This window comes from Cannabis sativa, chromosome 3, assembly GCF_029168945.1.
Source record: "Cannabis sativa cultivar Pink pepper isolate KNU-18-1 chromosome 3, ASM2916894v1, whole genome shotgun sequence".
NCBI lineage: Eukaryota > Viridiplantae > Streptophyta > Magnoliopsida > Rosales > Cannabaceae > Cannabis > Cannabis sativa.
The window spans coordinates 67,252,136-67,324,224 of NC_083603.1; the positions used below are offsets into that span (position 1 = coordinate 67,252,136).

Here is a 72,089-nt window from a genome sequence, read left to right on the forward strand (position 1 = left end):
TGGGGCTAAGAGAATTCTTAGATGCCTAAAGGGAACTAGTACTCAAGGGCTTCACATCAGTTACTGTGATAGAATGACTATCACAGGGTTCTTTGATGGAGACTGGGCAAGCAATGTTGATGATAGAAGATCGGTTGGAGGCTACTGTGTGTACTTTGGAGACACTCTAGTGTCATGGTCGTCAAAGAAACAGGTTGTTGTATCAAGATCAAGTACAGAATCCGAATATAGAGCACTTGCTCATGTAAGTGCTGTAATAACATGGATTGAATCATTGCTCAAGGAAATCGAATTTCCATTTACTGTTATCCCAATCACTTGGTGTGATAATATGAGTGCAAATGATCTTGCCTCCAACCCAGTGTATCATGCTCATACTAAACACATTGAGTTAGACATTCATTTTGTTCGAGACAAGGTGTTAAGCAAGCAATTAGAAGTCAGGTACATTCCCTCAGCTGATCAAGTTGCCGATTGCATGACAAAGGGTCTTTCTCATTCAAGGTTTCATTACGTGATTTCCAAACTCGGTTTGAAGAACTCACCCTCTCGTTTGAGGGGTGATGTTAAGAATTAGTTAATTGTCATTAGTTGTTAATTGCTCTATTTTCAGTGCTTTTTATTAAGATGTAATCAACCTTTATTTTTTTGTTATTCCTTGTTCCCTTGGTGCCAACATTAGGGCCACCTGTTATACTCTCATTTGTCATTGTAATCTCTCTACAGAGTATAAATACAATATGATTTACTTAGAAATAAGAATCATAGATTAACGAGAGAAATACTCAGAAATCATTGCAAAAACTTTCAAGAGAGATCAAGAACTTTTTTCTTCTCTTCTCACAAATCAATACAAGTGAAAGGGTAGTAGGCTATTACCACAATTATGGGGTCAAACCTCTATAACAACCTTGGTGTTCTCTTTGCTTTATCTTTATTATTATTATCATCGTTATTATTTAATTAATTATTATCGCTTTAATTGACTCATTGTCGTTGGCTAAAAGTGAGCTTAAGAGATTTCTATGATTTAATGGGGGTGAAATATTCTATGTTTTGGATGCTCAACACGCTTCGTTTGTGATCAAAAATCAAGTCTGAAGCTTCAAGCTAATTTTTTACTATTATTACTTCACTTTGAGGAAAACTATTATGAATAAAATTACTAGATCTTTTTTTCAGCTTCCTAAAACATCTCGAATCGTTCAATTCTGAATAATATTTAAAGAGTTATGGCCAAAATATTATTAATCCTCATACTAGGAAGCTTGCTGCCCAAAAATAGCCTTCAAGTGTCGCGGCATGGAAGGTCAATGTCATGACCCACTTGTTCAGTTTTGTGCCCTAAATAAAATCCATTTCAATATAATCAAATAAAGATTAGAAATCACATTTTATGTTGTATGGTTCACGTGATTTATTTCATGTGTTTAATGTATAAATTCCATTAAGTCCAGAACATATGTATTTGTTCATGATTATAGTGTTGTCAGCACAGTGGACTATAATCATGTTTATATGTTCGAAAGTTTAATTCCCTGATTTGACAGTTCACTGGATTTAGACTAGCATGATAATCAACGATAGGTATACCAGTATCGAATGTATGGAGTATACATTGGAAGGGACCAATATTGAACTTTGATTAGATATGATAAATTTACCGTAATATCTATTCAATTCAATATCACCTAGTTGATCCTAGATCAAATGATCTTAATCCTGACATGATTAGGTTTGATCTCAATAGTATTATACATGTTCTTTGATTTGTTAGTTAAGCCTACTTTTTGGTCAGGGTGATACGTACATTTTGGAAACATGGTAGTGCAATTGAGTGGGAGCGCTAATCATAGATATGGAATCTATAGCTTCTATAGGTATTTAGAAGTGAAACGATAATTTCCTTTGAGCTTGCTAAAAGCGCTCATTTTAGTGACTATATTAATTCACTATAATATCATTTATAGGTGGCCAAGTGTTAAGGATAAAATACATTGAAAGGGTGTAACGGTAATTTTATCCCTATGCAATGTAGATCATCTATAGAGGATCATTGATTATTGGGATTATAACAATGGAAAATTAATAGCATATCTATATCGTGGAACATATAGAGCGTTCTATATAACTTAGAGTGCAATTTCAAGTTCTATGCGTGGATGCAACAAGGAATTAATAACACAGTGAATTTGCTTGGTAAATTCTAGGTCTGCTTATTGGAAGCTCGGTTATATAGGCCCATGGTCCCCATACTAGTTGAGACCATACTGCTTGTAAGACTCAGTTAATTGATTTTAATTAATCAATTATAATTGTAAAATTAGACTATGTCTAGTTTATGAATTTTCACTAAGCAAGAGCGAAATTGTGAAGAAAAGAGATCCTAGGTCTTATTTATTAAATAATAGACTTTGATAAGTCTAATAAATAAATATATTAAATGACAATATTATTTAATAATTAATTTTTAATTATTAAATAATTTGAATTGGCATTTAAGTGGTTAAATTGGAAAATTAGCGTTTTTGAGAAAATGAGATGGGAAAATGACAAAACGGCAAATTGCAAAGTGGGGCCCAATAACAATCCATGGCCAGCCACACTAGTGTAATTTACCATTTATTTTTCTATTATTTTAATGCTAATTAAATCTAACCTAAACCTAGGTTACTACCTATAAATAGATAGTGATGGCTCACACTTAAAAGATAGATGAAATTAAACTTTCAGAAATTTTCCTGAGCCTTCTTTCTCTTTAGGCCGAAACCACCTTCTCTTCCTATTCTCTTCATAATTTCATACCCTTGAGTGATAGAGTGAGTGCCCCCACACATCAAGTGGTATCTCAATCATAGTGTGTAAGACTGTGAAGAATCCAATCAACAAGAAGGAGAGAAAGAGATCCAGGTTCAGATCTTGATAATGCTCTGCTACAGAAAGGATTCAAGTGCCAGAGATCTGAACGGAATGAGTCATTATATTCCGCTGCACCCAATGTAAGGTTTCTTAAACTTTATATGTGTTTATTTCATTGTTTTAGAAATTCATATTAGGATGTTAATGAAACATACTTGTTAATAAATCTAGATCCTGGTAAAATAATTCCAATAACTGGCCTCAGAGCCATGGTAATGATTTACTTTCATGAAATATGAATCAAAACGATGTTGTGCTGATTTGGATGTGTTCATGTTGGTTTATGTGTTACTTGATGATGTTATGTGATTTACGAAATTTTTCCATAAAAATATTTTTATTTTATTTCTAAAAATATTTTATTTGGATTCCTTGTGAAAAACTAAGCAATTTTGGTCTTTACGGAACTTGATTCCGATAAAAATTGAGAGAGTTATGAATTTTTAGAAATCGGGTGCCATGGTTGCCGAAGCTTGGTGCACACACGCACCAGGTGCTTCGGACAAGGAGGATGTGCGCGCGGATTTAGACAAGAATTGTCTGAAATCCTCGGTAAGGACCTGCTACACACGCGCGTGTGCACCCTGCACGTCCGCCCGAAGAGATCCTACACACGCTGAGTTTTCTCGGCTGGATTCCCTACGTCCGCGCGTGTCCAGGCATTTTGCAGCCTTCTCATGGGCTGCACGCAGCCTGTCCTGGGCAACAACGATTTTTTCACCCAAAAAATCTGATTTTTGTGGGATTTTTCCCAATTTCAAATTTTTGCAATTTTCAAACCCTAAAATTAAAATAAAATATTATTTTTAATATATTTAAACTTACATATCATTTTTTAAATTAATAATATTTATTTTTTAATAAATTATTATTAATCTTTGATATTTTGAGGTTTAAATTTAAAAATTGATTATTTTATTTTTTAAATTATGGTCAGATTTAAAAATTTATTAATTTCCTTAATATTTATATATTATTTAATTATAAGATCAGATATTTTGATATTTGACATATTTTAAATTAAAAGATAACTTTATCTTTTTTATTTAAAATATTATATTAAAATTATCTTATATGATAAATTAAATAATTAAAAAATTTAAAATTAACCTAGATATTCTAACCATAATATTTTCAAATTCAAAAATTTTGATATTTTGTTAAATATTTAATTGTTTATAAATTATAAGTTTGAAAAATGATATTTTTTATATCATTTTACTTATTAGAAGTTTATAAATTTTATTTTAAATATTTAAATAACTTAGATATTTTTTGTAGAAATTTGAATAATGCTTAATTTGAGATATTTTGACATATAATTAGAAAAATTATTATTTATTTATTATATTATTCTTAAAATAATAATTGTCTAACCATATCTACTTTAAAATTAGTTTATTTTATTATTTTAATTTTATTAAATTATAAGATTTGAAAATGATATTGATTTTTTTTTTTTCAAATCATTTATCTTATTTGATATTTAATTTAATTTGATAAAAATAATTCAAATAAACTTAGATATTTTAAATTAGTTTTTCATTTTTTGAATTTTAAATTTTGATGAGATTTTTTAAGGTGGGTTTTAACAACCCTAAATTTTCAAAATTTTAATTGGTTAGTTTAAAATAATAATTTAATTATATTAATATCTTATTTCACATCTGTATATGGACATTGTTTGTTTATTTATATTATTTATTCAAACTTTTTTTTAACAAACCTATTATTTATTTGATCTAAATTGCTATGATTAACTTGTTGACAGATCCAATGATCTGATTTTAATCATAGTCCAATTATCAATAGATTCTATAAATAATTTGTAACAGGTAAATTGTGTACTTCTTTCATTTGTATAAACCTAGTAACATGATAGCGCCCATCCAAATCATTTGACCTGTGTGAGCCTATATAGGAAGCCCATTTATGTTTTACTAAGTAAATGGACTAGGTTGCTAAAATAAAATTTCACTTAGGTAATTTTATTTAGGCCCAATTAGATTTGTGCTTATTCAATTAATAATAATTATTTATTTAATGGTTAAATTCCTCTCCTTTGGGCCTTGTGTGAGAGTTAGGGGGCCAACAGCAGTGGGTACGACATACTGAACCCAGTCCTCCCTCATATGAACCACCCCAATTGTGAAGGCCCATTTGTCTTATTTAAATAACTATATTAGGTTAATTATATTAGTCTAACCTAATTAAAATTGAATTAGCAACATAATTAACTTTTAAAATATATGAAATTTATTTTTCATTTAATATTTTAAAGTTAATTTTAAAAAAAAACTTAGTTAATTTAAATATATTCTAGATAGTTATTTCTACTACTAGTTATATTTTCTAATATTTAATTAGGAAAATATTTTAAGTTAAAAATTAATTTTTTATTAATTCATTTTGGATAAACTTAAATAAATAATATTTTCCTAGTATTAAATTAGAACTAATAATTAAGTTTCTTTTATACTTGATTATTTAATTCTTGTATTTAATGCATTTAATTAAATTGAAAGTTAAATATTTAAGTTGATTTCATTCTTGATACTTAAATATTATTAATTTTTAGAATATTTAATTAAATAGAAAATTATTTTTTAAGTTGGAAATTTTAATTTCAAAACAACTTAAATTTGAATAATTTTCAAAATATATTTTATTTTATTTTATTAATCTTTTTTTTTTAATTCGAAATTGCATTTTTTATTTAAATGCAAAAAATTTTGAATTTTCTTGAAAAATAGATTAAAGTTAAAGATTATTTATTTTAATTTTGGACCAACTTAAATCAATATATTTTTCATTTAATGATTAATTAAAATAAATGAACTAAAATATATTATAATTAGAAAATAAATTAATTAGTCAATGAAAGTTTAGATAGATATTATCTATTTTGCTTGAAGTATTTTTCTAGTAATATTTAATTAAATCGAAAATTAATATTAAGTTAATTTTCATCATGATACTTAAATATTTTAAATTTTCTTAAATATTTAATTAAATAGGAAAATTATATTTATGTTGAAAATTATTTTATTATTTTTGGACCAATATAAATTAGAATAATTTTTCAAGATTTATTTTATTTTATTTTATAGCATTTTCGAAAAAAAAAAATTAATACATTAATTTTCGAAATGCAATATATATTTATAGAAAATTAAATTTGAGTTGTAAATTAATTTTGATACAACTTAAATTGAATAATTTTCTAAATATTTATTAGAAAAAATTATTACTAAGATGGAAATAATTTATTTTATTTTCATATCCATCTAAGTATAATTTTATAAATATTAAATTAAAATTTATATTTAGAATTTTTTATTCTAAATTTGAAATTTTAATTAAATAAACTTATATTTTAAAATAAATTGATTAAAATAAACATTAGAAAAAAATACACTTTAAATAATGAGCTTTATTTCTCCATTGTTGGTTCTACATAGTTATTGTTTTAGTGAGTAATCGTCCCTAATGGAGGAACGTTCATTAGCAATTTAACGCCGTAGAATCTCGAAAGATAAGTACTATTTGTAAGTGTTTATCTTAGTATGGATCACCCTAATGGTGGCGACTTTTAATAAGGCTTACAAATGTATGAAACAATGGTGGAAGCTCATAAGATTGAATGGCCTTGACTCTCGCCTAAACAGGACAACGCTGGATTCTTATCTTGATCGAATAAAAGGTTGATAGAATTTTTATCATTTTAGATGAGCTGACAACTCTATTCAATGGGTGGTATCTTTGACTCTCACCTAAACGGGACACTGATATCAGTTTGTTGAAGACTTTGGAAATTATTTAGGATTGTATGTTTTAGTATTTTTGCTTGTCATTCCTATTTGCTATATGTTTGATAATTTTTGAATTGTGTGAATTTATATTGAACCATGTTATTTTCTGTTATTAGTTGTAGTTTAATTTCGAATCTTCATTGTTAGTCTAACTTGGCTTGTTGTTTTTAATGGGGCAAATCCCTAATGGATTGTCATCCATTAAACAAACATAATAGTGTTAGATCTCGATAGATAAATATTGTAAATGCAACATCTAGCTGTTCATCAATAGATGACACCTTAGACAAGTATTTACAATATGAAACAAGAAGTTTATATAAATAAGAATAACTTTGACTCTCACTAATCGGGACATCGTTGGATTCTTATTTTTAATCGAAATTATCCCTTATTTTTCCTCTTAGCTTATTCATTCCGAATTAGCTTAAATAATATATCATTGGATGAATGGTTTATAAATCATTCGCATATATTTCGCATATGATTATATTCCCGACATTCTATCCCGAAATGATATAAATCCTCAATCTTAGAAATCTCCTACTTATATATGCTTATTCTAGGAGAGTCAGACTTAGAGTTAGATTAGTCGTGGTGGTCCAAAAAAGAAGAATTACTCGTGTATATTTGGTATAAATTTAAGTCTTTGACTTTAAATTTTAGATTCCAAATAGAAATTTTATATTTCTATTTCCAGAATACAATATAGTTATACTTTCACAAGTGTTTAATAACCATTTTCTATCAATGGATTCATACTATATGTTAAAGTACGGAATATGAGTTTAGTATTCTGTGACCAGGATCCACTTACACTATTCTAAGAATTCATTAATGTAACTAAACCTAAGTCATCAAGAGACCACAACCACATATTTTATAAATCTATGGCGTTTGTATCTTGTTCATAGTGGTTTTGACAAGATCATTCTCTGCAAAAAGTCAATATGCCTATATCCACTGAAAGTATAATCATCTCATTCACAAATGGATTACATTCAGGAGTGGATATGAATTTTTCGTTATATTCTTAAGACGATCACTCTAGAGTTTACCTTATGCACATAAATTTGAAATGTATGAAAAATTTCATGAATTTCTAGCATGGAGAAAACCATTAAGGTAAGTGATTAAAGATCTTGTGAACTGATAGGGGTGGAGAAATATTTGGTTGATATGCAGTTCAAAGATCATTAAGTTGATTTTTTGAATTATATCCAAACTTACCTCCCCAAAAATTCGATTTGCATATTGATGATTAGTTACTAGTCGTTGCCTAAGTCCTTCTAAGGAAATACCCTAGTGAAAGAAAAATTTCAGAATGATGGAATGGTTGTGTACTTAGTATAAACAATTACTAGATTCATGGATGACCTAATCAAAACCTTAAGAAAAGCTAGAACTGTTAACCAAGGTTTGCATGTTTGTTAGCTATTCTAAGTGATTAGGGGTGGACCATCCCATAGTCATTAGATAAGAAAGTGTTTGTTTCACCAAATACTACTTTTCTAAGAAAATGACTAAGTCTGAAAACAAAGTAGCAAATAAAGGAGATATTATTTTTTTGATTCCAAAAGTGTTCTATCATCTTATTCTTATAAGATGGTCCAACTGCCTCTGTTGTTTTTCGACACAACCGAAGAGGTCAATACCATTTAGTATTCTTAAAAAAAATTCACGGTACCTTGTCATAGTAGGAGGGTTTCATGGAACTCGCCTTGTTATGACTTGGAAGACACCGGTGATTAAAATCCATTGTTAGTTTAAACAAGCAATGGATTGTCAGAATAAGAAACTAAGAAGAAAAGCCAAGAGAACTATCGTTAAAACCATTCATATGGAACAACCAAAACTTTTCTATTACAAGGACAAGAAAGGAAATTTTCTTTAGTAAGTCTATTCAATGGACTTAGCAAAACTTCCAGTTCCTAGCATTATTATAGGTTTGAGATTATCTAAACCTATGGCTTGTGGTATGCCTGGTAATTTACTTACTCTAGTGCAAGCAATTTACTTTAGTAAGTTGCTGGAGCATTTTTCTAATAACAATCTATAGAAGCTTCTCGACTTCTAGACATAGATTTCACTTATCTAAGGAAAAGTCTCAACTATTCCGGAAAAGATAAAACCAAGAAAAGAATTCCTTGAATCAACAGTGAGAGGTCTCAGATATGCTTTAGTATGCCTTAGACCAGACACCTGTTGTTGAGTGGGAGTAATGAGTAGGTATCAGATTAATCCAGGAAAGGAACATTGGAAGACAATCAAGTGAATCTTAAGATCAAGAAGAGGAACTATAGGTTAGTCGATAAGGGTGTATTTAATACTCTTATACTACACCAAATCAAATTTCTAGACTTTCCTTAGTGCTAGAAAGTCTGCTGATGAGATGGTGATTACTCTGGGGGTGGAGTAGTGATTTTGGAGAAGTGTAAAAACCTATCTGAAGTCTCTAAGTCTACCAGAGAGACTGAATGTTAAAGTTGCAGGAAAGACACTTATTCCGTCTTCGGAAAGTTCTATACATTTTTTGCCATTGCTCCAACATTTATTAACTACTAGTGTTACTTCCTGACAAACGCAAAAGTAGTTGCCAAAAAAGTAAAGAATCTAGTATCCCTAGAGGATTAGACATATAGAGAGGAATTTCACAGTATCTAGAATTTTGTGATTAAGGAAATGTAATGGTCGAGAAAAGGTTGTGTTGAATACGACCTGTTAGATCCTATTACGGAGAGTATACTACATACTACACTTGATTTGGATATCAAGGTGTTGAGATTATTTGAAATGCACTTTTTGTTTTATATTAGTGCAAGTGGGAGTTTGTGTTGGGTTTTGTGCCCTAAAAAAAACCCATTTCAATATAATCAGATTTACTTGTTAATAAAGATCAAAAATAACATTTTATGTTGCATGCTTCACATGATTTATTTCATGATTATATATTTATAATGTATGAATTCTATTTGAGTCCAGAACATATGAATTTGTTAATGATTATAGTTTTGTCAGCACAGTGGAATATAATCTTAATTATATGTTCGAAAGTTTATTCCCTGATTTGTCAGTTCACTGGATTTAGACTGACATGATAATCAGCGATAGGTATTCTTACAGATAAGTGTTATGTCCTTTCCAGGGCATTGGCAAAGTTTACCAGTATCGGATGTATGGAGTATACATCGGAAGGGACCGATATTGAACTTTGATTAGATATACTAAAATTTACCGTAATATCTATTCAATTCAATATCACCCGTAGATCCTAGATCAAATGATCTTAATCCTGATATGGTTAGGTTCGATCTCAAGAGTATTATACATGTTCTTTGATTTGTTAGTTAAGCCTACTTTTGGGTCAGGGTGATACATACATTTTGGAAACATGATAGTATAATTGAGTGGGAGCGCTAACATAAATATGGAGTCTATAACTTCTATAGGAATTTAGAAGTGAAACGATGATATCCTTCGAGCTTGGCTAAACAGAGATAAATGGTGGAGATCTCATTTCACTTCGCTGAAATGTCATTTATATGGAGCTAAGTGTTTTAAGGATAAAATACATTAAAGGTGTAATGGTAATTTAGTGCCTATTCAATGTAGATCATCTATTAGAGGGTCGTTGATCAAATTAGGATTATAACAATGGATAACTAATAGCGTATCTATATCGTGGAACATATAGAGCATTCTATATGACTGAGAGTGCAATTCCAAGTTCTAAGTGTGGATATAATAAGGAATTAATAAGTTAGGGAATTTACTTGGTAAATTCGGTTCGACTTATTGGAAGCTTGGTTTATATAGGCCCATGGTCCCCATACTAGTTGAGACCATACTGCTTGTAAGACTCAGTTAATTGATTTTGATTAATCAATTATAATTCTAAAATTAGACTGTGTCTAGTTTATGAATTTTCACTATGTTATGGCTTGATTGTGTAGAAATAGTGTTTTTGGGTTTATTTGTTAATTAAGAGACTTTATGGAGTCTAATTAATAAATATTATAAATGACAATTTTATTTGATAGTTATTTTAATTATTAAATAAATAGTTTGGCATTTATAAGGTTGAATTGAAAAATATGGTATTATTGAAAAGAAGAATAAGTGGTTGAAATAAAGTGGCAAAATTGTAACTAGAGATTGGTCCACTTATTGTATACGGCCAAGAGGTATTTTTGCCCAATATTTTATTCTTTTTTAATCCATTTAATTCAACCCTAACCCTATTGAAGAATAGTATAAAAGGAAGGTTATGGTCTCATTATCCAACTAATGCCCTCCAAAGCTAATAACCTAGCTTTTGATGAGACCTCTTCCTTCTTCTTTCTTCTTCAATTTCAAAAACACTATAGCCTGTCTTCACAAATACTTTTCAGCCATTAGTGAATGAGTGAGTGCCCACACACATCAAGTGGTATCTCAATCATAGTGTGTAAGACTGTAGGAGATTCCAAACAACAAGAAGGAGAATCAGAATCAAAGGAAGGAGAGAAAGAGATCCAGGTTCAGATCTTGGTGATGCTCTGCTACAAAAAGGAATCAAGGGCTAGAGATCTGAACGGAATGAGTCATTATATTCCGCTGCACCCAATGTAAGGTTTACTAAACTTTATATGTGTTTATTTCATTGTTTTAGAATTCATATTAGGATGTTAATGAAACATACATGGTAGTAAATCTAGATCCTTGAAAAATATTTCCAACAACTGACACCTGAGCCATGGTAATGATTTACTTTCATGAAATATGAATTAGAACGATGTTATGTGTTGATTTGGATGGTTTCATGTGGTTTATGTGCTTATTTGATGATAGTTTAGAAATCGCAATATATGTTACTGAAATATTTCTTATTTCGAACTGGAATTATTTAATCTGGAAAGTAGACAAAAAAAATAATAAATTTTACAGAACCTAATTTAGATTTTTTATGAATTAGTTATGATTTTTTGAAGTTGAACGAAAATATCTAAAATCTGGTTGCACACGCGCGCGCATGGGACAAAATCCCTTCAGACAAAGACTTGTCTGAAGCTTCCCCGTGTCACGCCCATGTTTCTCGGCCATGGAGGCTGCATGCAACCTCCTGTCTCGGTCAGATGGGCCATTCCGCGCACGTAGGGGTACGCAATGCATACCCCTGTGCACCAAACTTGTTTTCTTCATAACTTTTGATTCAAAAATCGTTTTTCATTGAAACAAAAGCCAATTTTTGGTAGAATTTTGTGTAGAATATGAATTTTTAATTAAAAATCTAATTGTCAGAATAAAATTAATTTTTATTTATTTTTTTTAATTAATTAAAATTAGTTTCTGATATTAGTAGGCTTTGAATTTTGAAAATTTGATTTCAAATTTCAAAGTTTGCTAACCATATCATATCTTTTTTTTCTCAAATTTGTTATTTTTTGAAATATATTTTATTAATTAAAATTATAAGATTAGGAATATGTTAGGTTTACCATTTTATCTTATTAGACATTTTTTTTATTAAAATTATATTTTGGCAAAAACAACATGAAATTTGAAAAATTAGTTAGTTTAGTTTGAATAGATATTTTAGGTTTTCAAACCATAATTTTTTCAAACTTATTATTATATTATTTTTTTTAAAATATTCTAACTATATAAAATATCTTATTTTTCAATTAATTTATTTATGTAATATTTTAATTTATTAAATTATAAGACTTAGAATATAAAAATAAAATATCTAAATTTAAAATTCAAGATATTTTATTATATTATCTTATTAGAAATTTTAAATAAATTTAAATTTTGAATAAACTTGATATTTGAAAAATTGGTTAGATATTTTTGATTTTTTGTTAGAATTTAAGAAATTTAGGAGTTTGTTGAATTTTGAATCTTTTCAAATATTCTCTAACAACCTAAATTTGAATTCTAGTTAAGATATTTATTTTAAAATTTAATTTTTATTTTTAATTTTAAAATTGAGATATTTTAGCTTACTTTCTAGATATTCCAAATCAGTTATTTGTCAGGTAATTTTTGCTATTTCTTTCATCTTTGTAAACCTAGTAACATGATAGGGCCCATCCAAATCATTTGACTTATGTGAGCCTATATGTTTGCTATTGGGCTTAGATGCATATAGGAAGCCCATTTAAGTTTTACTAAGTAAATGGACTAGGTTGCTAAAATAAATTTTGACATAAGTAAATTTATTTAGGCCCAATTAGATTTCGGCTTATTCAATGAATAACAATTGTTTATTTAAAGGTTAAATTCCTCTCTTTTGGGCCTTGTGTGAGAGTTGGGGGTCAATAGAAGTGGGTACGACATACTGAACCCAGCTCCCCCTCACATGAACTACCCCAATTGTGAAGGCCCATTTGCCTTATTTAAATAATTTTATTATCTTAATTATATTAGTCTAACCTAATTAAAATTGAATTAGCAACATAATTAACTTTTAAAATATATGAAATTTAATTTTTCATTTAATATTTTAAAGTTAATTTTAGAAAAACACTTAGTAAATGAAATTATTCTAGATAGTTATTTCTAGAACTAGTTATTTTTTCTAATATTTAATTAGGAAAATATAATAGATTGTGAAATTAATTGTTCAATAATTAATTTTGGTACAATCTAAATTAAGTATATTTTTCCTAGTATTAAATTAGAATTAATAATTAAGTCTTCTCTATACTTAATTATTTATTTTTTGAATTTAATACATTTAATTAAATTGAAAATTTAAAATATCTAAGTTGATTTTCATCATGATACTTAAATATTATTATTTTCATGTTACTTAATTAAAATTGAAAATTATTTTAAGTTTGAAATCTTATTTCTAAATAACTTAAATATGAATAATTTTCAAAATGTATTTTATTTTATTTTATTAATCTTTTTTCCCACAATTTCGAAATTGTATTTCTTAAATGCAGAAATTTCGAATTTTATTTGAAAAATAGATTAATGTTGAAAATTATTTATTTTAATTTTGGACCAACTTAAATCAATAATTTTTTCATTTAATGATTAATTAAAATAAATGAGGTAAAATATATTTAATTAGAAAATGAATTAATTGGTCAATGAAAGTCTAGATAGATATTATCTGTTTTGCTTGAAGTATTTTCTAGTGTATTTAATTAAATAGAAAATTAATATTTAAGTTGATTTTCATCATGATACTTAAATATTTAAAAAAATTCTTTAATATTTAATTAAATAGGAAAATTATATTTTTTGTTGTAAATTAATTTTGGGCCAACATAAAATTAGAATAATTTTTTCCAGGATTTATTTTTATTTTATTTTGAAGCATGCTTTTTTTTCGAAAATAGTATTCTAATATACTTCAATTTTTGAAATGCAATATATATTTATAGAAAATTAAATTTGAGTTGTAAGTTAATTTAAATTAATTTTGAAACAACTTAAATTGAATATTTTTCTAAATATTTATTGGAAATTATTACTAAGACGGAAATAATTCATTTTATTTTCATATCCATCTAAGTATAATTTATAAATATTAAATAAAAATTTATATTTAGAATTTTTCATTCTAAATTAATAATATTAAATAAATAAATATATATTTAAAATAAATTGATTAAAATAAATATTAGAAGAAAATACACTTTAAAATAATGAGCTTTATTATTATTAGCACATTCGATCTCCATTGTTGGTCTTACAATAGTTAAATGTTTTCAATATAACCTCGAGACGCTAGACTTCGTCCCCCTTATGGATGGTTATTCGTTGAACGCATTTAATACCGTAAGATCTCTTTTGATAAGTGTTTTGTAAGTTTTCGTCTCTATTAGACTCTCCCCTACGGTGACTACTTAGAGATAAATTATGAAACATGAACAATGGTGGAAGCTCATAAAATGAGAATAACCTTGACTCTCGCCTACCGGGACAACGTTGGATTCTTATTTTGATCGAATAGAAGGTTGCTAGAATGGTTTGCATTTTAGATGAGCTGACAACTCTATTCAATGAATGATACTTTGACTCTCGCCTACCGGGACACTGTATCAGTTTGTTGAAGACCTTGGAAATTATTTAGGATTGTATGTTTTAGTATTTTCACTTGTCATTCCTACTTGCTATGTGTTTGATAATTTTTGAATTGTGTATGAATTTATATTGAACCATTTTATTTTCTGTTATTAAATTGTAGTTTAATTTTGAATCTTCATTGTTGGTCTAACTTGGTTTGTTGTTCTAATGGGACAAATCCCTAATGGATTGTCAACCATTAGACAAACATAATAGTGTTAGATCTCGAATGATAAATATTGTAAATGCAACATCTAGCTGTTCATCAATTGATGACACCTTAGACTTGTATTTACAATATGAAACAAGAAGATTGTATAAATAAGATTACTTTGACTCTCGCTAATTGAACAATCGTTGGATTCTTATTTAAAAAAACGAAATTATCCTAATCCCTCTTAGCTTATTCATTTCGAATTAGCTCAATAACATATCATTGGATGAATGGTCTATAAATCATTTCATGTAATTCTATATTTTCTCTTAAGAAATTAAATGTTGCATATGATTATATTCTCGAAATTCTATCCAAAATTAATATAAATCCTCAATCTTTGAAATCTCCTACTTGTATAGGCAAATCATAGAGTTAAATTAGTAGTGTTGGTCCAAGAAAGAATTACTCATTATATTTGGTATAAATTTAAGTCTTTGACTTTAAATTTTAGACTCCAAATAATTTTTTTTATACAATACAGTTTCACTTTCACAAGTATTTAATAACCATTTTCTATCAATGGATTCAAACTGTATGGATTATGAGTTTAGTATTCTGTGACCAGGATCCACTTGCACTATTCTAAGAACTCTTTGATGTAACTAAACCTAAGTCATCAAAAGACACAACCATATTTTCTAAATCTATGGCATTATATCTTGTTCATAGTGGTTTTGACAAGATCAATCTCTGCAAAGAGTTAATATGCCTATATCCACTGAAAGTAAGTTCATCTCAATCGCTGATGGATGTATATTCAGGGGTGGATATGAGTTTATCATTATATTCTTAAAACGACCACTCTAGATTTTACCTTATGCAAAAGAAATTTGAAATGTTTAAAATTTCATGAATTTCTAGCAAAGGTGAAAAACCATTAAGGTAAGTGGTTAAAGATCTTGCGAACTGATAGGGGTGGAGAAATAGTTAGTAGATATGCAGTTCAAAGATCATTAAGTTGATTTTGAATTATATCTAAACTTACCTCCCCAGAAATTCGAGTTACATATTGATGATTAGTTACTAATCGTTGCCTATGTCCTTCTATGGTAATATAATTTCAGAATGATGCAATGGTTGTATACTTAATGTAAACCATTACTAGATTCACGGATGACCTAATCGAAATCTTAAGAAAAGCTAGAACTGTTAACCATGGTTTGCATGTTTGTTAGCTATTCTAAGTGATTAGGGGTGGAACATCCCATAGTCAATAGAAAAGAAAGTGTTTGTTTAAACAAATACTACTTTTTTAAAAAAATGACTAAGTTTGTAAAACAAAGTAGCAAATAAAGGAGATAATTTTTTCTTGATTCCATAAGTGTTCTATCATCTTCTTCGATACCAGATGATCCCACTGCCTGTGTTGTCTTGACACAACTAAAGAGGTTAATACCATTTAGTTTTCTTAGACACAATTCACGGTACCTTGTTGTAGTGGGAGGTTTTCTAGGAACTCACCTTCTTATGACTTGGAAGACACTAGTGATTAAGATCCATTGTAAGTTTAAACAAGTAATGGATTGTCAAAATAAGAAACTAAGAAGAAAAGCCAATAGAACTATGGTTTGATCCATTCACATGGAATAACCTAAAGTTTTCTATTACAAGGACATAAAAGGAAATTTTCGTTAATAAGTCTATTCAATGGACTTAACAAAACTTCCTGTTCCTAGTATTATAGGTTTGAGTTTATCTAAACCTATGGCTTGTGGTACACCTGGTAATTACTTACTCTAATGCAAACAACTTACTTTAGTAAGATGTTGAAGCATTTTCTTTCTAATGGCAATCTATAGAAGCTTCTCGATTTCTAGGCATAGATTTTATTTATCTAAGGAAAAGTCTCAACTATTCCATAAATGATAAAGCCATGAAAGAATTCTTTAAATCAACAGTGAGAGGTCTCGGGTATGCTTTAGTATGCCTTACACCAGACACCTGTTGTTGAGTGAGAGTAAAGAGTAGGTATCAGATTAATCCACGAGAGGAACATTGGAAGACAATCAAGTAAATCTTAAGATTAAGAAGAGGAACTATATGTTAGTCGATAAGGGTGAGTTTAAAACTCTTAGACTACACCACATCAGATTTCAAGACTTGCCTTTGTGCTAGAAAGTCTGCTGATAAGATGGTGATTACTCTGGGGGTGGAGTAGTGATTTTGGAGAAGTGTAAAAACTTATTTGAAGTCTCTTAGTCTACCAGAGAGAGACTGAATGTTAAAGTTGCAGGAAAGGTACTTATTCAGTCTAAGGAGAGTTCTATACATTTGTGGCACCGTTCCAACTTGTCTTAACTACTAGTGTTACTTCCTGAATAACCAAAAAGTAGTTGCCAAAAGTATAGAATCCAGTATCCCAAGAGAGTAGACATATAGAGAGGAATTTCACATTATCAAGGATTTTGTGATTAAGGAAGAGTAATGGTGGAGAAAAGGTTGTGTTAATTCAACCTGTCAGATCTTATTACGAGGAGTATAGTGCTACTACACTTGATTTGTATATCAAGGTGTTGAGATTATTTGAAATGCACATTTTTTTTTATATTAGTGCAAGTGGGAGTTTGTTGGATTTTGTGCCCTAAATAAAACTCATTTCAATATAATCAGATTTACTTATTAATAAAGATCAGAAATAACATTTTATGTTGCATGGTTCACATGATTTATGTCATGATTATATATTTATAATATATGAATTCTATTTGAGTCCACAACATATGAATTTGTTAATGATTATAGTGTTGTCAGCACAGTGGAATATAATCTTAATTATATGTTCGAAAGTTTATTCCCTGATTTGTCAGTTCACTGGATTTATAATGACATGATAATCAGCGATACGTATTCTTACACCTTGGATAAGTGTTATGTCCTTTTCGGGGTATTGGCAAAGTTTACCAGTATCGGATGTATGGAGTATACATCGGAAGGGACCGATATTGAACTTTGATTAGATATACTAATATTTACCGTAATATCTATTCAATTCAATATCACCTGTTGATCCTAGATCAAATGATCTTAATCCTGATATGGTTAGGTTCGATCTCAAGAGTATTATACATGTTCTTTGATGTAACGCCCGTACTTTTATAAAAATATTAATTTTATTTACAAGCGTTAAACGCGGAAAATCGTAATGTCGCATTTTTATTTAATACTTGAAAATGTTCACAACTGGCCAGTTTTCGTAAAAAAAAAACATAATAATTAATAACTAAAATAATTGCGACATAAGTTTAATAACATAAATAAATAAACAGAGCGCCCTAGACCGCCCGCAGTTATATGGCCCTCAGCGAGTTCACACACACAAGCGTCCAAAGTTCCACTCGCCACTGGCTTTCTAAACTTTCAGTTACCTTCGTCTGCACATAGTAATTTGATAAGGGTGAGCTACTAAACTCAGTAAGGAAATGTGTGTCAGGTAGTCACATAAATAAAAACAAAACTTAATTAAAATGCACATGCAAATATTTAGGCAGATAGCAAAACATAAACTTAATCATATCACTAGTCACTAATAATTAGGTTCTAAGCTAAATCACATAATAATGATTACGCCCGAGTCCAATTTTGGCAAATAAACTCGAGCTATTGGACTAAATGGCGGAGGGCTGGGTTCAGTAAAATCGTACCCACTACTAAATGGCCCCCTATCTACCATATAGACCCAACAGTCAAGTATTTAACCATTATCTTTTCGGTCAAATCATGTCACATAAATTATAATCTGCCTAATTTAAATAATGCCAAACTACTATACATTATTTAAATAACATAACAATCATAATTAAATAATGTGAATCTTATAAACACACTATTTACATACATACTTAAATAACATGAATCTTATAAACATATTATTTAAATATATACCTTAGCAATGGCCATGCTCTAATACTGTAAACATACATAAATAACATGAATCTTATAAACATATTATTTAAATATATATTATACAGTACAATAAATAACAAACAATAAAGAGTCAGGCAGAAGACCTTAGTTAACATCCCTTTTACTATTCCCACTCTTCCTATGAATGTTATTACATACAGAAAACTTATGTTTTTTCTACTTAATTTTCTTACCTCGAATGTGGAGTCCTAGCCTTGATTGCAATGAGAGTGATCCTTGAGAAATAATAATTTTCTTATGAAGTACCGTAGCTTCAAAGGAGAATCCTATTCGTGACTATGAAGAATTCTTAAGCCCAGGCCTAGTGTAAGACACACCTAGTGATTCGACCATAGGTTAGACAACAAAGCAATTAAAGTTTGCTCAAATAATCAACAAAATAGGCTATAGTCTCAATAGAGTTTGAACTTACCTATAACATGAGATGATCTTGAAATAGAAAATAAGATGATGGTAATTTGTAGGTTGAGCCGTGGCTTGTGGATGATTGAGTAAATAATAGTAGTGTGTGTATTTTTGTGAGGTAGTGTGGATAATAGTTGTATGGAGATTATAATAGCCAGGATAGAGAAAGTCCTAGAAAGAAAACATAATTATTTAAGAATAGAGAGTGTGTGAGCTTCGGTAATTTTGGGAGCTAGTGGAAAGTGTTTAGAAAATTTATGTGATGAGAAAAATGATTTAATGAAAGGTATTTATAGGCATTAAAACTAACCAAATCTAATCATGGTGAGATTGAAGAAAATATTCAAATACACTGCTAAAGCTCTAACTTACGTCTACATACTCGGTCAAAAAAAAAGTTCCAAGAAACAACCATAAACCCATAACAGATTTTCAAATTTGAACCTCCAACCTTTATCATCCACTTCCATCAAATTTGATTCATCTTGAACAGAATGTGGTACTTTTAAAAAAAAATAATCCTATTTAAATTAATTACCACCTACTTGATCCAAATCTTGAATTTGAATTTTGAAATCTAATTATTACTTAAGTGTGACATAGTTGGAATGAGTCTAATCTATTCCATGCTTATCTCCAAGAGTGCCACACGTCCAAGCTTAAGAAAAAAATATATAAGCTTTATATTCTTTAATTCACATGCATGGTACACGTCCCCACTTGAGCAATTAAGCTTAATTAAATATCACTTAGCTCCACAACTACTACACCACACACTTACTTAGTCTCTCCATTATCTCATTTTTATTACTTATTAACTCAAATAAAACTCTCTATCCTATACAATGTTTTGGCCGAAAAAAATGCCCTAAGACTTGGGTCATTATGCCACGTATAGTATATAATTTAAATGCTTAAAATACCATAATCTAATTCTCAAATAAATAACTATGTTTGACTTGAAAGTAAGATAATAGTACCCACATTCTTATCATTTTGGAGACTAACATAAATCTTATATAGTTCGTAAAAATAATACTCTATTCATGAAGCTAACTTATTTTATGCAATCACTATTTCCACATCGAGATTTCTAAGCTAGAATAATAATAACCAAATATTTTTGTTATTACAATCTACCCTCCTTCAAGGAATTTCGTCCTCGAAATTTACTTACTTGAGAATAACTCGGGATACTGATTCTACATGTCCTTCTCCAACTCCCATGTCGCTTCTCTATTAGAACTATCACTCCATAGGATTTTGACTAAGGGTATAGTCTTATTTCGTAAGACCTTTATTCCTTTTTCTATCACGCGCACAGGGCGTGCCATAAAGCTCATGTCCTGCTGTAAGTTCAAGTTCTCGTACTTAAGCACATGTGTCGGATCAGGTACATACTTACGTAACATGGAAATGTGGAAAACATTATGCGTTTCTGCTAATGTCGGCGGTAGGGCCAAACGGTAAGCTACCTGACCAACTCTGTCCAGTATCTCAAAAGGACCTATAAATCTTGGGCTTAACTTTCCCCTTTTTTCGAAACGCATAATCCCCTTCATAGGTGATACCTTCAAGAACACTAAGTCCCGTACAGAAAACTCAACCTCCCGTCTTTTCAGATCTGCATAACTTTTCTGTCTACTTTGGGCGGTGAGCATCCTTTGCCGTATCTTTTCAACTGCTTCTGAAGCTTCTCTTACTGCTTCTGGACCTAAATAGCGTCTTTCTCCAACTTCATCCCAGTGAAGCGGTGACCTACATTTTCGTCCATACAACATCTCATATGGTGCCATTCCGATTGTGGCTTGATAACTATTATTGTAGGAGAACTCCATTAGGGGTAAATACTTGTTCCATGAGCCAGTGAAGTCTAGTATACACGCTCGAAGCATATCCTCGAGTATTTGGATGGTGCATTCAGATTGTCCATCTGTTTGGGGATGAAATGTTGTACTTAATTTCAATCGCGTCCCCATTGCCTTATGTAGACTCTCCCAGAACTTGGAGGTGAATACTGAACCTCTATCAGAGACTATCGTCTTTGGAACTCCATGCAGCCTCAATATCTCTTGCACGTACAGGTTAGCATACTGCTCTGCGTTGTAAGTAGACTTTACTGGAACAAAGTGTGCTGACTTGGTGAGTCTGTCTATAATTACCCAAACTGAGTCGTGTTGCTTGGTTGTTCGGGGTAGTCTTGTCACAAAATCCATGGCTATATCTTCCCACTTCCATTCTGGTATTTCCAATGGTTGCAACATCCCTGCTGGTCTCTGATGTTCAGCCTTAACTTGTTGACAAGTGAGGCATCTAGCTACGAATTCAGCTACATCCTTCTTCATCCCTGGCCACCAATACAAGGTTTTTAAGTCATTGTACATTTTGGTTGACCCTGGATGCATTGAGTAGGGTGTAGTGTGTGCTTCCATCATGATCTTTCTTTTAAGCTCTATGTCGTTGGCTACACACACTCTTCCCTTATACCTTAGCATGCCGTCTGTACCTTCGGAGAAATCCTCTGTCTCCTTCTCTGGCATGCCTGCTCTTTTCTTCTGTAAGATCTCATCAACAATCTGTGCATCTTTAAGTTCCTGTAGCAGCGTCGAGACAATGGTTAGGTTAGCTAGCTTTTGTGTAATGATCTCTATACCACTTCTTTGGAGTTCTTGTTGTAGTGGCATTTCTATTTGTGCCAGTATTGCCAAGTTGGCATAACTGCGTCTACTTAGTGCGTCTGCTACTACGTTGGCCTTCCCCGGATGGTAGGGGATTTCACAATCATAGTCCTTAACAAGCTCTAGCCATCGCCTCTGCCTCATGTTGAGTTCCTTTTGCGTAAAGAAGTATTTCCGGCTCTTGTGGTCAGTATAAATTTCACATTTCTCCCCGTAGAGATAGTGCCTCTATATTTTTAGCGCAAAAACTACTGCTGCCAACTCCAGATCGTGTGTTGGGTACCTCTGTTCATACTCCTTAAGTTGTCTTGAGGCATACGCTACTACTTTGTCATTTTGCATCAGCACACATCCCAGCCCTTGTTTCGATGCATCGCAGTACACCACAAACTTATCCTTGTTATTGGGAACACATAATACAGGGGCTGTTATTAGTTTGTCCTTAAGTGTTTGGAAGCTACCCTCACACTTTTCTGACCAGACAAACTTCTGCGTCTTTCGAGTCAAGTTGGTTAGAGGAGTTTGGAAAATCCTTTAACAAAGCGTCTATAGTAACCAGCTAGACTCAAGAAGCTTCTTACTTCACTTGCAGTCTTAGGTGTTGGCCAGCTCTTGACCGCTTCGATCTTTGTAGGATCCACCTCGACTCCATCTTTGGAAACTATATGGCCTAGGAATGCCACCTTCTCTAACCAGAATTCACATTTCTTGAATTTGGCATATAGTTGGTTCTCCTTAAGTCGGTTTAGAGTCATCCTCAGGTGTTCCTCATGTTCCTCCATAGTTTTGGAGTAGATAAGAATGTCATCAATGAATACAACAACAAACTTATCTAGGTACTCCTTGAACACCCTATTCATCATATCCATGAAGGCTGCTGGGGCGTTAGTTAGTCCGAAAGACATTACCAAAAACTCATAGTGTCCATACCGTGTTCTGAATGTTGTCTTGGGTATGTCTTCCTTCCGGACCTTCAGCTGGTGATACCCAGATCTTAGATCTATCTTTGAGAACACAGCCGAGCCTTCCAATTGATCAAAGAGATCGTCAATCCTTGGCAAAGGATACTTATTCTTGATGGTCACCTTGTTGAGCTCACGGTAGTCTACGCACATCCTCATACTTCCATCTTTCTTCTTGACAAAGAGTACCGGCGCACCCTAAGGTGAGTAACTCGGTCTAATGAACCCTTTGTCTAAGAGCTCCTGTAGTTGTATTTTAAGCTCTTTTAACTCATTAGGTGCCATTCTGTATGGAGCCTTTGAAATTGGATTAGTCCCTGGGGCTAATTCGATGATGAACTCCACCTCTCTGTCTGGAGGTAGTCCCGGCAGATCTTTTGGAAAGACCTCTGGAAATTCACAGACTATGTGCACGTTCTCCACATTTAGTTGCGTCTCTATTGCTCGATCCACTACGCTGGCCAAGAATGCCATGCATCCCGCCTTCATTAGCTGACTAGCTTTCAGGGAAGAGATTAATGGAGTCCTAAGGGCTAGCTTGTCGCCCTTGAATATAAACCGATCCCCAGCCTTTGTTTCAAAAACGATCAGTTTCTTTCGGCAATTGATTGTCGCACCGTGACTAGATAGCCAATCCATCCCAAGTATAACATCATATTCCTTTATTCCCAGCTCTATTAGGTCGCCCATGAGTTCTTTGCTTTCGATTATGATAGGTACATCTCGCATTCTTCTTGTTGATAGCATGGTTTCTCCCGAGGGTAATTCCGTTACAATACCACATCTAAGTAGGTCACATGGCTTATCTATACTATCAATCAACCTAGTAGCTATATAAGAATGAGTAGCTCCAGAATCAAAGAGAACATTACAAGGCAATCCGTAAATAGAAACCTGACCTGAGACAACAGTGTTGCTTGTGGCCGCTTCTCCTCTGGTGAGAGCAAACACTCGAGCGGGAGCGGCTTGGTTCTCCTTCTTTTGTCCCTTTGGGCAATTTTTCTTCAGATGGCATGGCTGCCCGCAATTGTAGCACACCCCTGACTTCATCTTACACTCCCCAAGATGTTTTCTATTGCATGTGGGGCAAATTGGGAATTCTACATAGGACCTTTTCACCCCATTGTTGTTATTTTGGACCACTGCTTTCCCCTTTTTATCACGATCATTACCGTGATTTCCCTCGTGTTTTCTCTTATTCTCTTGATTTCCTCCATTGTTTCTTCGGGCTTCCCACTTAGCAGCATTCTCCTTCTTTATATCATTTTCGAGCAACTCAGCTTCGAGAGCTTTCTCTAACACCTCAGCATAAACTGTGTTGGTCCCCACCATGATTTTCAAATCTTTTTTTATCATGGGGTTCATCCCCTTCAAAAACCTTTTGACCCGAAGGGCCTCGGTTGGTACGATCTCTTGTGCAAACTTTGCCAGACGGTCAAATTGCCTAGCATACTCCGTGACAGTGAGATTGTTCTGCCTCAGATTCATAAACTCATCTTCTTTTGCAGCCAGTATGGCGGCACTGTAGTACTTCCTGTTGAACACATTAACAAAGTCCAACCAGGTCATAGTTGTTATGTTGCGACTCTGTCTTACTACTTCCCACCAGATCCGTGCATCCTTTTTAAGTAGGTCGGGCAAAGACAGGATACTCTTTCCCTATCATTGAGGTCCATATATTCCAATATAGACTCCACTGAGCGCAACCATTCCTCAGCTTCAAGTGAGTCCGAGCTCCCATTGAATATTGGTGGTTGTTGTTTCCTGAATCGCTCGTACACAGATTCAAAACGTTGTATTGGTTCTGGATTCATTGCAGCTGGTTGAAGAGCTAGGTTTCTAACGGGTGGATTTTGATTCCGCCGTAACTCCTCATTCTGAGCTCGTAGCCTTGAAATTTCTTGAGTTAGCTCCTCACGTATACGAGCGTTTTCTCGGAGTATCTAAGCTTGAGCATTGGGAGGTTGTTGTTGTTCGAGTGCTACTTCATCTACCGGTGCTACCGATGCTCCTTGTCTACCTCCCCTACCGCTTTGGCCTCCACGTCGGCCTCCGCGTCGACCATCACCTCGGCCTCCGCCCCTTGCGGGTGCTGGAGCTGCATCCACGTGGATGTTTCTATTGCCGTTGATTCGAACTGATCTTCTTGGAGACATTATTTCCTAATGTTCCTTGTTTGTTTCTAAGAATTTCTAAAAGAAGATAAACTTAAATAAGATATCACTATTTTCAAAAAAAAAAAATGCCCATACTTACATAACTAGCTCACAAATAATTTCTATTTATTCAAAGATAAAATAAATAATCACATAAAATAATAAGACACACATTTTTTTTTTCAAGAGTCATATGGTGCTATCTAACATCAAGTTCTAAAATTTTACCAAAAAATTTTATTTTAAACTAACTTGAAATATATTAATATGTATTAAACAAAAAATTATTTCATATGGGTAGTACCTAAACTTGGATATTGGTACTAAGGTTTTTTTTTTTTTTAAAGTAAAATGCCAATTTAGAAATTACAAAAAAAAAGTACACATAAAATGCAAGTATATATAATGGACTTACTTGGTGGGAAGTAGAAACTTTTTGGCTGATGTGTGTAACTCGTGAGAACGTTCGGGACTGATATAACTGTGGCTCTGATACCAAACTGTAACACCTGTACTTTTATAAAAATATTAATTTTATTTACAAGCGTTAAACGCGGAAAATCGTAATGTCGCATTTTTATTTAATACTTGAAAATGTTCACAACTGGCGAGTTTTCGTAAAAAAAAAAAACATAATAATTAATAACTAAAATAATTGCGACATAAGTTTAATAACATAAATAAATAAACAGAGCGCCCTAGACCGCCCGCAGTTATATGGCCCTCAGCGAGTTCACACACACAAGTGTCCAAAGTTCCACTCGCCACCGGCTTTCTAAACTTTCAGTTACCTTCGTCTGCACATAGTAATTTGATAAGGGTGAGCTACTAAACTCAGTAAGGAAATGTGTGTCAGGTAGTCACATAAATAAAAACAAAACTTAATTAAAATGCACATGCAAATATTTAGGGAGATAGCAAAACATAAACTTAATCATATCACTAGTCACTAATAATTAGGTTCTAAGCTAAATCACATAATAATGATTACGCACGAGTCCAATTTTGGCAAATAAACTCGAGCTATTGGACTAAATGGCGGAGGGCTGGGTTCAGTAAAATCGTACCCACTACTAAATGGCCCCCTATCTACCATATAGACCCAACAGTCAAGTATTTAAACATTATCTTTTCGGACAAATCATGTCACATAAATTATAATCTGCCTAATTTAAATAATACCAAACTACTATACATTATTTAAATAACATAACAATCATAATTAAATAATGTGAATCTTATAAACACACTATTTACATACATACTTAAATAACATGAATCTTATAAACATATTATTTAAATATATACCTTAGCAATGGCCATGCTCTAATACTGTAAACATACATAAATAACATGAATGTTATAAACATATTATTTAAATATATATTATACAGTACAATAAAGAACAAACAATAAAGAGTCAGGCAGAAGACCTTAGTTAACTTCCCTTTTACTATTCCCACTCTTCCTGTGAATGTTATTACATACAGAAAACTTATGTTTTTTCTACTTAATTTCCTTACCTCGAATGTGGAGTCCTAGCCTTGATTTCAATGAGAGTGATCCTTGAGAAATAATAATTTTCTTATGAAGTACCGTAGCTTCAAAGGAGAATCCTATTCGTGACTATGAAGAATTCTTAAGCCCAGGCCTAGTGTAAGACACACCTAGTGATTGGACCATAGGTAAGACAACAAAGCAATTAAAGTTTGCTCAAATAATCAACAAAATAGGCTATAGTCTCAATAGAGTTTGAACTTACCTATAACATGAGATGATCTTGAAATAGAAAATAAGATGATGGTAATTTGTAGGTTGAGCCGTGGCTTGTGGATGATTGAGTAAATAATAGTAGTGTGTATATTTGTGTGAGGTAGTGTGGATAATAGTTGTATGGAGATTATAATAGCCAGGATAGAGAAAGTCCTAGAAAGAAAACATAATTATTTAAGAATAGAGAGTGTGTGAGCTTCGGTAATTTTGGGAGCTAGTGGAAAGTGTTTAGAAAATTTATGTGATGAGAAAAATGATTTAATGAAAGGTATTTATAGGCATTAAAACTAACCAAATCTAATCATGGTGAGATTGAAGAAAATATTCAAATACACTGCTAAAGCTCTAACTTACGTCTGCATACTCGGTCAAAAAAAAAAAGTTCCAAGAAACAACCATAAACCCATAACAGATTTTCAAATTTGAACCTCCAACCTTTATCATCCACTTCCATCAAATTTGATTCATCTTGAACAGAATGTGGTACTTTTAAAAAAAATAATCCTAATTAAATTAATTACCACCTACTTGATCCAAATCTTGAATTTGAATTTTGAAATCTAATTATTACTTAAGTGTGACATAGTTGGAATGAGTCTAATCTATTCCATGCTTATCTCCAAGAGTGCCACATGTCCAAGCTTAAAAAAAAAATATATATATATATAAGCTTTATATTCTTTAATTCACATGCATGGTACACGTCCCCACTTGAGCAATTAAGCTTAATTAAATATCACTTAGCTCCACAACTACTACACCACACACTTACTTAGTCTCTCCATTATCTCATTTTTATTACTTATTAACTCAAATAAAACACTCTATCCTATACAATGTTTTGGCCGAAAAAAAATGCCCTAAGACTTGGGTCATTATGCCACGTATAGTATATAATTTAAATGCTTAAAATACCATAATCTAATTCTCAAATAAATAACTATGTTTGACTTGAAAGTAAGATAATAGTACCCACATTCTTATCATTTTGGAGACTAACATAAATCTTATATAGTTCGTAAAAATAATACTCTATTCATGAAGCTAACTTATTTTATGCAATCACTATTTCCACATCGAGATTTCTAAGCTAGAATAATAATAACCAAATATTTTTGTTATTACATTTGATTTGTTAGTTAAGCCTACTTTTGGGTCAGGGTGATACGTACATTTTGAGAACATGATAGTATAATTTAGTGGGAGCGCTAACACAAATATGGAGTCTATAACTTCTATAGGAATATAGAAGTGAAACGATGATATCCTTCGAGCTTGGCTAAACAGAGATAAATGGTGGAGATCTCATTTCACTTCGCTGAAATGTCATTTATACGGAGCTAAGTGTTTTAAGGATAAAATACATTGAAGGTGTAACGGTAATTGTTGCGAAAATTATTAAACAATACGCAAGTGCACGCAATCAAGTAGTAAACTAACGCAAGTGAGGTCAAACCACAGGGAATTGGATTAATTACCACTGAATTATACTTATGATTCTATTTGGCAAATCAATAATTTTCAAGATTTAAACGAAATAAAAGTAATTCAAGAAACTTAAAATAACAAAAGAATATTAATCAAGATGAGAAAATAGGGAGAAGAATCATGTTGTTTGTTTACCCAATTGTTAATGCCTAATTGCTATCCTTTTCTTGACGTGAATGACAGATTATAAATTAACCTAACTCTTTTCAGATCTTTTAGGTTTTAAATCACATGTTCTTTAATTAATCTCTTAATTAAACTAACATGAAATCAGCATTAAGCAATAATCTAAATGTCACAAAGGCTATGAAAATACTTTCGTTTCACATCAAAACCTAGATTATCCAATTTTAGCATTCTCAATTCTCACTTTTCAGATTTTGAGTTGAGATCATAAAACATGTAAAAAGTGATCAGTCTTACACATGGAATTAAGCACAAATATAGATAATTTCACAAATCAAGATTGAAGGAATTGCAATTAATCATTAACTAGGCAAAACTTAAAACAACATTCATCATCCTCCCTAAATAGGAGTTTAGTTCAAAACATCCATAATCAAATCCATAATTAACATTGAAACAGAAAATAGCATTGAAATATTAAAGAGAAGAGAAAGAACTAGTTGAAGCAATTGATCCGGGTCGCCACAAGCCGCTCTTCTAGCCTCCTTCTTTGTTTCTAAGGCTCCAAATCTGAATCAATCCTAATTTTCACGAACTGGGTCCCCGTCGCGACTGGCAATGCCCCCGTCGCGACGGGGTTAAACATCATTTTTCTGAAACTTTCTCTGCCAGTTCCCGTCGCGACTGGGATATTGCCCGTCGCGGCTGGATTAGCCAGCGACACGTTTTTTGGTTTTTCTTCTCGATTCTTTAACCGCGCGTCCTCAATTCTTGTACATACTTTCTTTAAACACCCGAGGACCTAAAACAAGAGAATCAAGCGTAAAATAGCCCTAAAACTAGCAACAAAGAGTGAAAACTAACCGAAAATATGACACGAAACTTAGACTAATTTTAGCCTAACAGTAATTTAGTGCCTATTCAGTGTAGATCATCTATTAGAGGGTCGTTGATCAAATTAGGATTATAACAATGGATAACTAATAGCGTATCTATATCGTGGAACATATAGAGCATTCTATATGACTGAGAGTGCAATTCCAAGTTCTAAGTGTGGATATAATAAGGAATTAATAAGTTAGGGAATTTACTTGGTAAATTCGGTTCGACTTATTGGAAGCTCGGTTTATATAGGCCCATGGTCCCCATACTAGTTGAGACCATACTGCTTGTAAGACTCAGTTAATTGATTTTGATTAATCAATTATAATTCTAAAATTAGACTATGTCTAGTTTATGAATTTTCACTACGTTTTGGCTTGATTGGGAAGAAATAGTGTTTTGTGGTTTATTTGTTAATTAAGAGACTTTATGGAGTCTAATTAATAAATATTATAAATGACAATTTTATTTGATAGTTATTTTAATTATTAAACAAATAGTTTGGCGTTTATAAGGTTGAATTGAAAAATATGGTATTATTGAAAAGAAGAATAACTGGTTGAAATAAAGTGGCAAAATTGTAACTAGAGATTGGTCCACTTATTGTATACGGCCAAGAGGTATTTTTGCCCAATATTTTATTCTTTTTTAATCCATTTAATTCAACCCTAACCCTATTGAAGAATAGTATAAAAGGAAGGTTATGGTCTCATTATCCAACTAATGCCTCCAAAGCTAATAACCTAGCTTTTGATGAGACCTCTTCCTTCTTCTTTCTTCTTCAATTTCGAAAACACTATAGCCTATCTTCAGAAATATTTTTCAGCCATTAGTGAACGAGTGAGTGCCCACACACATCAAGTGGTATCTCAATCATAGTGTGTAAGACTGTAGGAGATTCCAAACAACAAGAAGGAGAATCAGCATCAAATGAAGGAGAGAAAGAGATCCAGGTTTAGATCTTGGTGATGCTCTACTACAGAAAGGAATCAAGGGCTAGAGCTCTGAACGGAAGGAGTCAGTATATTCCGCTGCACCCAGTGTAAGGTTTACTAAAATTTATATGTGTTTATTTCATTGTTTTAGAATTCATATTAGGATGTTAGTGAAACATACATGGTAGTAAATCTAGATCCTGGTAAAATATTTCCAACAGTTTGTTGGGTTTTGTGCCCTAAATAAAACTCATTTCACTATAATCAAATAAAGATCAAAAATCACATTTTATGTTGCATGGTTCACATGATTTATTTCATGATTGTTTAATGTATAAATTATATTAAGTCCAGAACATATGTATTTGTTCATGATTATAGTGTTGTCAGCACAGTGGAATATAATCATGTTTATATGTTCGAAAGTTTAATTCCCTGATTTGTCAGATCACTGGGTTTAGACTGGCATGATAATCAGCGATAGATATACTTACACCTTAGATAAGTGTTATGTCCTTTCCAGGGCATTGGAAAAATTTACCAGTATCGAATATATGGAGTATACATCAGAAGGGACCGATATTGAACTTTGATTAGATATGATAAATTTACCATAATATCTATTCAATTCAATATCACCTAGTTGATCCTAAAACAAATGATCTTAATCCTGACATGATTAGGTTTGATCTCAAGAGTATTATACATGTTCTTTGATTTGTTAGTTAAGCCTACTTTTTGGTCAGGGTGATACGTGTTGGGTTTTATGCCCTAAATAAAACTCATTTCAATATAATCAGATTTACTTATCAATATAGATCAGAAATAACATTTAATGTTGCATGGTTCACATGATTTATTTCATGATTATATGTACATAATGTATAAATTCATCTGAAACCCTTTTCACATACTTGATCCTGTTTATTGTGCCGTCAACACATTGGAAAGTAAACATGACTATGTGAATAAAGTTTCCTAGATTTATCAGACATAGGGTTTTACTGATATGATAATCTACAACAGAGTTTACTTGCATTTGGAGAAGTGCTATGTTCTTTCCAGAGCATTGGTTAAAGTAAAGCTCAGGTTGGATGCATGGAGTATGCATCGGAAGGGACCAATATTGAACTTTGACTTAGATTTATTAAACTTACCGTAATATCTATTCAAGTCAATATCGCCTAGTTGATCCTAGATCAAATGTTCTTAATCCTGTTATGATTAGGCTCAATCTTGAAAGGTTATTCGTGTTCTTTGATTTGTTAGTTAAGCCTACTTTTAGGTCAGGGTGATACGTACATTTTGGGAACACGGTAGTGCAATTGAGTGGGAGCGCTAGCATAAACATGGAATCTATAGCTTCTATCTGGCGAATAGTAAGCAAAGGATGATCTCCTTCGAGCTTGACCAAACGAACATAAATGGTGGAGTACTCATTTCACATAAGCTGAAATATCATTTATACGGGGTCAAGTGTTTTAAGGATAAAATACATTGTAGGGTGTAACGGTAATTTAATCCCTTTACAGTGTAGATCATTCATATAGAGGATCATTGATCACATTAGGATTATAACAATGGATAACTAATGATGTGTCTATATGGTGGAACATATAGAGCATTCTATATACTGAGAGTGAAATTCTAAATTCTATGCGTGGATTCAACGAAGAATTAATAAGTTAGTGAATTTTAGTAATAAATTCTTGATCTACTTATTGGAAGCTCGGTTATATAGACCCATGGTCCCCGCACTAGGTTAGATAATATTGCTTGTAAGACTCATGTAATTTGTTTTGATTAATCAATTATAATTCTCAAATTAGACTATGTCTATTTGTGAATTTTTCACTAAGTAAGGGCAAAATTGTAAAGAAAGAGTTTATAGGGGCATATTTGTTAATTATGATACTTTGTATGGTTCAATTAATAAATATGATAAATGACAATATTATTTAATAATTATTTATAGTTATTAAATAGTTAGAATTGGCATTTAAATGGTTGAATTAGAAAATTGGCGTTTTTGAGAAAATCAGATGCAGAAAAGATAAAACTGCAAAATTGCAAAAAGTGAGGCCCAACTCCACCTTGCATGGCCGGCCACTTTTGTAGGGTTTTCCCTCTGATATTTTCATTATTTTAATGCCAAATAATTCAAACCTAACCCTAGTGGAATGCTATAAATAGATAGTGAAGGCTTCAGGAAATTTACACTTAAATTTTCTATTTTTCCTTCAGAGAAAAACCTGAGCCTTTCTCTCTCCCTATCTTTAGCTGCCACTTCTTCTTTCTCTTCCCTCTTGAGATTTCGAAATTCTTAGTGTATGAGTAGTGCCCACACACAGCAAGTGATACCTCAATCATAGTGAGGAAGATCGTGAAGAAAGACTTTCAGCAAGAAGGAGTTTCAGCATCAAAGATTCAGAGAAAGAGATCCAGGTTCAGATATTGATAATGCTCTGCTACAGAAAGGAATCAAGGGCTAGATATCTGAACGGAAGAAGTCATTATATTCCGCTGCACCCAATGTAAGGTTTCTTTAACTTTATATGTGTTTAATTTCATCGTTTTAGAAAGTTCATATTTAGGGTGTTAATAAACATACTTGTGAGTAGATCTAAGATCCTGGTAAAATAATTTCCAACAATACGTACATTTTGGGAACATGGTAGTGCAATTGAGTGGGAACGCTAATCATAGATATGGAATTTATAGGTTCTATAGGTATTTAGAAGTGAAACGATGATTTCCGTTGAGCTTGCTAAAAGCACTCATTTTAGTGACTATATTAGTTCACTATAATATCATTTATAGGTGGCCAAGTATTTTAAGGATAAAATACATTGAAAGGGTGTAACGGTAATTTTATCCCTATGTAATGTAGATCATCTATAGAGGATCATTGATTCTTGGGATTATAACAATGGATAATTAATAGCGTATCTATATCGTGGAACATATAGAGCGTTCTATATAACTGAGAGTGCAATTCCAAGTTCTATGCGTGGATGCAACAAGGAATTAATAAGATAGTGAATTTGCTTGGTAAATTCTAGGTCTGCTTATTGGAAGCTCGGTTATATAGGCCCATGGTCCCCATACTAGTTGAGACCATACTGCTTGTAAGACTTAGTTAATTGATTTTAATTAATCAATTATAATTCTAAAATTAGACTATGTCTAGTTTATGAATTTTCACTAAGCAATGGCAAAATTGTGAAGAAAAAAGATCTTAGGTCTTATTTATTAATTAATAGACTTTGATAAGTCTAATTAATAAATATATTAAATGACAATATTATTTAATAATTAATTTTTAATTATTAAATAATTGGAATTGGCATTTAAGTGGTTAAATTGGAAAATTGGCGTTTTTGAGAAAATGAGATGGGAAAATGATAAAATGGTGAAATTGCAAAGTGGGGCCCAATAACAATCCATGGCTTGCCACACTAGTGTAATTTACCATTTATTTTTCTACTATTTTAATGCTAATTAAATCTAACCTAAACCTAGGTGGTTACCTATAAATAGATAGTGATGGCTCACACTTAAAAGATAGATGAAATTTAACTTTCAGAAATTTTCGTGAGCCTTCTTTCTCTTTAGGCCGAAACAACCTTCTCTTCCTATTCTCTTCATAATTTCATACCCTTGAGTGATAGAGTGAGTGTCCACACACAGAAAGTGGTATCTCAATCATAGTGTGTAAGACTATGAAGAACCTAATCAACAAGAAGGAGAATCGAGCTCAAGAAGGAGAGAAAGAGATCCAGGTTCAGATCTTGATAATTGTAACACCCTACTATCTTAGGCGTATTACGTGATTTTTAAACGTACTGTGCAGCTCGTTGCTAATCAACGAGGTTTATGGAAAAACGTGATTAATTAAAATTTTGCTTTTTCATTAAACTTATAAACCATTTTACCAAAAAGTCTCGGGATCCCGATTTATAAAATATTTACAAACATTTTCACTGTTCAACTTTTACATCAAAATAAAGTCGTCTAACGACAATTACAAAATCTCAGCCGTGCTGTCCCGAGGATCGTACGCTCCAGGCCTAACCGCCCCGACATGTACAATCCCATAAGCTCGCTCACGGTCCATCAGCAACTGCCTTGCCTTTACCTACACATGCAACGTAAACTATGAGTCGACAGACTCAGTAAGAAAAGCATAATAATATCATACATAAAACTGACTGCCGTGTCCAACACGATACTGAGTCCCGCTACTGCCATGTCCAACATGGTACTGAGCACTACTGCCATGTCCAACATGGTACTGAGTTTTGAACGTTCAGGGGACGGTACTATTGACAAGTATCCTCCTGATCGGTCGAACCGGTCATACTCCGCCGCCGGTCATACTCCGGCCTGTACCGACGGATAGGTCAATAGCACCGAACCACCAACCAAGTGTCGACTGATCGGTCGAACCGGTCATACTCCGCCGTCGGTCATACTCCACCGTACCGACGTGACAGGGTTGGGTGGTTCGAAGCCTAAATACATATCTAATGTAATCTAGCAAAGCTTCCTACATGCACGCTAAACATGTAATCTACATATGCATACCGTTATACTAATCTTACCCGGATTCCGATTTCGTGTGTGCCAACCCGACCGGAACCGAAGCCGAACTACGGACATCGGCTCCTAAACCATAAAAACCACAACGCTATAAGTGACACGCTAAATCACTTCCCGGGGACTAAAACTCGAAACTAAAAGTTTCCCTATCGATAAAAAGCATGGCAATACCCCTAAAAACCCAAAAACGAGGAAAACTAGGGTTCTGAAAAATCCCCCATCCGGAAGTCCGGTTGCCCAACCGAATTCCGGTTCGGGAAAATTCGAACCCCCATCCGAATTCCGGATGCTCAACCGAATTCCGGTTCCTCGCAGCAAGAACCAAAAATTCCCATATCTTGACCAATTCGAACCCAATTGATCCCAAACTTTCCAGACCTCTTTCATAGGTCCCAAATAACAATTCTAGAGCATCAAACCTACCCAAATCCCACATGCAAAATTCACCATTAAAGCTCAAGCTTTGAGTTTCAAACTCAAGCTTGAGCAAAACCAACTAACTAAGCAATCCACTAGCTTAATTCACCTTAAACTAGCATAGACTTACCTCAGAAAACAAACAACAACATCCAGTAATTACACAGAAACTAAACATAGCATTTTCTCACAAAAATCATCAATTTTCACATATAAATTAAAAACTTGAACAACCTAGCTACTCATGCTTCAAATAACTCATTTATCATCAAAAATTATACTTTGAATCCATAAACTAACAACAAGATTACAGCAGCAAGAACATTTCACAAACACATGCATTTTCAACATTTTTCACTTGAAATCTCAAGAAAACTAAATAGAAAAAGCAAGACAAGATTTACCTTGAAGAAAATACACTTTGATCTTGCTAAAACACTAGAAATCACCCACAAAAATCCCAGCCTTGAACCCTCCAATCTCAGCCGAAAGAGAGGAAAAGAGAGAGAGAGCTTTTCTAATTTTTTAACTTTTTAAAAATTGGCTAAGTGTAAAAATGAGAGAAAAGGATTTTCAAGCTTAAAGTATCATTTTATTTAAATCTATTTCAGCCAAAAAGATTAATTAGAAACAAACATTTAATTCATTTATTAACTCATATAAGACAAAGTACTAATGGGGCAAAAAGACCATTTTGCCCCTCCACCATAAAATCACATAATTCATACTAACGGGGTATTTTTGGGACATTCTAAATTCCCGGCCATTCCCGACATTCCCAATGTCTAAACCCGTCCCCAAAATACTAACATACTAAGTTGTGATTTCTACTGAGCCAAACGCCGCGTTCCAAAATACCGGACACCGGAAATGCGAAATATAAAAACTGCTGATGACATAAATATGCATATCTGAATTCCGTAAATAACAATGATAAATTATTTAAATAGCTATAAATAATTTCCTGATTAATCATAAATAACTGCTAATTTCCAAATTAACTAAGCGGGCTTTACAATAATGCTCTGCTACAGAAAGGATTCAAGGGCCATAGATCTAAACGGAAGGAGTCATTATATTCTGCTGTACCCAATGTGAGGTTTCTTAAACTTTAGATGTGTTTATTTCATTGTTTTAGAAATTTATATTAGGATGTTAATGAAACATACGTGTTAGTAAATCTAGATCCTGGTAAAATAATTCCAACACCACTCTGATCTGAAGGGAAAAAAATTAAGGCTTGCAAACCCTAATTTCGAGATTTAAAAGGGATCTTTGACACTTTTGAGAACAAAACTTTGAGAGACGCAAATTAGAGGCAAAAGGAGGCTCTGGAGACTTTCAACATTAATTATTCGATGAGTTCTTTCTTCTACTTTATTTTTCATGTTCTTAGTTAGTTGTTATAAATTTTTTACAACTATGAGTAGCTAGATTTTTAATTAGGGTTGTTAATGGAGATTGTTTAACACTTTATTATGGTTTTAATATGATTTAGTTCTTTCTTAATTTTATATGTGCATCTAATTTATTTATATTTAATTTCTTTTAATTGTCTGATCATCAATTAATTGTTTATGATTCTAATGCAAAATTTGAGAAGTGCGTATTGGTTATACTATAGTGAAATAGACACAGATTTTGATTCTGCACAAGAATATCTGTATGGTCTGTGTAACATTTAGGATTTTAATAATGTACCCTTGTGCAAGAGTAGTTATTTATTTTTTTTTTTTTTGGAATATTAAGTAGAACAAAATGTAAGTGAAGAAAAAGTACTGAAAAGAGAAACTAAATGTAATTTTAAGTAAAATAAAATAGTAAAGTGAAATAATATTATTATTCAAAGAAAATAAAAAAGAAGTAATAAAGTGAAATACAATTTATTTATTTATGTTTTGCTTAACGTCAAGTACAATTTTTTCTGTTTTTCTATTATCTATCGTAAAACAAAATTGAGAGGAAGCCCCCGGCGAGGATCGAACTCGCGACCTTTCGCTTACGAAGCGAACGCACTACCACTATGCTACGGAGGCTTACATACGAAATTCTTATTTTATTAAAATATATCTTAAACAAGTACATATAGCTACACATTGGAAATTTTCTTCTTGAAAAGATAATAACTAAAAAACCACTCAAATCCTCTTCCAAAAAAAAAAAAAAAACCACTCAAATCTGTTTACAACCAGCCTATAATAAATAATCATCACAAATTTATGCGTTCTTACGTTTATAGACACTTCTATGCAATTTGAAATATGATAAGTTTTGTTCCAATTCTTTAATTTTTTTTTTTTTTTTAAAAATATATTTCCAAGAAGAAACAGAACCTGATCGTTCATGAAGCTTTTATTTTAACTAAGAAACTACCAAGTTCTCAAACTGGAAAAAAAAAAATTGAAAAAAATTGTCAAGATATGTGGTCTCATCATATTATATAATTGATCCTGAACGAATCTATTGTAAAATTTTCAGTGTTAACTTCTTTACAAATCCATGGCAGAGAGCAGTAGTTGTTCTTACACGTAGATTATTACACTTCCTTGTCAGCAGAAAGAAAAAGAGAACAATCACAATGACAAAGCGGAATAGAAGAAGAAGAAAAAAACATGCAGTTGAGCATTACTTTGAGAACAGCTTTCGCCGTCGCCGTCCTGGCTTGGCTCCCAAATTGGCTGCTTCTCCCTTAATAACCTCATCTACCAAGTCCTTAAAAATGGAGCGCTCAATATCTAAGACTGCTCCAGAAATGTCACCAGAAAAGTCTGTCCAATTATCTGAGCGATGCATAACATCCTCCCACAAGATGTTTTTTAAGCCATCATCCTCAGCCTCTAAGCTGAAGTTTATTTTTTTGGTTTGGAATGTTTCAATCTCAAAACACAACTCCTTGAGAAGCTTTTGTGCATTGAGTGTCTTCTTTGCTAGTTTCTTCATCCTTAGCCATGGTTCATATGACTCGCCAGCCAATGCCAACTTCTCAACAAGAATATCATTAACAGCGTCGAATATCAGCTTTCTGTGAAGTTTCTCCTTGTCTGATTTAGCATTGACAGCATTGACAAGGCTGCCTTCTACTTTTGATTGCAGGCTGCTTGCCTTGGTTTGTTCCAAAACAAAGAATAACTCAGGGTTGATGGGGTGGCCCGAGCGATGGAGATGTAGTGTTGATAGGCCAGATCCAAGATCTCTGAGTAGGAGGCCTGAAGCCAACAATATCTCAGAAACATATCTGTGATCAGGATTAGTATTCTCGCAAAGTGATGCAATGTAGTCTGTCCTTGCTTCATCATGACTGGAGTTCAACCGTCTAAGCTTCTGAACTAAGTTTTCAATGTTCTCTAACTTTTTGCGATTGATCTCAGAGGTAGGGCCAGACCCTGTGCTTTTATCAGGCGAGCTCCATTGATCTTGATCTAAGGATTTCATTTCATTGGACTCCTCAACTTCATCACCTGTAGAATATCATTATAAAATGTTATTCGATTCTTATATTTTGCTTATCGGGGAGTGCTATTTTCTGAATTTTTAACCCAAGGCAAATGATATTAAACATGCAATGTAGAAAAACTGACAAACTTGAACAAAGTCCGCTTCTATTCTCATACTATCTCATTTCAGAAAGAAGACCACTTTAAGCAGCTGATGTCAAATTCACAAGATGAACTAAAATGTTTAATCAAATTTTTAACTAGGATAGCACATTCCAGCTCGCATGCTTCCTAAGCCAATACACAGGGCAATAGCGCAACTGCTTCGTCTGGAACTACATCTGAATCACCAGCTTTGAGGATTAGGACTTCCTACAGAACTCTACTCTACTCCTTTTTACCCCAAAGAAATAAAATACCATATTAAAATGAGATTTTTTGTTTCCTACAGAACTCTACTCTACTCCTTTTTACCCCAAAAAAATAAAATACCATATTAAAATGAGATTTTTTGTTTTCTGTTTTTTTTTTTTTTTTGTTAATAACTATCATAAATTTTACCTTTGAGTACAGATGTTATCTGTCTTACTGGAGATGGGGTATCATCTTTGTAAGCAGAGGTATCAAGAACAGAAACAGGACTAGGATGTTCGGGTGCGACTGTGGCAAGTTCTGCAAATAAATCTTCTTCATCAAGCCTTGGAGTTGCTTTCTGAGACAAGGAAAAAAAAAAATTGACAGGTAAATGATAAAACTAACTGGGGAAAATAAGGTAAAGGGCAACCTATACCTTCTGTATTGAGCCAGATTCCAAGTATTTGGCAACCTTCATGGATGGACTGAGACTGCAATTCATGTCAGCAGATAGTAGAACACTAGTGACTTCGACGTCTGTTTTCGAGTCCAGAAGCGTATTGTCTTCTGAATGCAGAGATATGTTGTCACCTTGGCAACTCAAAGACTTTGATTCATTACTTATCTCACTTAGTTGATCATCACATTGTTGTGAGTTATGATACTTTGGCCTGGCTCTTCCACCTGGTGAACCTGAGTCTGTTGACTGCTTGTTAGTTTGCCTTCTAGGCTTGTTTGAATTAGATGGAGGGGTTGGTGGACGACTTCGTCTCTCCATCTCAAGCTTCTTCTGCGGTCTCGGGCTCACAGATGCTGAGCTCTTCACTGATGTTGCAGTGTTTTCTATTGGAAGTTGTTGGGACCTAGACTGAGCTGATTTTGTGTTCCTGGCACTTCCTCTCTTGTCAACAGAAGTGACAACAGCATCCCTACGATTGACCTTAGGAGCCGTTCGGTTGTTATTTGGAACCTTTTTACCATCTACAGCTTCACCATTATGAGATTTATTGATCTCAGAAAGGCCATCCGCAGAAACTACTGACGAAGTAGATGTAACAGATTTTTCAACAAGTTTAGCTGGTTTCATGATCACTATCGGAGATTCAAAGGTCCTTGAGGAACCAGGCCCTCTATGTGAGGAGCCATTAAGATGGGTACTCTGTGAATATCTTTGGTCAGCAGACCTTTGATTAACATTGTGACTAACATTTTCATGGTGCCCTTCAGCTCCATAATTAGAATCTTGTTCTTCTTTTCTGGTGTCTAGCAGTCCCTTTGATTGCATTGCTTCCAATATCTGTTTAAGAGCCCTGAGATCCTTCCCAGATTGTTTAAATTCTAGATCTTTTAGTCTCTTTTCAATTTCACTATAAACAGATGGGAAGGAGTTTGAAGTCCTTGCTGGTACTTTTACAGGTCTGGAACTAGTTTTCTGAGAACTTTTATTTCCATCTTGCATTTTCCATGGAGCTGGTTCAATTGGAAACCTCGAACTTGAAATGGGCTTCATGACAAAGTCACCATTCTTCCATTGTGGTGATGCTGGCTCTTTCTGTAAGTTTCTTGGGGAGTTTGAAACTCCAATAGGCCTGCTAAGATTATTTGTTGCAAGTGATCTTGTGGACAAATCACCATCTTGAGTTAGAAATGTTTTGATCAAACCCAACTGAGCATCCCCAGCTGAAGTAGAATCTGGCAATGCATCCAAGCCCATCAACTTTGCCACAACACTATGAGGTCGGTTTTGAGATCCTGATGACTCCGGCAAACTAGGGTCTTTATCATTCAACATTCTACTACTCTTGGCAATTTTTGAAAGGTTATGTAGTTTTGAATCAAAGTTGGAACCTCGTACCGAACATTCTCTGCTATCCAATGAAAGTCTCGGCGACTCTTTTAGCTTAGCAGTTGATTTGAAGGAATCTCGTGATTCAAATGATAGACGGTTTGTTTCTCTTCCATCACATGAAAATCGACGAGCATCCTTTGACGCTGAGTGCCACGAACCATCTTTAGACTTGTTTGATGATCTTGGATCTTCTCTAGAATCATTATAATACCATGGAGCTTCTCTCAGTTTAGCAAGAACTTTAAGAGACTCCTTCAGGTCAACTGGTGTATTTCGTTTTCTGCTAATTCCTGCTCCATTAGATTCATCCACATGTTTGGAAAGCAGTGAGGGCCTTGGGGAGTCTCTATGCTCTACTCCATGACCTCCTGCTGCTTCCTCTTTGGTTGCAGTTCTAACTGATAACCCCCGGGCTTCCCTATACATAGAGTCCTTCACCACATCTCGGAGATCAAGGGACTGCCTCCCTAACCGCGGAGAGGTGCTTGATTGGTTCCTCACCGGATCCTTTGATGAAGATTCATGGAAAATAATTCGATCAAATGAAGAAACTTCCAGTTGAGCTGTTTTGTTACATTCCAAAGATGATACTGATGAACAAGAGGATGAGACAGAGGCTCTTGACGATTCTGTAGAAAATCTTTGCTTTTCATTAACACCCTTGTTTGAATTCACTTCCTAAAATAACAAGCAGAAAAGGTTCAGTACAATATTGTGTATGCTAAAGCATCAAGTAACCATAATAGATGTTATGACTATGAAATTGAATCATTCCATTTCTTTTCTTTTTTTTTTTAGTTTGTACTGCTCTGGACTGAAAATAACCATAATACAACTCCAAAAGAGTATAAGAATAAAGTAATGATAAAATAGCTTACTCCTGAAGTCTGCTGATAGTGCAAATTATTAGACTGTCTTTCCAGAGTACTGTTGCTTAAACTGGAATTTCCTATAAAAAAATGAAAGCGCAAACTTTAGAAGCCTGAAGACTCCCCAACTTTTCAATCTTGGGGGATATCATATAAAAAACAAAAAGAAAAAAAAAATCTGAGCAAAGGCAGAAATTATAGATTCATATAAACCTATGGAAAAGAATGCTAATCTAAGTGCAAAGTTTGAAGATAAAAAATGAAAGAACTTGGTGGGAGAAGCATTAACAATTTCATTAAATTGAGACTGGTGCTAGCTTAAAAGGGTAAAGCAATTAAGAAAAAACTAAGGTTTATGAAAAGTACAGTAGTTTAATTAAGCACAGATGGAAAGAAAAAAAATACCTGAAGGAGGAAGTCTCTTGGGGCTAATGCGTTTCCCAGTAAGAACAGGGTGACGATCAAAAATCTGAAAAATCCCAGTCATGCATCCTATTTGCTTTTGCAAATCTGGATTCTCATCAGCTAAGGAATGCAAAAGCTTAGCAGCCATCTTAATTCGCTATTTTCACAAAATTAAACTCTCCTCTTACTCAAACTTTCTTAAAACCAGATGATACCGTTATCAGTCTCCATCTAAAAAAACAAATAATTGAGTTTATTCCACAATGTTGGGACCAGTCTTTGAAGCTTTACAATTCTCAAGACCATTTATAAACCTCAACCTCTATACCAGGAATTTTTCAGACACCTAACCTAACTCAGAAATATACCTCTTCTCTGTGAGTTCTGACACAAAAATCAGTAATATCAGAAATTTGCAGTTGAATGTGCTTGGTATTCTCGGGTAACTCAAGAATTTCACACACCTCAATAACCTTGACTTCCTCTGACGGCAATATCCAATTTTTTAAGTACCAAGAAAATCTTGACTTGCCCTCCTATAGTTCCTGCTCTTAATGGCGTAATAAACAAGCAGCTTAATTTAAGCACACTGCATTATTCATTCTTTTAAATCCAATACAGCCAAAATCAAGTTAATCTACTCCACAATTGCTCTGAAAATCCAATTAGTTCTGCTAGCTACAGCTCAAAGCAATAAACTTTATCTTCCTTGAAAACCCGCCAAGGAAATAAACAAATTAAAGACAAAACTTCTGATGAAGTAAGTAAGCTTTTGAGTATTTCACGGGTTTCCCCCCAAAACAACTATAACTTTTCAATCCGCAACAGGGAAAAGGAACATACCCAGAAGACAATATCACAAACCCAATGAGTGGAAAGAAAGAAACTTGTTTGGTTTCATAGAAACAAATCAGGCAAAACAGTGTCTCCCATCAAAGGGCCTAAAGAAAACGGAGAGAGGGACCCATTAACATTTTACTAATATTACAAGTTACAACAACGAAACACAGAACAGAACCCAGAGTTTTTTCTTTTCTTTTTAACCAGCAACACCTAACATTACCTTCAATTTTCCTAAAAAGAAACTAAAACCTATGCAAAACCGGTTTGTAAAAAGGAATCTCTGCAGATCCAAGACGAGATTTTTCCTTGAGGAACAAGTGGAAAGACAGCTCAGGAGAGACAGGAAGATGTTGCTATATCATTAAAATGTGTAAACCAATCTGGTGAGAGAGTCAACACTAAAGAGTTTGGCTAAACTAATTTGGCTAAACTAATAGATATTATAATTATATACTAGAGAGATAGAGAGAGAGAGAGAGAGAAGAGAATGCACTATGTGTCAAGTATGAGGCTGTTGGGTTGTGTTTGTATGTGTTTTTGTGGGTTAGAAATGCTCAAGGCTTGTATCCCAGATATCCATGTGAGATGGGTATGTGGGTGGGGTCTAGCCTTGTCTTCATGTGCATGTGACCTTGTCAGAAGAGAGAAAAGGATTAGAGGGATTTATGTACTCTAATCTAATGCAAACAAAGGAAGGAAAAAGAAAAAGCATTCTTCCTCTCCTCCCTCCATACCTGCAATGCAAGATCTTATTTACCCTTTTCTATATTTCCAAGCAAAAAACTATATATTATATTTGTGGTTAACTGCATACATGCGCAAGTCCAAGTTCAACTTCAACTTCAAGCTTCAGTCCATGTTATTGTACGTTTTCCCCCAAAAGAACAAAAATATCGAAAATGGAATATAATAACAATAATAATTTTGACATAGAAGATGAATGACAGTGCTCATTGATACAAAGTAATATCTTTAATAGGTAACTTCTGACTTGTGAGTGAATAGTTGCACATATCAATCTTTTTTTTTTTAGATATGACACAAATGTACAAATAGGAGTTGATTAAAAATTATACTTTTGGTGCAAGTGGACGTACTAGAACTATTTTCATACAATTTGTATTTATATATGTATAAAGTGGTAGGGTGAAACAGATCAAAAATCGTTTAATATTTCTTTCTTTCTTCTAAAATTGATGATTATCTTTATAAAAATCTTTTTTTTTTTTGTTTGTGTTATAAACTATGTAATAAGTAACTTAATGGTCAATGCAAAATGGCCGTCCAAAATTGATGTCTTCCTTTTACAGATACACAAATATTTATATAATATTTTTCATAGAGGGCTATAATTGTTTTAGTTGTAGTAGGTGAGAAGATATATATTAAAAAATGTAAGAATTTAGTTGTGTGAACAGATATGGTTGTACATGGGAGGCATAACCACACCAAGACCAAGAAATGGTCATTAAGAAAATAAAAATAAAAACCAATTAATCTCAGAACTTATACTTATAATATTATCATACTGTCAATGCCATAGGAAAGAATTACAGATAATAATATATTACTTGTTGTAATGATACAAATTTATACATATATGGGTATGTATATAATGAGAAGGACATTTTGGAAAATCACAAAGAGAAGTTTCTAACACACTGTTTTATTACCTGTTTGCAGCTGCACTTGCAATTTCTAGGTTGTATTTCAAAAAACCAATAATGTAAATATATAATTTAAGAGACTAATTAAGTATGCTATGTCAGATTCCTTTGGCACATGGCTCGTCACCAGTACGGCACCATATTATTTCTTTCTTGTTAAGGAATAGCAAATTACCTACAGTGCACCACTGCTCTATATCCTGCACCAGCAATCTGTTTTTCATCAGCATCAGCACGTGTGCAAATTCCTTCTCCTCAAGGATTGCTGACCTGTACAATTCTGTTAGGATTTATGATTGTGTAATCATTACAGGATCAAGGTTGTTAGAATATTCTCTCTGTATTTGTGTCCAGCTGTATAGAGCCGTTTGGCTCCTTTCTCTGTAATCATCTTTTCCTATATAAATGAAATACTGAGCAGCCATTTCCTTTTGAGCTGCATTTACTAAATACAATCCCTGCATAAACTTAAACTTGGTATCAGAGCTAGCAGGCCCGTGCCATGTCTACCCCTACCAATCCAGGTGGAGGAAACAACGCAACTCCGACTGCTGCTACTGAAGAAAGCTCTGCAGTCCAGGGACCTACATTCAGCAGAAATGGTGGTTCGACTTCTCAAAACACACACACACATCTTCCTCCACTAACAACCCTCAATCAGCCCTTTTCCCTAAAACTCGATCGAAATAACTACACCCTGTGGAAGACTATGGTTTCCACGATCGTTCGGGGTCACAGACTCCATGGCCATTTAAATGGCACTCAGCCATGTCCTCTGGAATTTCTACCAACTGAAACCGTCACTGTCGATGGCGTCTCCAGAGAAATCATACAAGTTAATCCTGAATTCGAACACTGGATCATTAATGATCAATTGCTCATGGGCTGGCTTTACAGCTCCATGACAGAAAGCATAGCCACCGAAGTAATGGGCTCAGCCTCTGCTGCAGATTTGTGGCGTGACCTGGAAAGCTTATATGGAGCATATTCAAAATCGAAGATGGACGACACCAGAACTCTGATTCAGACGGTTCGAAAGGGATCGACACCCATGACGGAATACTTAAGACAGAAAAAGAACTGGGCCGACATACTCGCGCTTGCTGGAGACCCTTATCCCGAAGCACACCTTGTGGCTAATGTGCTATCGGGCCTTGATGCTGAGTACCTTTCCATTGTTGTTCTAATCGAAGCTCGTCCCAAAACAACTTGGCAAGAGCTGCAGGATATTCTCCTCAGCTTTGACAGTAAAATCGAAAGACTACAGACCTTGAACTCAAACAACAAAGCCTCTGGTGCTGTTCCACAAGCAAACATGGCTGCGAAAACCAACTCAGGGCACTCTTCTGGACGTGGTCGTGGTGTTTTCTCTCATCAGAATCAAAACTACAGTGGAGGAGGAGGTAGATACTCTGGCAGAGGTGGTAATCCAGGAAGATCTCGAGGCAGAGGACGTACAAATGGTCCAAGACCCACTTGCCAAGTTTGTGGCAAGTATGGACATACTGCTGCAGTGTGTTACAATCGCTTTGATGAAAGTTTTATGGGTTCTGACCCCAACAATTCTCAGCCTCCAAGCAAACAACCTCAAAACAGTCACAATGCCTTCATTGCTACCCCTGAGATATTGGAGAGTGACGCGTGGTTTGCCGACAGTGGAGCCAGCAATCACATTACTTCGGATGCTTCAACCATGAGTCAGAAACAAGACTACAATGGTAAAGAAAAGGTCACAGTGGGTAATGGTAATAAACTTAGAATTTCACATGTTGGAAATGGTTTTCTAAACACTAAAATAGGAAATAAACTGGTGCTGAAAGATATGCTGTTGGTTCCTGATATAGCCAAAAATTTGATTAGTATCTCTAAACTAACAAATGACAACAACATACTAATCGAATTTTATGCTGGTTTTTGTTTGGTGAAGGACAAGGTGTCAAAGAAGGTGCTGCTTCAAGGGGTGCTTAAAGATGGGTTATATCAGCTGGTTTCACCACAGTCTCAGTCGTATTTTCCTTGTTTTCTTTCCACAAAGTCTGATCTACATCAGACAAGTCCCTGCTATGCTTTAAATACTGCTATAAACCAGTGTGTTAATCGGTCTAATGTCAGTAGAAATCGTGTCTCTAAAGTTGATGTTTGGCATAGGCGTTTAGGCCATCCATCAACTCGTGTATTGAGTCAAGTTTTAGAGTCAAGTCATGTAAGAATTTCAAAGAATGAAATGAAAGGCTTCTGTGATGCTTGCCAGTACGGCAAAGCACACTCCCTTCCTTATAATCTGTCTAATTCTAGAGCTAACTCTGTTCTTGATCTTATACATACTGACTTATGGGGACCAGCCCCCATCTCTTCCAATGTAAATCACAGATTCTACATACATTTTGTAGACGACTATAGCAGATTTACATGGTTCTATCCTCTCAAGTTCAAATCTGATGCCTTAAATGCCTTTCTTGAATTTAAAGCCTTAGTTGAAAATAAATTTGACAAGAAAATCAAAAGTATCAGATGTGACTCAGGAGGAGAATACAAAGCTTTCTCTGACTTTGTCAAAACTCATGGCATTGAGTTTCAACACCCTTGTCCTCACACCTCAGCCCAAAATGGTCGTGCTGAGAGAAAGCATCGACACATTGTTGAAATGGGCTTGACCTTACTTGCTCAAGCTAAAATGCCCTTAAAATATTGGTGTGATGCTTTCACCACTGCTGTTTTTCTCATAAACAGGCTGCCAACACCAACCTTACAACATTTGTCACCATATGAAGTGCTTTTTAAAGTCAAACCCGATTATAAATTCCTCAAGGTGTTTGGTTCAGCATGTTTTCCATGTATTAGACCTTATCAGACACACAAATTTCAATTCCACTCCTTGAAGTGTGTCAATCTTGGTTATAGCACCTCTCACAAAGGATACAAATGCCTTACTCCAACTGGTAAAATTTACATCTCTAGAGATGTAGTTTTTAATGAACTTGAATTTCCCTTTGAAAATGGTTTTCTAAACAATTTTCAATCACCACAACCAGTTGTGATTCACACATCATCTTGGTCTCTCCTTCCCACCTTTGCCACGGATAATGAACCCTCCATTTCAGCAGCTGATACTGCCACACAAGCACCCAGTGAAGCACACCCTCATGCACCTCTGTCACCATCACAACAGTCTCATTCCTCTAATTCCAGCAGTGCTTCAGGTTCAAGAAGGGAAGCTCATTACTCTACTGATGATGACAATACTGGTATGAACATTGATCAGTTTTATGTCACAGATCCTGAACCAGAGAGCACTCATTCTCCACCAGCAGAATCTGTCCAGCAGCAAGAAAAACCAGCTGCACCAGTTACTCACCACATGGTGACTCGAGCCAAGGCTGGAATATTTAAGCCTCGAATCTTCATAAGTCAAAGCTCCCATTCTCTCGACAATACTGAACCTAATAGTGTTGCTGCTGCTCTTCAACATCCAGGATGGTCGAAAGCTATGGATTGTGAAGTCGTAGCACTTAAAAGGAACAACACATGGGTACTGGTGCCTTATTGCAGCTGGATGAATTTGGTGGGAAACAAGTGGGTTTATCGGATTAAAAGAAATGCTGATAATACCTTTCAAAGGTACAAAGCAAGGCTTGTGGCAAAGGGTTTTCATCAAAGGCCAGGTGTGGATTATGGAGAAACATTTAGTCCAGTAATAAAGGCTGCTACTGTTCGAATTATACTCACTTTGGCTGTATCAAGAGGATGGGATATAAGGCAACTAGATGTCAATAATGCCTTCTTGAATGGTGATCTTGAAGAAGATGTGTACATGGTACAACCTCAAGGTTTCGAAGAAAAAGGAAAAGAGAATTATGTGTGCAAATTGAACAAATCTCTGTACGGTTTGAAACAAGCACCTCGAGCATGGTTTGACAAGCTCAAAAGTGCATTGCTGAAGTGGGGATTCAAAAACTCAAAGTCAGACACTTCACTGTTCTTCTTCGAGTCAACAAGCTTCATTCTCTTTGTCCTAATATACGTCGACGATATCATTATTACAGGAAGTGACACTACAAAAATGACAAGCTTCATTTCAGAACTGAACAAGCAGTTTGCCTTGAAGGATTTGGGGCCTCTACACTATTTCCTTGGTATTGAGGTGTACAGAGATGAATCGGGGCTCTATCTAACTCAAACAAAATATATTGAAGACATCCTAGAAAGAACCAACATGGGGAACTTGAAGCCGTGTCCCACTCCAATGACAGCAGGGAAGCCTATGTCAATAAAAGATGGTGAACCAATGGTAAATCCCACAGTCTACAGAAGTACAGTTGGAGCCTTGCAATACTTGTGTCACACTAGGCCTGACATTGCCTATGCTGTGAACAAGCTCAGCCAGTTCTTACAGCAGCCAACCAATACTCACTGGAGTGGAGTTAAACGAGTGTTGAGATATCTACAAGGCTCCAAACATCTTGGTTTGCACATCACCTGCAGCAACAAATTAACCATAAATGGCTTCTCAGACGCTGATTGGGCTTGCTGCCCAGATGATCGAAGATCAATAGCTGGTCATTGCGTCTATTTGGGTGAAACTCTGGTCTCGTGGTCATCAAAGAAACAACAAGTGGTATCCAGATCAAGTACCGAATCGGAGTATAGAGCGCTTGCACATGTTGCTGCAGAAATTTCCTGGATTGAGTCACTTCTCAAAGAAATTAACTTTCCTCTGATTGCTCCCTCGGTAACATGGTGTGACAACTTGAGTGCAAGTGCTTTGGCCTCCAATCCTGTGTTTCATGCAAGGACAAAGCACATTGAAATAGACATGCACTATGTAAGAGATAAAGTCCTTCAGAGACAATTGGAAGTAAGATACATCCCCTCACATGATCAAGTAGCAGATTGTTTAACAAAGGGTCTCTCTCATTCTCGGTTTGCTTTCCTCATCGACAAACTTGGTGTGAGAAACTCACCCTTTCGTTTGAGGGGAGCTGTTAAGGAATAGCAAATTACCTACAGTGCACCACTGCTCTATATCCTGCACCAGCAATCTGTTTTTCATCAGCATCAGCACGTGTGCAAATTCCTTCTCCTCAAGGATTGCTGACCTGTACAATTCTGTTAGGATTTATGATTGTGTAATCATTACAGGATCAAGGTTGTTAGAATATTCTCTCTGTATTTGTGTCCAGCTGTATAGAGCCGTTTGGCTCCTTTCTCTGTAATCATCTTTTCCTATATAAATGAAATACTGAGCAGCCATTTCCTTTTGAGCTGCATTTACTAAATACAATCCCTGCATAAACTTAAACTTTTCTCAAAATCTCCATCAACTTCACAATTTACCCCCTCTCTCTCTCTCTCTCTCTCTCTCTCTCTCTCTCTCTCTCTCTCTCTCTCTCTCTCTCTCTCTCTCTCTCTCTCTCTCTCTCTCTCTCTCTCTCTCTCTCTCTCTCTCTCTCTCTCTCTCTCTCTCTCTCTCTCTCTCTCAAGATTAGATGTTTTACAATACAAAACCTTTTTAATGGTATCTGTTACAGGAGAAAGAAAGAAAAAGATGTGACATCAGTAAGTACTTCATATATTTTGTCTATTATGAGCACCAATATATCACCAGAACTAATTTTAATTCCTTGATGGATGATAGGCTATATTTAAAGAAAGTGGGAATAGAAAAATGTATAATAATATTTTCTTATATTTGTAGTATAAGATGTATAATAAATAATTGATATAAACTTAAAATATAGTTCATTTAATATGCTCTACTAATTATGTGCAAAAACTGATATAAATTTGACGGATAGTATGCACTTAGAATAGATAATAAATTTTTTTAAATGTAAAAAAATCATCCACTTTGTTATTTCAACTTTTTACCAGTTACCCTGAAAAAAAAATTGACACATAGTTTGTTTGGCACAACATTTATTATAATTTAAAATTAAAATAGGAAAATTCTATAATGCACCCCCTTAAAATGGGTATATTGATACACCCTATCTGTTTTAGCATCCGAAATAATTTTTTGGTCAAATTTTTTCTCATAATCATGTACGTTATAGTTATTTAAGATATCTTGCAAAATTTTAAGAAATTCGGAAACGTTTAACACGCCGAAAACTGCGTTCAAACAGTGCGTTGCACGCGTGATTATTTTATTTTATACGCGTGTAAAATAGACTGTTTGAACATTATTTTTTATATTGTAAATTATTCCGAATTTCTCAAAATTTTGTAAGATATTTTAAATAACTATAACTTACATGAATATGAAAAAAAATTAGACTAAAAAATTTTTCTGGATGCCGAAACAAGTTAAGGGTGTATCAGTACATCCTTTTATAGGGGTGCATTGTAGAATCACCCTAAAATTAATATCACTATAAATACACTAATTTTTTATTTATTTTGTTATTATATTTAGTTAAAATATTAAATTATAAAAATTTTACATCCATTTTTTTATTTGTGTTACATAATAAAATTAATGACAAAATTGTTTTATATATTTTTAATAAAAATTTATTAATATTAAATTTATATGAAAATATAAAATTATATATTGGAGAATAATATATAAAAAAAATGAATAATTACATAAGGCACCATTTTTTGTAAAATATTTATATTTTTACGTTCAAAGAATGTTTTTTTACATTTTTACGGTTTTCCAAAAAATAATACGAAAACAACATAAAATCAACAAGAAAACAACATAAAAGTAATATGAAAATAACAACAAAAAATAACATACATAAAACAAAAAATTAACAATAAATGAACAAAATTTCAACATAAAAAGACCGTATTTTATGTAAATAAAATAAAAAAAATCGTAAAAATGTTTAAAATTACCTGAAACTGTATTTTTGTTATTTTTTTTTATTATTTTTGTGCATTTGTGAAATTAACCCTAAAAGAATTGATATAGTTATATCTTAAACTTATTCATATGTGCTAAATATAGCACAGTTACTCATCAACCACTGGTATAGTCATCATGTTTAATTTTAAAGCCCCTTCAATAATGGCTTATCAAATAGATACATATCGAAACTGAAATTCACTGCCATTGATTTGAGCTGGTAACAACTTAATAGATGGCCCATTTTTTCAATGTAAGACAACTATTGCTGACAAGATTGATTTCTAACATATAAATTATATTAATATCAAGAGATTTATTCATGCCCATAACAAACTCAAATTAGTTTTCAAGTATATTATTATTACAATCAATTAATTTGTGTAATTATTAAAATGCATCTATCTATTTTATTAAAAAAAAAAATGCATCTTTCTATAATAGTAATATGATGATTATGTTATAGCATTGAATGTAATATATAAACATATAAAAGAATACTAGCATTAATTGTTAGATGTAGTTGTCAAGCACTTTAAAAAAAAAACTTGCCCTGATTCTATGTACCTTTTTGTCTTGTGCATATGTTTTCTAATGAAAAAAGTGACATTTTTGCTGGAATTGAGTAAAAAGTGACTCTACACATCAACTCTGTGTAGATGAAATTGCCGAGCTAGAAGTTAATTATCTTACCGGAAAATTATAAATTGCCGAGCTAGAAGTTAATTATCTTACCGGAAAATTATAGTAAATGGTCACCTTAGTAAATGTCTTTATTTTAAAATTTGTAGTAAAATCACTTTTTTAAATTATTTATTATTTATAATATCTTTTACTACATAAAAATATCAATAATTTTTTTTATATTTTATTATTAAAATTAGAAGTAAATTACTTAGTTTTGTTAAAAAAAATTATTTGAAAGTTATGTCGATTTTTTTAATTTTTTATGAGTTGTTATGGGTTGTTGGTATATAGATTTTGTTATACAGTATAATTTTATTTTGATGTATAGTATATTATTATTCTTAGATAATATTTTTTTATTTTGTCATGGATAATAGTGGTATATAATTTTATTAGCATAATACAAATATTTTAATGTATATATATAATTTTATTGGCAAACTATATATATATATCTAAATATTATTTTTATATATTTTATGATATATATTTATTTTAAATAATATTTAATTAGTTTCTATTTTATTATATGCAGTGCTGGTATATAATTTTATTTTTATGTTATATATATATTTTAATTGTAATATATAATTTGGTTAGTATAGCATATATGTTAGTAATATTTTTTTATTGTTATTATTGTTAGTATATATGTTTTGGTAAATGGTATATGTATTTTTTGTTATACGGTAGATCATTTTTTAAATAATATTTAAGTTTTATTTTATATTGTACTTTTGTTGACATGATATATAATTTTATTAGCATTTTATTTTTTTTATTTTTATTTGTTGTTATTATATATATTTCGATTGTAAGGTATATAATTTTTCTTATATGGTATATAAATTTTATTGTATAGTATATAATTTTATTTTAGATCTTTAATTTTTATTTTATTATATATAAAAATGTGATATATAATTTTGTAAGTATGGTATAATTATTTTATGGTTGTATATAATTTTGTTAATATGGTATATACAATTTTTTTTAATAATATTATATTATTTTGTTGTATTTTTTATTGTAGGTATATATGTTTTGTTGTATGCTATATGATTTTTGTTGCTTATAGTATACTATTTATTTAAGATGATATTTAATTTTTATTTTATTATATATAAATTATAATTTTGTTAGTATGATATATATATTTGAATATTAATTTAGTATTGTTATAATTTCTTTGTGGCATATAATTTTATTTGGGAATTTGCACTATCAATAACTAATAAAATACCCCATATCAACATTTAGACTCCTTTCTAATTTGTACAAATTGATTTTACTAATTTTAAAAGATTCCTAAAATAACCCTAAATTAAACTTTCCCTCTCTCTCTCTGACTTTCCCTCTCTCTCTGTCTTTCTCTCTTCACGCGACCACGAACCAAAACCAACCACCGCAAAACCTAGACTCCCATGGCGTGCTTGGAAAACGTTTGTCCCAACCTTCTCCACCAATCTCCAGCCGACCACAAAACCAACAAAACCCACGAAGAGTCTTCATCTTCGCCGACCACCACGATTGAATCCCTCTCTCTTTCTGTTGCTCTCAAATTCGACCCAAACCCACGAACCGGCAAACCGTCGACCCAAACCCAAACCACCTCAGTTGACCCACCGTCGCCACCACGAGCACGAACCGGCAAAGAGACACATTTCTTTCCAAGACCACGAAACCACCACGAACTATCACCACCACCACCAAACTCAGTCAAAGGTAAGGTTTTTTTTTTGAAAAAAAAAATTTCATAGATTTTGTAACGACCGCTTTAGTAAAATGGATTAGAAAAGGCAATTAGCACTAATTTCTGTTATTTTGTAATTATTTATGAATTAATTATCTGTGGATCCCAATATTTAGAAATAAATATTAGAGTTATAATTTCTCAATTCCAAAGATTTTATTAAACTCTAGGGGTATTATTTTTCTTATATGTGAAATATGTAATTTTTGTAATTTTGCTCGGCGACAACGGAAAATGCGATGGATGGCTAGTTTGATCACATGGGTAAGTTTAGAACCTTATTTCTTGATGGGAAATATATTGGAGAAAATAAAATACCGGGATTAGACGGGGTTATGGAAATTGACCATTTTACCCCTAGTTTTTAAATGCTTAAGTTATATGCTTAAGGGTATTTTAGTCATTTATTAAAAGGGAGATTTAGGTGGCTGGTTGTGGTTGTGACACCTAGCAAGTTTAAGGGCAGCAAGGATTAATTAGAAATCCTTTTCCCTTTGAAGAAAATCAAAATAAAAAAAAATAGAAAAAAATACACCTCTTGAAACTCTCTCTCTCTTTCTCTTTCGGCTGGGACAAAACCAGAGGGATTTACCCCCAAAGTTTGGTGTTTTTCTGGATTGAAGCTAAGGATTTGATCATTCTTGAAGTAAAGGTAAACCCTAGACCATTAGTTTTATGTTTTTAAGCTTTTTCTTGAGTTTGAGGTTATGAATTTGTGATTTAGTGGCTGTTAGGGTTTGGGATGTTTAGAGTTTGATTTTTAAGGTTCATTTGAGTTGATTAAGAGTCCTAACAGCTGGTTTTAGTATGTGATGTTGATTTTATGCAAGTTTGAGTTTTGAACTCAAAGCTTTGATCATTAATGGCAAGTTGAGTTTTAATGGTTTGTTCTGTGATTTTCTAGTTGAATTATGTTGTAAATGTTGGGTTTTGTGCCTAAATAAAACTCATTTCAATATAATCAGATTTACTAATTAATAAATATCAGAAATAACATTTTATGTTGCATGGTTCACATGATTTATTTCATAATTATATATATAATGTATGAATTCTATTTAAGTCCAGAACATATGAATTTGTTAATATTATTATAGTGTTGTCAGCACAGTGGAATATAATCTTAATTATATGTTCGAAAGTTTATCCCCTGATTTGTCAGTTCACTGGATTTAGACTGGCATGATAATCAGCGATAGGTATTCTTACACCTTGGATAAGTGTTATGTCTTTTCCAGGGTATTGGCAAAGTTTACCAGTATCGGATGTATGGAGTATACATCGAAAGGGACCGATATTGAACTTTGATTATATATATTAAAATTTACCGTAATATCTATTCAATTCAATATCACCTGTTGATTCTAGATCAAATGATCTTAATCCTGATATGGTTAGGTTCGATCTCAAGAGTATTATACATGTTCTTTGATTTGTTAGTTAAGCCTACTTTTGGGTCAGGGTGATACGTACATTTTGGGAACATGATAGTATAATTGAGTGGGAGCGCTAACATAAATATGGAGTCTATAACTTCTATAGGAATTTAGAAGTGAAATGATGATATCCTTCGAGCTTGGCTAAACAGAGATAAATGGTGGAGATCTCATTTCACTTCATTGAAATATCATTTATACGGAGCTAAGTGTTTTAAGGATAAAATACATTGAAGGTGTAACAGTAATTTAGTTCCTATTCAATGTAGATCATCTATTAGAGGGTCATTGATCAAATTAGGATTATAACAATAGATAAATAATAGCGTATCTATATCGTGGAACATATAGAGCGTTCTATATGACTGAGAGTGCAATTCTAAGTTGTAAGTGTGGATTCAATAAGGAATTAATAAGTTAGGGAATTTACTTGGTAAATTTGGTTCGACTTATTTGAAGCTCAGTTATATAGGCCCATGGTCCCCATACTAGTTGAGACCATACTGCTTGTAAGACTCAGTTAATTGATTTTAATTAATCAATTATAATTCTAAAGTTAGACTATGTCTAGTGTATGAATTTTCACTAAGTAAGGGCGAAATTGTAAAGAAAAGAAATTCTAGGTTTATTTATTAATTAAGAGACTTTATATGTCTAAATTAATAAATATATTAAATGACAATATTATTTCATAATTAATTTTTAGTTAAATAATTAGAATTGGCATTTAAATGGTTGAATTGGAAAATTGACATTTTTGAGAAAATGGGATTGAAAAATGATAAAATGGCAAAATTGCAAAGTGAGGCCCATTATCCATATCATGGCCGGCCACTATGCAAAGTGTTTTACCATTTATATTGTTCATTATTTTAATGCCATACAATTCAAACCTAACCCTATGTGGTATTCTATAAATAGAAAGTGATGGTTTCAGGAAACTATGCATAAGCATCTCATTCCTTTGAGAGAAAACTTTCTAGCCACCACTCTCTCTTCTCTTTTCTTCTCTTCAATTTCGAAATACCCTAGTGATAGAGTAGTGCCCACACACATCAAGTGGTATCTCAATCATAGTGTGGAAGATTGTGTAGAATCCAATCATGAAGGAGAATCAGCATCAAAGGAAGGAGAGAAAGAGATCTAGGTTCAGATCTTGATTATGTTCTGCTACAGAAAGGAATCGAGGGATATAGATCTGAATGGAAGGAGTCATTATATTCCGCTGCACCCAATGTAAGGTTTCCTAAACTTTATATGTGTTTCTTTCATTATTTTAGAATTCATATTAGGATGTTAATGAAACATACATGGTAGTAAATCTAAATCCTGGTAAAATATTTTCAACAACTTGCACTAGAGCAATGGTAATGATTTACTTTCATGAAATATGAATTAAAACGATGATATGTGTTGATTTGGATGGTTTCATGTTGATCTGTGTGTTATATGATGATTGATTGATGCTTGTGAAATTTTATGAAAAAAAATTGAATTTTTCGTTTCTGGAATTATTTTTATTAGATAGTTTGGAAAAAAAATTAAGCAATTTCCTTTTTTTTACAGAACTCAATTTCGATTTTATTTGAATTAGTTATGATTTTTTGAAGTTTTGAAAAAATCGGGGGTGGTGACACACCCTTGTGCGCGCGGCTGGCTGCTGGCAGCACCCTTTGTGCGCCCAAGCAGCCCCTTGCGCCCAAGAATGTGCACCAGGATGGTGTGCAAATGGTGTGCTTTGCACACCATCCCTACAACTCACAATTTTTTTTCGTTTTTCTTCGATTTTTTATGCTATTTCATGGAATTAACTTCCAATTTTTTGTGTAGTTTTGTATTTTGATTTTTACTTTTTATATTTCAAATCTAATTATCAGAAATAAATTAATTTGAATTTTTTAAAATTAATTTTAGACATTAGTGTAATATGAATTTGAAAATAGGTAAAAATCCTTTTTTGCTTACTTTTTTTCTTATTTTTAAAATTTGATTATTTTATCTTATTTTTAAATCTAAGGTCAGATTATAAATTTTTTATAAAATATTATATTTTAAGTAATTTGACCTTATTTAAATTTAAAATAAGATTCCTATAATCATGGTATTTAAAATAGAAATAAGATATTTTTGCTAAGTTTTAAATTTTGTTATTTTTTACTTAAGTTAAATTATAAAATCAGAAAAGGGTATGTATTTATCATTTTATTTTATTGAATATTTAATTTATAAAATAACATGAAATTTAAAAGGTGGTTAGCAAAATGTTTGAAATGATATTTAGGTTAGTTGAAACCTAATTTTTCAAAATTGCAGGTTTAATTTTAAATTTTTAATTATTTTATTTTAAAACCGAAAATATTCTTTTTATTTAAATATTATTTTCGGAAAATTTTAATTTAAAATTAAATAAATCCTACATCCAATTATCCAAATTCAACTTGTTGCAGGAGTATGTGCTTTAGCTTGTTTGTAAGTTTTCTAAAACCTATTATTGCTTGATCTAGATTTCCATGGTTAACTTGTTGACAGATCCAATGATCTGATTTTAACCCATGGTTCAATTGTCAATAGGTCAAGTAAATAATTTGTAACAGGTAAATTTTACATTCTTCTTTCATCTGTGTATGACCTAGTAACATGATAGGATCCATCCAAATCTTTGTGCATGTGTGAGCCTATATGTTTACTTTATGTTTAGATGCATATAGGTTGTTGCTAAATAAAATGTCACACCATGATATATTTTATTTAGGCCCATTTAGTTTTTGGGCCTATTCAATTAATAACAGTTATTTATTTTAAGGTTAAATTCCTCTCTTTTGGGCCTTGTGTGAGAGATGGGGGCCAATAGAAGTGAGTACGACATACTGAACCCAGCTCCCCTTCACATGAACTACCCCAATTTTGAAGGCCCATTTGCCTGATTTGAATAACTGTATAAGGTTAATTAAATTAGTTTAACCTAATAAATTGATTAGCAACTGTTGACCGAGGTTTTCGGCAACCAATAAAATAATAATAATTTAGAGAGCTGTCAGAAAGTAAGAAGGAGATTTTTTACGTGGTTGGGGCGTTAATGAGCCTTAGTACACGAGTCTGTGTATTTATGATATACAGAGAATGTTCTTGGTGAGTTTTTACTCTTCTAGCACTTATGCAACCCAGAATTCTCGACCCCTCTTTAATGAGCTTTTGGGGGTATTTATAGTGTTTTCGGTGGGGTGATCCCCAGAATTAAGGTACATGCATTTCTGTAACTATCAGTAAAGTTGTACATTACCAATGAATATATCATGGGTAATGCATGGTCTAATCCCTAGGTGCTGTAGGGATTTTATGAGGGCAGTCCTTAATCCCTTTCGACTGATGTGATTCTTCACAGAGTAGCCGTCACTAGACTTTATTGGTCATAGCCTAGTAGGTACAGATCGGGGGTTGTGTCGTCAGACTTTATTGCGTGTGGCAGTTCCAATACGCCTCCTCCCATGCGGCATTAAATGCGAGATGACTGTTCAGAGGAAGCCTGACACCACCCGGAGAGGCTTTGATGCCATCTTGCTCTCCGGGAGTATATGAAACTTTGCATGCCTTCTCCGGGAGGCATATCCAAAATAATCATTTGCTTTATAAAGACTTAGCTATTTAATTCAAGTGCTAAACCCTTTCCATCCAAGTGTCATTGTCCGGTTGGTCCACGTATATTGGGCAAAATCAGGGGCAACAACAACATGATTAACTTTTAAAATATATGAAATTTATTTTCATTTTAATGTTTTAAAGTTAATTTTAAGAAAAACATTCTTAGTTTAAGATATTATTTCTAGATAAACTATTTGTATTTTTCTTGTATTTAATTAAATAAAGAATTTTAACTAACTAGATTCTTTCTGAAGCTTATTTTAATTATTTCATTAAATATTCCTATTTAAGTTATAAATTAGTTATTACTAACTAATTTTTCTTATCAACTTAAATTTTAATATCTTTTGAATTTAAAATTAAGTTGAGGAATTCTAGGAGTTGGTTATTTAAGATTCTAGAGATATTTTTTAAGTTGTTAAACTTAAAATGGAATATTCTTAAATTAGGTAGTTACAACTTAATTTTGATATATTTAATTAAATTTTATTTGGAATTTTTTTTAAGTTGGTTATTTTAGATTCTTTCTATAACAACTTAAATTAGATATTTTCCAAATTTTGAAAAGATACTTAGTTAAATTGAGATATTTTCTAGATAGTTATTTCTATTCTAGTTATTATTTCTAATATTAAAATAGGAAAATATCATTGATTGTGAAATTAATTGTTTAATAATTAATTTTGGTACAATCTAAGTTAAGTATATTTTTCCTAGTATTAAACTAGAATTAATAATTAAGTTTCCTCTATACTTAATTATTTATTTCTTGAATTTAATACATTTAATTAAATTAAAAATTCAATATCTAAGTTGATTTTCATCATGATACTTAAATATTGTTATTTTCATGATATTTAATTAAATAGAAAATTATTTTTAAGTTTGAAATCTTATTTCTATATAACTTAAATTTGAATAAGTTTCAAAATATATTTTATTTTATTTTATTAATCTTTTTCCCACAATTTTGAAATTGCATTTCTTTAATGCAGAAATTTCGAATTTTATTTGAAAAATAGATTAAAGTTGAATTTTTTTTGGACCAACTTAAATCATGATTTTTTTTATTTAATGATTAATTAAAATAAATGAACTAAAATATATTATAAATAGAAATTGAATTAATTAGTCAATGAAAGTCTAAATAGTTATTATCTGTTATGCTTGAAGTATTTTTCTAGTGAATTTAATTAATAGAAAATTAATATTTAAGTTGATTTTCATCATGATACTTAAATATTTGAAATTTTTCTTAAATATTTAATTAAATAGGAAAATTATATTTTTGTTGAAAATTAATTTTTATTAATTAATTTTGGGCCAACATAAAATTAGAATAATTTTTTCCAGGATTTATTTTTATTTTATTTTAAAGTATTTTTCGAAAGTAGTATTTTTATATACTTCAATTTTTCGAAATGCAATATATATTTATAGAAAATTAAATTTGAGTTGTAAATTAATTTAAATTAATTTTGAAACAACTTAAATTGAATATTTTTCTAAATATTTATTGGAAATTATTACTAAGATGGAAATAATTCATGTTATTTTTATATCCATCTAAGTATAATTTATAAATATTAAATTAAAATTTATATTTAGAATTTTTCATTCTAAATTGGAAATTTTAATGAAATAAATATATATTTAAAATAAATTGATTAAAATAAATATTAGAAGAAAATACACTTTAAATAATGAGCTTTATTATTAGAACATTCGATCTCCATTGTTGGTTCTACGTAGTTCTTGTTTTAGTGAGTAATCCTCCCTAATGGAGGAACGTTCATTAGCAATTTAACGCCGTAGAATCTCGAAAGATAATATTATTTGTAAGTGTTTTATATAGTATTGATCACCCTAATGGTGGCGGCTGTATTTGACTACAAAAGTATGAAACAATGGTGGAAGCTCATAAGATAGAATAGCCTTGACTCTCGCCTAAACGGGACAACGCTGGATTCCAATCTTGATCGAATAAAAGGTTGCTAGAATGTTTATCATTTTAGATGAGCTGACAACTCTATTCAATGGATGGCATCACTAACTCTCGCCTAAACGGGACACTGATATCAGTTTGTTGAAGACCTTGGAAATTATTTAGGATTGTATGTTTTAGTATTTTCACTTGTCATTCCTACTTGCTATATGTTTAATAATTTCTGAATTGTGTATGAATTTATATTGAACCATGTTATTTTCTGTTATTAAATTGTACTTTAATTTCGAATCTCATTGTTGGTCTAACTTGGTTTGTTGTTCTAATGGGACAAATCACTAATGGATTGTCAACATTAGACAACCATAATAGTGTTAGATCTCGAATGATAAATATTGTAAATGCAACATCTAGCTGTTCATCAATTGATGACACCTTAGACTAGTATTTATAATATGAAACAAGAAGATTGTATAAATAAGATTACTTTGACTCTCGCTAATCGGAGCATCGTTGGATTCTTATTTAAATACGGAATTATCCTAATTTCTCTTAGCTTATTCATTTCGAATTAGCTCAATAACATATCATTGGATGAATGGTCTATAAATCATTTCATGTCATTCTATATTTTCTCTTAAGAAATTAAATGATGCATATGATTATATTCCCGAAATTCTATCCCAAAATGATATAAATCCTCAATCTTAAAATCTCCTACTTGTATGGGCAAATTAGACTTAGAGTTAAATTTGTAGTGGTGATCCAAGAAAGAATTACTCATTATACAGTTACACTTTCACAAGTGTTTAATAACCATTTTCTATCAATGGATTCAAACTGTATCATAGTATGTGTTAGGTTTTATGCCCTAAATAAAACTCATTTCAATATAATCAGATTTACTTATTAATATAGATCAGAATTAACATTTAATGTTGCATGGTTCACATGATTTATTTCATGATTATATGTACATAATGTATAAATTCATCTGAAACCCTTTTCACATACTTGATCCTGTTTATTGTGCTGTCAACACATTGGAAAGTAAACATGACTATGTGAATAAAGATTCCTAGATTTATCAAACATAGGGTTTTACTGATATGATAATCTACAACAGAGTTTACTTGCATTTGGAGAAGTGCTATGTTCTTTCCAGAGCATTGGTTAAAGTAAAGCTCAGGTTGGATGCATGGAGTATGCATCGGAAGGGACCGATATTGAACTTTGACTTAGATTTATTAAACTTACCGTAATATCTATTCAAGCCAATATCGCCAAGTTGATCCTAGATCAAATGTTCTTAATCATGTTATGATTAGGCTCAATCTTGAAAGGCTATTCGTGTTCTTTGATTTGTTAGTTAAGCCTACTTTTAGGTCAGGGTGATACGTACATTTTGGGAACACGGTAGTGCAATTGAGTGGGAGCGCTAGCATAAACATGGAATCTATAGCTTCTATCTGGCGAATAGTAAGCAAAGGATGATCTCCTTCGAGCTTGACCAAACGAACATAAATGGTGGAGTACTCATTTCACATAAGCTGAAATATCATTTATATGGGGTCAAGTGTTTTAAGGATAAAATACATAGTAGGGTGTAACGGTAATCTAATCCCTTTACAGTGTAGATCATTCATATAGAGGATCATTGATCACATTAGGATTATAACAATGGATAACTTATGATGCATCTATATGGTGGAACATATAGAGCATTCTATATACTGAGAGTGCAATTCTAAGTTCTATGCGTGGATTCAACGAAGAATTAATAAGTTAGTGAATTTTAGTGCTAAATTCTTGATCTACTTATTGGAAGCTCGGTTATATAGACCCATGGTCCCCGCACTAGTTGAGATAATATTTCTTGTAAGACTCATATAATTGGTTTTGATTAATCAATTATAATTCTCAAATTAGACTATGTCTATTTGTGAATTTTTCACTAAGTATGGGCGAAATTGTAAAGAAAGTGTTAATAGGCGCATATTTGTTAATTATGATACTTTGTATGGTTCAATTAATAAATATGATAAATGACAATATTATTTAATAATCATTTATAGTTATTAAATAGTTAGAATTTGCATTTAAATGGTTGAATTAGAAAATTGGCGTTTTTGAGAAAATCAGATGCAGAAAAGATAAAACTACAAAATTGCAAAAAGTGAGGCCCAAATCCACTAGTATAGGGCCGGCCACTTTTATAGGAATTTACCTCTGATATTTTCATTATTTTAATGCCAAATAATTCAAACCTAACCCTAGTGGAATGCTATAAATAGATAGTGAAGGCTTCAGGAAATTTACACTAAATTTCAACACTTCTGATTCAGAAAAAACTGAGCCTCTCTCTCTCCCGATCTGTAACACCCTAACTAACATAGGCGTATTACGTGATTTTTAAACATGCTGTGCAGCTCGTTGCTAATCAACGAGGTTTATGGAAAAACGTGATCAATTAAAATTTTGCTTTTTAATTAAACTTATAAGACAATATTACAAAAGACTCGGGATCCCGATTATAAAATTATTTACAAAAAGATTTAACTGTTGAACTGATACACAAAATAAAGGTCGTCTAACGACCAGTTACAAAAATCAGCCTCGCTGTCCCGATGATCGTACGCTCCAGGCCTAACCGCCCCGACATGTACAATCTTCACAAGCTCACTCACGGCCCATCAGCTTTAGCCTTGCCTTTACCTACACATAAACGTAAACTGTGAGTCGACAGACTCAGTAAGAAAAGCATAATAATACTCATACATAATCCCGGTTACGATCAGACGCCCATACCCCTGATCATAACCCTAACTGCCGTGTCCAACACGATACAGAGTCCCGCTACTGCCGTGTCCAACACGGTACTGAGCCACTACTGCCATGTCCAACATGGTACTGAGTTTTGAACGTTCACGGGGACGGTACTATTGACAAGTATCCTCCTGATCGGTCGAACCGGTCATACTCCGGCTGCTGGTCATACTCCAGCCTGTACCGAACGGATAGGTCAATAGCACGGAACCACCAACCAAGTGCCAGCCTGATCGGTCGAACCGGTCATACTCCGCCGTCGGTCATACTCCAAATTTGTACCAACGTGGCAGGGTTGGATGGTTCGAAGCCAACATACATAACTAATGTAATCTAACAGGCTTCCTACATGCACGCTAAACATGTAATCTACATATGCATACTGTTATACTAATCTTACCTGGATTCCGAATTCAGGTGTGCCGGTCAACCTGACTGGAACTTTAGCTGAGCGGCGGATTACAGGCTCCTAAACCATAAAAATCACAACACTATAAGTGACACGCTAAATCACTTCCCGGGGACTTAAACTAGGAACTAAGAGTTTCCCTATCGATAAAAAGCATGGCAATACCCCTTAAAACATAAAAACGAGGAAAAACACGGGTTCTGAAAATTGCCCAACCGACAGACCGGTTGCCCAACCGGAATTCCGGTTCTGGGAATTACTGAACCCTCATTCGGAATTCCGGTTGCACAACCGGAATTCCGGTTCCTCGCAGGAACTTTTCAAAAATTCCTAACTCACTCAAATCAAACCCAATTCAAACCAAACTTTCCAGACCTGCTCTAAATACCCCAAAGAACATTTTCAAAGCATAAAAACAACCCAGAAACCTCAGATACAAAATTTGCCATTAAAGCTCAAGCTTTGAGTTCTAAACTCAAACTTGAGCAAATCCCACAAACATGCATTCAAACCTGGTTAATTCTACTTAAATGTGCATGATTAAGCTTCTGAAAACAAACAAAAACAACAGAAACAACACAGAAACAGATTACACAACATTTCATCAAAATCACATATTTTACATAGAAAACTCAAAGCTTTAAACAAGGTAGCAAGCATGCATTAAAACCTAGATAATCCATTCATTTTAAACCTAATTAAGCTTCTGTAAACAACAATTAAACACAGTAACAAACATCCATACAAACTAACATGCAACCTACCATTTTCACCTCAAAAACTTCAAGAACATAAAGAAAGGTTGAAGAAAAATTTACTAGCAACTAGGGATCACAAAATCTACACAAGACGAGCTTGAAATACCAAGGAAAATTCCTTTTTCCTTGCTGCACAACCCAGCCGAAAAGGAGAGGAAAAGAGAGAAAGAGAGCTTTCCAATTTCTATTTTCTAAACTTAGTATTTTTTTTTGTAAAATGAAGAAAATGAATTAAAGCCACATATCATATTACATTTCAGCCAATAATTAAATAAAATAACATTTATTTTCAATTTAATCAAGTCACTAAAAGACAAAAGTCATTGGGGCAAAAAGACCATTTTGCCCCTCCACACTAAAATCACATAAATCATACTAAAGGGGTATTTTTGGGAAATTCTAAATTCCCGGCCATTCCCGACATTCCCAATGTCCAAAACCCGTCCCAAACTACTAACATACTAAATTGTGATTTCTACTGAGCCAAACGCCGAGTTCCAAAATACAGGGCACCGGAAATGCAAAATATGAAAACTACTGAATAACATAACCATGCATTTCTGAATTCCATAAATAACAGTATAATAAATTATTTAAAAAGCTATAAATAATTTTCATAAATAATCATGATTAACTGCTAATTTCCAAATTAACTAAGCGGGCTTTACACTATCTTTGGCCGAACCCACTTTCTCTCTCTTCTTCCTTCAATTTCGAAATCCTTAGTGGTTAGAGTAGTGCCCACACACAGCAAGCAATACCTCAATCATAGTGAGGAAGATCGTAAAGAAAGATCTTCAGCAAAGGAGTTTCAGCATCAAGGATTCAGAGAAAGAGATCCAGGTTCAGATCTTGATAATACTCTGCTACAGAAAGGATACAAGGGTTATAGATCTGAATGGAAGGAGTCATTTAATTCCGCTGCACCCAATGTAAGGTTTCTTAAACTTTATACGTGTTTATTTTATTGTTTTAAAAAGTTCTTATTTAGGATGTTAATAAACATACTTGTGAGTAGATCTAAGATCCTGGTAAAATAAATTCCAACAGTATGAATATGAGTTTAGTATTCTGTGACTAGGATCCACTTGCATTATTCTAAGAACTCATTAATGTAACTAAAACAGAGTCATCAAAAGATACAACCACATATTTTTAAATCTACGGCATTTGTATCTTGTTCATAGTGGTTTTTGACAAGATCAATATCTGCAAAGAGTTAATATGCCTATATCCACTGAAAGTAAGTTCATCTCATTTGCAGATGGATGTACACTCAGGGGTGGATATGAGTTTTGTTGGGTTTAATGTTGGGTTTTATGCCCTAAATAAAACTCATTTCAATATAATCAGATTTACTTATTAATATAGATCAGAAATAACATTTAATGTTGCATGGTTCACATGATTTATTTCATGATTATATGTAAATAATGTATAAATTCATCTGAAACCCTTTTCACATACTTGATCCTGTTTATTGTGCCGTCAACACATTGGAAAGTAAACATGACTATGTGAATAAAGTTTCCTAGATTTATCAGACACAGGGTTTTACTGATATGATAATCTACAACAAGAGTTTACTTGTATTTGGAGAAATACTATGTTCTTTCCAGAGCATTGGTTAAAGTAAAGCTCAGGTTGGATGCATGGAGTATGCATCGGAAGGGACCGATATTGAACTTTGATTTAGATTTAATTAAACTTACCGTAAAATCTATTCAAGTCAATATCGCCTAGTTGATCCTAGATCAAATGATCTTAATCCTGTTATGATTAGGCTCAATCTTGAAAGGCTATTCGTGTTCTTTGATTTGTTAGTTAAGCCTACTTTTAAGTCAGGGTGATACGTACATTTTGGGAACACGGTAGTGCAATTGAGTGGGAGCGCTAGCATAAACATGGAATCTATAGCTTCTATCTGGCGAATAGTAAGCAAAGGATGATCTCCTTCGAGCTTGACCAAACGAAAATAAATGGTGGAGATCTCATTTCACATAAGCTGAAATATCATTTATACGGGGTCAAGTGTTTTAAGGATAAAATACATAGTAGGGTGTTACGGTAATTTAATCCCTTTACTGTGTAGATCATTCATATAGAGGATAATTGATCAAATTAGGATTATAACAATGGATAACTAATGATGTGTCTATATGGTGGAACAAATAGAGCATTCTATATACTGAGAGTGCAATTCTAAGTTCTATGCGTGGATTCAACGAAGAATTAATAAGTTAGTGAATTTTAGTGCTAAATTCTTGATCTACTTATTGGAAGCTTGGTTATATAGACCCATGGTCCCCCCACTAGTTGAGATAATATTTCTTGTAAGACTCATGTAACTGGTTTTGATTAATCAATTATAATTCTCAAATTAGACTATGACTATTTCTGAATTTTTCACTAAGTAAGGGCGAAATTGTAAAGAAAGAGTTTTAGGGGCATATTTGTTAATTATGATACTTTGTATGCTTCAATTAATAAATATGATAAATGAAAATATTATTTAATAATTATTTATAGTTATTAAATAGTTAGAATTGGCATTTAAATGGTTGAATTAGAAAATTGGCGTTTTTGAGAAAATCAGATGCAGAAAAGATAAAACTGCAAAATTGCAAAAAGTGAGGCCCAAATCCACTTGTATAGGGCCAGCCACTTTTGTAGGAAATTTAAACTGATTTTTTCATTATTTTAATGCCAAATAATTCAAACCTAACTCTAGTGGAATGCTATAAATAGATAGTGAAGGCTTCAGGAAATTCACACTTAAATTTTCTATTTTTCCTTCAGAGAAAAACCTGATCCTTTCTCTCTCCCTATCTTTAGCTGCCACTTCTTCTTTCTCTTCCCTCTTGAATTTCGAAATCCTTAGTGTATGAGTAGTGCCCACACACATCAAGTGATACCTCAATCATAGTGAGGAAGATCGTGAAGAAAGATCATCAGCAAAGGAGTTTCAGCATCAAAGATTCAGAGAAAGAGATCCAGGTTCAAATATTGATAATGCTCTGCTACAGAAAGGAATCAAGGGCTAGATATCTGAACGAAAGGAGTCATTATATTCCGCTGCACCCAATGTAAGGTTTCCTAAACTTTATATGTGTTTATTTCATCGTTTTAGAAAGTTCTTATTTAGGATGTTAATAAACATACTTGTGAGTAGATCTAAGATCCTGGTAAAATAATTTCCAACAACTGGCCTCAGAGCCATGGTAATTGATTTACTTGCAAGAAATTTGGACTTTAAAACGATTGTTTGTATGTTTTTGGATGGTATCATGTTGTATTGAGTGTTATTTGATTATTGATTGATGTTTGTAAAATTTTCGTGAAACATAATTGCGATTTTATCTCTGGAATTATTTTTATTGGATAGTATGGAAAAAATTAAGCAAGTTAGCCTTTTACAGAACTTAATTTGGATTTTATTTGAATTAGTTATGATTTTTTGAAGATTTGAAAAAATCGGGGCTGTGCTGATATTTTCCTGCGATCGCAAATCTGTCCGTACAGTTTCGAATTTTTTCGTTTTTATTCGATTTTTCATGCTTTTTCATGGAATTAACTTCCAATTTTTTGTATAGTTTTGTATTTATACTATCACTATTCCTAATTCAATTCTAATTATCATTTTGAATTAATTTAATATTTTTTAAATTTAATTCAAGATATTAGTGTAATTTGAATTTGAATAGAATAAGTATCTATCTTCTTGCTTAAAAATCTATCTTATTTTTAAATTTGATTATATCTTATTTTTTTTTTTAAATTTAAGGTCAGATTTTATAAGATATTTATAAAGTCTTTTAAGATATTTTTAAGATATCTTATCTTTTAAGATATTTTTAATTATATCTTATCTTTTAAGATATTTTTTTTAAATTAAATCTTTTTAGATATTTTGACCTTATTTAAATTTAAAATAAGATATTTATAATCATGTAATTTTAAATTGATGTAAGATATTTTGCTAACTTTTAAATTTTGTTATTTTATTTATTTAAATTAAATTTAAAATCTGAAAAGATATTTATTTATCTTTTCTAATTTTTTATTTAATTTTTATTTATAAAATAACATTTAAAATTTAAAAGTAGTTAGCAAATTTTGAAATGATATTTAGGTTGGTTGAAACCTAATTTTTCAAAATTGTAGGTTTAATTTTAAATTTAATTTTTTTAAAAAAATTTTTGAATGATTCAAATTTTTTTTAAAATTTTCGATTTTTTTTTAATTAATTAATTATTTCGAAATTAATTATTTAATTTAAAATTAAATAAATCCTACATCCAACTATCCAGCTAACCTTGTTGCAGGAGTATGTGTTTTAGCTTGTTTGTAAGTTTTCAAAACCTATTATTACTTGATTGCAAATAGCCATGGTTACTTTTTGCCAGATCTAATGATCTGATGGCTCCCTTGGTCAAGTTAATAATTTGTAACAGGTATATTTACAATCTTCTTTCATCTGTGTATGACCTAGCAACATGATAGGACCCATCCAAAGTGTGCCTGTGTGAGCCTATGTGTTTAATTTGATTATAGATACATATAGGTTGTTGTTGCTAAAATAAATTATCATAGTTCTTGATAGAATTTATTTAGGCCCATTTAGTTATTGGGCTTATTCAATTAATAACAGTTGTTCTTATTAAGGTTAAATTCCTCTCTTTTGGGCCTTGTGTGAGAGTTGGGAGCCATAGAAGTGGGTACGACATATTGAACCCAACACCCCCTCACACGAACCACCCCAATTGTGAAGGCCCATTTGCCTGATTTGAACAACTGTACTAGGTTAATTACACTAGTTTAACCTAATAAAATTGATTAGCAACATAATTAATTTCATTTATTTTGAAATTAATTTAAGAAAATTATAGTTTAAAGAATTCTTTATTCTAAGCTAAACTATATGTATTTTCTTGTATTTAATTAAATATAGAATTATAACCATCTAGATTCTTTCTGGAACTTAATTTAAATTTTTCATTAAATATTCTTATTTAAGTTGATATTTAGTTATCTACAACTAACCAACTTAAATCTGAATATCTTTTGAATTTCAAATTTCAAAATTAAGTTGAGGAATTTTAGGCATTGGTTATTAAGATTCTTTAGATATTTTTTAAGTTAATATCTTTTCGAATATTAACTTAAAATGGAATATTTTAGATATTTTTTAAGTTGATATCTTTTCGAATATTAACTTAAAATGGAATATTTTTGAATTAAGTGGTTACAACTTAATTTCTGATATTTAATTAAATTTAAATTTGAAAAATATTTAAGTTCTAGATTTTTTCTAATACAACTTAAATTAGATATTTTTTTTTCAAATTTTGTAGAAAAGATACTTAGTCAAATAAGATATTTTCTAGATAGTTATTTCTAGACTACTTATTATTTCTAATATTAAATAGGAAAATATTATACATTGTGAAATTAATTATTTAAATAATTAATTTTGGTACAATTTATTTTAAGTATATTTTTTCCTAGTATTAAATTAGAGATTAATAATTAAGCCTTCTCTACACTTAATTATTTATTTCTTGAATTTAATACATTTAATTAATTTGAAAAATGAATATCTAAGTTGATTTTTATCATCATACTTAAATATTTCTTTTTCATGACATTTAATTAAATAGAAAATTATTTTTAGTTGAAATTTATTTTTTCAACTAAATTTAAATAATTTTCAAAATATATTTTTTCTTTATTTTATTAATCAAATTTCGAAATTGCATTTCTTAAATGCTGGAATTTCGAATTTTATTTTGAAAAATAGATTAAGTTGAAAATTAATTATTTATTTTAATTAATTCTTGGATCAACTTAAATCAATGATTTTTTCATTTATTGATTAATTTAAAATAAATTGAATTAAAGTATATTATTAGAAATTGAATTAATTAGTCAAAGGAAAATCTAGATAGATGATATTTTTGCTTGAAGTATTTTTCTAGTGTATTTAATTAAATAGAAAATTAATATTTAAGTTGATTTTCATCATCATACTTAAATATTTGAAATTTTTCTTATATATTTAATTAAATAGGAAAATTATATTTTTTGTTGTAAATTAATTTTATCAATTATTTTTGGGCCAACATTAAATTAGAATAATTTTTTCAGGATTAATTTTTTATTTTAACATGCATTTTCGAAAATTGTATTCTTAAATACTTTAATTTTTCGAAATGCAATATATATTTATAGAAAATTAAATTTGAGTTATAAATTAATTTATATTAATTTTGTAACAACTTAAATTGATTATTTTTCTAAATATTTATTGGAAATTATTACTAAGATGGAAATAATTCATGTTATTTTCATATCCATCTAAGTAAAATTTATAAATATTAAATTAAAATTTATATTTAGAATTTTTCATTCTAAATTGGAAATTTTAAATAAATATATATTTAAAATAAATAAATTAAATAAAGAGAATCAAAGAAAATACAACTCACTTTAAATAATGAGCTTGATTATTATTAAGATATTCGATCTCCATTGTTGGTCTTACAAAAGTTAAATGTTTTCAATATAACCTCGAGACGCTAGACTTCGTCCCCCTATGGATGGTTATTCGTTGAACGCATTTAACACCGTAAGATTTCATTTGATAAGTGTTTTGTAAGTTTTAGTCTCTATTAGACTCTCCCCTACGGTGACTACTTAGAGATAAACTTATGAAACATGAAACAATGGTGGAAGCTCATAAAATGAGAATAACCTTGACTCTCGCCTACCGGGACAACGTTGGATTCTTATTTTGATCGAATAAAAGGTTGCTAGAATGGTTTCTATTTTAGAAGAGCTGACAACTCTATTCAATAAATGATGCTTTAACTCTCGCCTACCGGGACACTGTATCAGTTTGTTGAAAACCTTGGAAATTATTTAGGATTGTATGTTTTAGTATTTTCACTAGTCATTCCTACTTGCTATATGTTTATAATTTCTGAATTGTGTATG

General features: G+C 32.2%; 2 protein-coding genes, 2 long non-coding RNA genes and 1 other non-coding gene across 5 annotated transcripts; all 5 read right to left on the bottom strand.

The window, feature by feature from the left end:
• Positions 1-17,988: 17,988 nt before the first annotated feature.
• On the bottom strand, positions 17,989-20,424 carry LOC133035495 (uncharacterized). The gene is made up of 3 exons (XR_009686698.1): positions 19,352-20,424; positions 19,113-19,256; positions 17,989-18,386 (listed from the first exon to the last, which is right to left on the bottom strand). It is a non-coding gene; the product is annotated as an uncharacterized LOC133035495 (long non-coding RNA).
• Positions 20,425-23,182: 2,758 nt separating this feature from the next.
• LOC133036251 (uncharacterized) lies at positions 23,183-24,553 on the bottom strand. Its single transcript, XM_061112776.1, has one exon. The coding sequence runs from the start codon at positions 24,551-24,553 to the stop codon at positions 23,183-23,185; it is 1,371 nt and encodes a 456-aa protein (XP_060968759.1).
• A 149-nt stretch (positions 24,554-24,702) lies between these two features.
• On the bottom strand, positions 24,703-27,514 carry LOC133035496 (uncharacterized). Its single transcript, XR_009686699.1, has 3 exons — positions 26,903-27,514; positions 26,664-26,807; positions 24,703-25,176 (listed from the first exon to the last, which is right to left on the bottom strand). It is a non-coding gene; the product is annotated as an uncharacterized LOC133035496 (long non-coding RNA).
• Positions 27,515-37,327: 9,813 nt separating this feature from the next.
• TRNAT-CGU (transfer RNA threonine (anticodon CGU)) lies at positions 37,328-37,399 on the bottom strand. Its single transcript has one exon. It is a non-coding gene; the product is annotated as a tRNA-Thr (tRNA).
• A 374-nt stretch (positions 37,400-37,773) lies between these two features.
• Positions 37,774-43,990, bottom strand: LOC115708828 (protein LONGIFOLIA 1). Its single transcript, XM_030636844.2, has 5 exons — positions 42,275-43,990; positions 41,879-41,949; positions 39,588-41,678; positions 39,359-39,509; positions 37,774-38,821 (listed from the first exon to the last, which is right to left on the bottom strand). Exons 1-5 carry the CDS (start codon positions 42,420-42,422, stop codon positions 37,989-37,991), a joined length of 3,294 nt encoding a protein of 1,097 aa, XP_030492704.2. The 5' UTR covers positions 42,423-43,990; the 3' UTR covers positions 37,774-37,988.
• Between the last annotated feature and the right edge of the window lie 28,099 nt (positions 43,991-72,089).

Excerpts from the sequence above, each read along its gene's own strand:
- LOC133036251 (XM_061112776.1), bottom strand. The coding sequence starts at position 24,553 with ATGACCTGGTTGGACTTTGTTAATGTGTTCAACAGGAAGTACTACAGT.
- LOC115708828 (XM_030636844.2), bottom strand. The coding sequence starts at position 42,422 with ATGGCTGCTAAGCTTTTGCATTCCTTAGCTGATGAGAATCCAGATTTG. Across the intron at positions 41,950-42,274 it reads CAAGAGACTTCCTCCTTCAG|GAAATTCCAGTTTAAGCAAC; the intron begins GTATTTTTTTTC and ends ATTTTTTTATAG. Across the intron at positions 41,679-41,878 it reads ACTATCAGCAGACTTCAGGA|GAAGTGAATTCAAACAAGGG; the intron begins GTAAGCTATTTT and ends TTGTTATTTTAG.